We start from the raw sequence: 72,089 nt of genomic DNA, 5'->3' as shown, positions 1-72,089 counted from the left end.
GCTAATAAGAATTTGGCATTTTTGACATCTTATAATACGTTGTAAAATATTACTATAACTTAGTTTGTACGTGTGTGCCCATTTTTCATTCTCGGAGGAAAAAATACAATTAAAAAAATTATTTTCATGGTAAATTGAAAGGAAAATTATTATTATATAATATTAGGAGCAGATTTTTCTTGTAATTTCTAAAGAAAATATAAATATTTCCCATTCTACTTTCTAAGGATTTTAGATTTTCTTTTTAAGATTTTGACATTATTTTCTTTTATGTTTTGTTGTTTTTCGGTTTTTCCCAGTAAAATATTTTCTTTTAAATATTTTAGTAATACTTGAAAACTTGTTGGAATACTTTCTTATAAATTTTTATCTTATAAATATCATTAAAGATTGTTTATATACAATATATAAACAAGTACAATATAGTATATACTATTATATTTATATATTCGTGCTATAAATTGTTTGCGAAAGGACAACCAATAGCTTTAAATATGCGTTATATAATGTAAATTCTTCAATTCAGATAAAAAATTAAAATTTTTTAAATATCTAATTAAATAAATGAAAAATAAAATAGAAAAAATAAAGAAGCGTCATAATAAAAAACCAGAAAATAAAACTTGTGGAATTTAAGGATAGGTATTTTCCTTTAAATGAAAATATTATATATTATTAAGGATGGTATATATAAGAAGAAGAAAAAGAATAAAATATTGAAAAGAACAATTAAATTCATTATAATAATGCGAATCAGTTTTTCCAATCAAATTTTTCAATTGTTTAAATTTAATTACATTTCCAATGAAATGAAAGAAAAAATCTTAAGGATAAATAAATAATAATAATTATTTTTGAAAATGACGATCAAATAAAACCCATTACAATAAATTAAAGAAAATGTCAATAAAAGAAAATTATTATTGTTGTGTTCGGCCGCAAGAAGAGGGAGGAGAAAGAATGACAACCTCATTTAAAAATTAAATACGCAGTAAAATAAGTTGGGTCAAACCAATGGTTTATAATTTGGCACTTTTCCCTTGAACAAGTGAAAATACTGTTACTTAAAACTTACGTTGTTTTTAAAAGCAGGATTTCTATTTGTCTACATTTTTTTTACTTTCATTCATTTACTAATATATTTCAAAATTTGCATAAAATTAGGATGAGCGATTTATGCAGCTTTGAAGTAAACCAAAAAAACAATTGAAATAGAAGTTAACAACTGCAAACTGGAAACAGGATTTTGGGGAGCTACAAATTTTATAGATGAGAGAAGTAGGTAAAAATTTTTTTTTACGGAAATTATTTTCTAGTAAAGATCTACGTACGTATGAAATTTTAGCTTTCTATCGTTAAGTGTGTAGCAGTTTTGTAAACATGTTCACGAACTTACGGACATTTCTTAAAAAGCACTTTTTCTCAATTTGTTTTTGGATAAGTGTTAAAAAGTATAACATCTATAATTTTCTGTAAGAACAGCAATGTAGAATGTATAGAAAACTTTTCAAGCGTTTATTCTCAAGGCAACTTTTCTCTTTGTACATTGCTAAATATTTAAAATTGGAATTTCAAATAACATTTCAGATTTCGATTAAAATTGTAAATTTTAAATTTAAGGTTCAACCCAAACTATTATATTGAATAATTGGGTTCTAGTTAGTGGTTTCGTACTTTGTAATTTCATAGATTATAATAAGACAAAAAATGATACACAAGAAATATTTTAGATTTTCTCTTTAAGATTTTCTTTTAATATTATAATTTCAAACAAGAAAGAAGTTAGCTTTCATATTAATTATATTCATGGGGAACTGTAATACGGTTTCGGAGATATAACGATTTGATTGAAAAAATCAAAATATATTTTTTCGGTTCTAAGAAAGAATTTAATAAGAAAGAATTCATTTTAAGATAGGTTGGTGCTATCCTGAACGGATACTCGAACAAAGATCATTATATAAATGTGTCTGATCTATATTTTAAATTATTATTTTTAGATTTAGTATGTTCTACATTAAAATTTTAATTATTTTTTAACATTTAAAGAATAAATTGTTATTTTTGTAAAATTGAAGTTTAGCATACATTTAAACAGTACAAATAATTAGATAAAAATCGAAATCTTTCCAAATTCAGGAAATATTTCAGGAAAGTCTGAATTTTTATATTTGTTTAATAATATTTTATGTAATATTTGTTAATATTGAAATAAACATTGTGTTACTATATTATTAACAAATTATTTTTACGTTTTTTAAATTTTGATTGCGTTTCTTAGTTCTATAAAACTAAAAGGTATTTAAAGTAAGTTTAATATTAAGTTATTTTTTATTTCGAAATTATTATCAAAACATCGCAATGATTATAAAGAAAATATTTTATTCTAAGAAAATTTTTTATTAGTTAAAACAAAACGTACTTATTAGCTTAACTCTGTGAATCTGTCCGGCAGTAGGACTTTTTTTCAAAAATGTTATACTCTTCAAAACAGAAAACTATAATACTAAATAAATGTTTGGAAAAAATAATTTTTTACCTATACTTTAATTTTACTTATACCTTTGCCTCAAGCCTCATGAGTACCAATTTTTGCAAATTATTGCACTATAAAGTAGAAATCATATATCTAGAGAATCATTATCTAGAGATAATAAATAGTAATCCTTTGAACATAACAAGATTAATTTTTATTTCCCTTAGGGTTTAGGAGCACCCTTCAATATTAGGAATTCAGGGAGAGAATATAGTTGAATTACTACAATGATTTTCGTTGTTAAAACATTTTATTTTAAGTTAATTCAAGGGAAATGTGCTTCTTTAAAAACTATTTGTTTTGATCGGAGTTTATCAAGAAATTTTTCTTTTTTAAATTTTTAAACTAATAAAAACGGCAAGCATCCTTGCATTTAAATAATATTTTTACATAAAAATATTATTATAACGAAATACTTTATATATATGTATATATGTGAGTATTATACAAACATAAACAACAAGTTTATTTAGATTAGAATTGGAAGAAATATTTTTCCAATTTTTAGCTTCGAGGGTTGTATTTATGATGCATATATGTACATATATACCTATGGTATATAACGTATATCTTACGTTATAATCAAGCATATACATACGTGTACCTACTTAAAGAGAACTACAAAAATTCTGCAGTAATATTCACTTTTCCAGCGCACGTTTTTCTCTTATTTTATCTTTAATATACAAATACGTAGGTACATACATTTTATACAATACCTATAAAGGTTTTAAATGTTTATCAACATAAACTATAGCTATGTGGGATATGACGTTATGATTCAGTGGAGAATTTCAGATTATTATAGTGGTCGATAAAAAATGTGAAATCAGCAAAAATCGGAAAGGTTAGTTAACATTATTCTTGGGGATTGAAAAGGTGGTAAATCATAGCTGTTACTTATTAAAGAAAAAAATAAAATGAATATGTATGTATATGTATATTATAAGTTCGTGTATTCACATAGTTTCAAAGGTGAATAAAAAATGATTTTCTTGTTTTTTTTTTCTTTTTTTGTTATGTAGTTAATCGTGTAATATTAAATTTTGAAAGATTTTTTTTTAGTTTTTTAAATATTAAAACTCTTTTAAAAATTTAATTCATCATTTCTGTTATGTATTACACTGTATAGCAAGTACCGTTACGAGTGAAAGTTACTGTAACCTTTGGAAAAAGTTTTAAGTTACAGAGCTATCCATAGTATATTATAGATATAAAGAGAAATAACCCTTATAAAATTCTACTAAGTTGTCTGCAAGCGACTATTTTTCTACCTCTAGTTATTTAAAGGCAACGAAGTGTGCGTCATTTGACGTAATAAATAAGAATTAGTTATTGCATTTAGTAGGTATTTAATATGCCACGAAATTATTTAAATGCATGCTGGATATCATATTCCTTCACTTTTTTGCATATTATATGTATAAATAATATTGAATGGAAATTGGTTTACATGTATTATAATGTTTACTAAAATTTGTTTTTCTGAGTCAGCAAAAAGAAAAGAATAGCATTTAGAGTTGTTTTTTTCGCTTTTATGCCGGCAATATTAAGGATAATTTATTATCTGTACGCCATATATTTTTCAGAAATCGAAAAAAAAATTGTTACGGTAGTTAAACGAAATTTTACAAAATAAAAGGTTTCTCTTCTTGAATCAATATCAAAGTTCTATGTCACTATCAGTGCCGCCAAATATATTAGCCCATATATCTTAATTTTTACCAACCGTATTGTGTAAACAATAGGTAGGTCATGTGATGGCAACAAAAATATCGAGTTTTCGGTGCGAACGCACTTCTCCATGGTAGGGAAGTCTAAATAAATTATTTTTAGCAACCTGTCGGTCTGTCTGTCTATGTGTGCACGGGTGTATCTCAAGTTAGGCCGAACCGATTTTGACGAAATTTTATATGTAAGTTTATTTCGACTATGGCGCGGATTGATCGACTTTTGGTATATATCAGGCCTCGGGAACTGCACTTTTACATTTTTGATCATTATGAAGAAAATATTCAACCGATTTACTTGAAATTTCATATATAAGCTTCGCTTGACCTTTCGCGAAACCTCCTAACTTTTGGTAGAAATGAGGTGTCAGCAACTGGACGTTTCCTACAGGCCAAATGTATATTTTTGTGTATATAAAGAGAAATAATCAACCGATTTCATTCAAATTTAATATTTGAATTTTTCGTATTTAAACAATGAACATATGAATTTTTTTAGAAGATCAGGGCTCGGAAACTGATTTGAGGGTCAATTTTACATTTTTTATCATATATTCGGAACGAACTGATGAAATTTCTTAAAAATTTATATTTGAGTTCTGGTTGTTACCGAAACTAATTGGCGAGGGAATTCGGGTAGCACAAAGTGAAACCCTTCTAAGAGCCAAATTTACATTTTGCTAGGTGCTTTAACTAAAAGAAGTGTTCAAAACTCATTTTCATAATCATTTTCACAAAACTAGACACTTTCACAAAACTAGACTATGTTGTATACATATTGCGGTAAGTTATGTGCTGACCACATTAGATTTTTTCCTTATAGTTTTAAATATTAAAAAATAATTACAACAAAATGTTCTAAATTGTTGTAACTGACTTCAAAATTGAAATTTTTTATGGTATTAGTAAATAAATTAGCTAAAACACTTGTAAATAATAAAGATATAAATATTTCTTATATTTTTGCCAATATTAACCACTTAATCAATACCATTTCCTTTGAATTCCTAATTGAATTAAATATAAGACGCCCATTAATTAAAATACATTAAATGAATTTTGTTTTGATATTTCTGATACTAACTTTAAAATTCAAATAAGTAGCTTATAGTTTACATTTGCTCTGGGTTTATTTTATGAAAAAAATCTAGTCTTGCCATAAATGCAACTTTTGAATAAATATGCAAAAGAAAACAATTAAATCATTTATTATTATCATTTACGAGTATTATTATATATTAAAATTTAGAACAGAATCTATATAGTCGACCTTTAATATACATATAAGATGATAAAATTTCAAAAAATATTTTATTTCATAAAAAATTCGTGAAAAATTGAATACCCTCATGTGAATTTAAAATTAATGTGTAACCAAATACGTTCTTGTACGTATCTATTGAAAAATACGTGCAATAGTGTTCATGTATAAATTTAATAAAAAACTAAAATGAAAATTTTATAAAAGAATAAAACAAGAATTTTTATTTATTTTTCCTTCATTTTTTCAAATATAAAAATTTAATTAAATTTTAATAAAAATATACCGAACAAAAAACAAAAAAAAAATCCAAATTTAATATGAACATAGTTAAAAATTAAATGAAAATAAGTGCTAAACATTTTTCAGGATTTTTTTTTGAAAAAAAAATGGTTCTTTGTAGTGTTTCAAAATTTGATTAAATTTTGACATTTTTAAAATTGCTTTCAATATTATTTTTGCAGTAATGAATTGTATAAAATTTTATCAATTATTTTTACAGTTTGCTTAACATTTGGAAGGTGAAATAATTATATTCTGACATTATTTTATATAGTAATATAATATTGTTTTTCTCCTTGTTCTCAGGCATAATTAAAAAACACCTATAGATATAGAATTATGACATTATATTGAGAGAATTTGTAAATAATAATCATACTAAAATTTCACGTTACTTGAATAATTGCTAGAATATTATTCGAATTAAATCGAATCTAACTTTTTTCTAAAGAACAATCAATGGCATTCACTCAACAAATTCAGTTCTTCCGGAATAGGTTATAAATAATTTTCTACCAGCGAATTGTTAAAAATTCTGAATAGGGTTATAAATTCACAAAATATTTTGCATATGAACAGTAAATTTGCTTTACAAGTTGTTAAACAAATTAAATAAATACATGACAGCTTGTTTTGAAAAAATTTTATATTTAAAATTATTAAAATGTACACTCAATATGAATTTTTACAAATGAATTTTTTTTTTGTTTTCTTTCAGGTAAAATAATTTAAATATTTTTTGTTAAGTAATAAAATCTCGTTATAATTTTATAAGGATACTACAAATTGATATTAACAGGTAAATATGATGTCTGACGTGCTCACTCCTCAGTCACTTATTATCGACTGCATTGTGTATACAATAGGTAGGTCATGTGATGGTAACACATTTTGTATATTGAGTTTTCGGTGGGAACGCACTTCTTCATTGTATGGAAGTGTAAGTAAATTATTTTTAGCAACCTGTCGGTCTGTATGTGCACGCGTGTATCTCAAGTTCGGCAGAACTGATTTTGATGAAATTTTATATGTAAGTTTATTTAGACTATGACACGAATTGATCAACTTTTGGGATATGTCAGGTTTCGGGAACTGCAATTTTTAGCGGGCCATTTTTTACATTTTTGAACATTGTGAAGAAAATATTCAGCACATTAACTTGAAATTTCGTATATAAGCTATACCTAGCTTTTGGAAGAAATCAGGCATCAGCAGCTGGACGTTCACGATGAGCGAAATATACATTTTTGCTTATGTAAAGAGAAAAAAATCAACCGATTTCATTGAAATTTAATATGTAAATTCTTCGTATTAAAACAATGATCATATAAATTTTTTGGAAGGATCAGGACTCGGAAACCAAATTGAGGGCCGATTTTACATTTTGTACCATATCTACGGCACGAATTGATGGAATTTCTTGAAATTTCATATTTGAGTTCTGGTTATTACCGAAACTAACTGGTAGGCATTTCATCGGATTCGGGTAGCACAAAGCGAAACTCTACTAAGAGCCAAATTTACATTTTTCTATAGGTATATTATCTATAAGCGTACTATTGCCCTAAAAATTGGAAAGAAGTATTTAATAGACATTTTAACTAGACAATACCCAATGTGGTCGGTTATGTGCTGACCACATCAGATTTTTTTCTATGTAATATTTTATTCTAAATCTTCAAAACAGTTTTAAACACTTTTAACATGTATATACTCGTATATTAATAAAATGGTGCTATTAATTTTAGTACTATTTCAAATTTTAAAATTAGTAAAGCTAACTTTTTCATTAAATTAATTGAAAATGAAGAAATTTTTTCGATGCATTAGTTTTGAAGGTTTTATAATTTTTGTGTTCAACTCAATTTTCAGAACAGATATTGGACACAAAATTTTTGTATGATTTTTAGTAAAGTGGTTCACAGTTGAAAAACTATCTCTAAGAGTTCCATTGGGTACCGAAAAGCAATAAGGGTGGATAATGCCATAGACTTGTTACACTATTAGCAAGATCTTGTTATATAAAAGAGCAAAAGAGGTGAATAGTTACAGTGTTACACCAATTATTTCCGGTGAATTTGAAAATAAAAGCGAAATACTTAATATTGAAATTTATAGTCCTATTCAAAATTTCCATTCATAAAAGTTTTTCAATATAACAAATATTTATTACTTTCGTATGTTCCGGGTTATAATCAAGAGTGCTATGTTAACTTAAATAGATCGTAAGTTATGTGTATTTACTTACGATCTATTTAAGTGTAGTTTGCATTTCTGTTAATTGAAATATAATCATTGAACACGTTAATACGTTTTATTAATTTCCCACTGAAATCTATTACTGACTTTGAGAAGCTTAACTTCCTACTTCAAAAACTCTTATGAAAAATAATGGTTTCAAATTTTTTCCAAAAAAAAACAAAAATAAAATAATAGTGTCTTATAATCTCAAGTAGAAATTATTAAAAATTTTAAAAACTTTATTTTTAAAAATCAGTATGTGGTTGAAAATTCCGAAGAATTCTATGACTTATTTTAGTTGTAATGTGAGTGTTATGTTTTGTGACTCGTTATGATTGAATTTTAAAAATATTCAATTGAAAATCCTTTGTTATTTTTTTCCATTAGGTAATTTTATAATTATATAAATTAAACATAAAATATACATGTAGGCAGCTACGTAAATATATATACATGATTAAAAAGCGAACAAACTTCTTCTTAAAATTATGAAACTGATATAGTATCGAGGTGTTTTCGTCGAATTTGTGTTTAAATAAAACTGCTCTTATATAAAAGAATCAGTTTTTGAAATTAATGTTAAAAATTTAAAAATTTATTGTTAAATTCACATAAAGTTTATGGGGGCATTCATTAAATGTGTTTTAAAATTCCAATTAGTTTTTCTAGGAATAAATGACTTTTTCGTTAATTCCATTTTAATATATTTGAATGGTATTTTATTTTGACATATTGAATAGCATTTGATTTTATAGGGAGTTTATTTTTAAAATATACAAAAAAAAACAAAACATTGGTTTTAACTTTTGTAGGATATTTTTGATTTTTATGGGATTAACCTTAATTTTAGCATGAAAAAATTGAAGCATGAAAACTGTCTTTATTCACAGGAAAATTGAAATTTTTAACTGTTGAAGTTCGAAAATATACAAATAAAATTCTGATAGATTTGAAATATTTACTGGATCTTGACTAACATTTTGCACCGACTATACTGACATTTATTATATCATTGAACATTTAATTTGAAATTGCAGCTGCTAAAGTTTCTCTGTTATATTTTTTGAATCTTAATATAAAAATTCATTGATGCAAATAATTTTCAACAACTTTTCTTTAAATATCGGTAAGTTCAAGGTGAAATAATTAGTATGGGTAGTAAGGGTACACAGTACTTTTTTGAAAATTTTATAACTAAGAATTTTCTTTTATTTTTTTACAGGTATTATATTTTTGCCCTTGTAAATTAAATTTATAGATATAAATTTATTTATCTACAAAAGTCCTTTTTTTCTAGCAAGGCCATTTTTGTTTATTTATTTGGGGACAAATACAATTGATTTTGTGCTTCTTTCATTAAGTTAAAAAACATTCTAAAAGGATGTATCATATATTTTTTTTTATATATTTACTTACCAGCCTTTAAAAACTTTATCGAATTTTTTTATTATTTTATTTATTTGTTTTATTTTTTAGATGTACTTATAAAAAATTAAGAAAATAATGTGCTCTTTGGTTTTTTCTGTTTGGTCGTTCATCCAATTTCGGATTTTTTAACAAAATTTACACGTTCTTTAGCTGATAGGAAGTTGTATATCTTAATACATAAAAGAATCTGTGTACGAAATCTATTTTTATAGAAAAAAATTTTACCTACATCTCTCCTTCATTTTTCTTCTAACATATTGTGTTAAAAATCATAAAAATGCCGCATGTTTTTACGAATTCGTTTTAGTGTTAAAGTTAAAATTTTCACATGTTTCAAGGAAATGTTCTACTATATATTATAAACCACTACTTATGTTACTCCTATTTTTCTTAAAGTAGATTTAATCCTGTTCACGTAAATTTCATTCAAAGGTACGAAAAATTTTGCTGGAATTTCAAAAGGGTCTAAAATCTACTGCTTTCTTGCTTCTTATTGTATAACATCAATATTAATATTACGCGTTTTGACAGAAATTACTGATTATATGCTAAGAAAATTTTTGGAAGAAATTTTCTTGAAAATGGTCCCTTTGGTTCAGCATTAAGCTGAATTAAATTTTAAAAAAATTGTTTTTCAGTGCTTAAAAATAAAATTAAGTGTTTATCAAATAAAATTTCCTTAAGTCATCTAAAAAGGCAATGAGTTGGTTTTCATTTAGATATTTTAAGCAAATTTTATTATGTCAAAAGAAATTTTTGTCAGTCTTTCTTAAAAGGTCGATAACCATATCTTGATAAAAAAAGAAATGCTGAGGCAAATTAAAGTTTATTCAAATGGCATTATTTTTAAGACTCTTTAACTAAAACTCATATTATGCAATTAATAACGATATGACTGATAAAACACAAAAGCCATTAAAATAAGAGCTACATATATTGTGAATTTCTAATTTTTTTTCATTTTTCTTATAACAGACTTTATAGTTGAAGAATGTATGACAAAAATCATCTATTTTTTTATTAAATTAATAAATTAAAAAGAACTTTATTAATAACTAAGACACAAAATTTTCATCCTAAAGAAGATCAACTTATAAAGATTATTGTAGTACCAGCAAATGCAACAATATTATTTTGATATCAGCTCTCTTTTCATTTTTATTTCACAGAAAAAATAAAAAATAAAACCATAAATAAAATAAAAATTAAAGTAAAAAGTTAAAAAAAATTACCCTCTTCTCTATATACAACCCAATAATTTTTTCAAAAAGGATTTATTTGCACAAATAATTTTATAAAAACGTAAACATAATGGTTGTAAAAAACAAAACGAAAAAACAAAATCTTCTTTAATATAATAAATAGATAAAATTAAATACAAATACCTACAAGCTATTCATAGAATACAATATATAACATGTGTACTATATGTACTATATTATGTATTTATATTTTAAGGATCGTTTCTAGATGTAAAGAGAAGGACGATTTATGATCATATATTTTATATTTTTGTGTTTATTCATACATCTACTTAGATATAAAAGAACAAAATTTATAAACCGTAAATAGAGAAGGACTTCTTCTACTGTTAATGATAAAGAACGTCATCTTCACTCATCTAATATACAAAATGTATTTGTTAAATTTTTATATGTACCGCATAGGGTTAAACATTTTTAAATTTAAATAATTTTTTCTGTTTTAATCTTTAAAGTTTAAGAGTTGTTCTATGAAAATTTCGTCTTTATAAGTTGTAAAAATCTGATGTGGTCAGCACATAACCGACCGCATTGTGTATTGTCTAGTTAAATGAAAGTGTTACAGAATATTATAAAAATGTTTGTTAAATACTTCTTTCCAATTTTTAGGACATTAGTAAGCTTATAGTTAACATACCTAGAAAAATGTAAATCTGGCTCTAAGTAGAGTTTCGCTTTGTGCTACCCGAATTCCCTGAAAAGCTCGCCAGTTAGTTTCGGTAACAACCAGAGCTCAAATATCAAATTTTAAGAAATTCCATCAATTCGTTCCGTAGATATGGTGAAAAATGTAAAATCGGTCCGCAAATCAGTTTTCGAGCCCTGATCTTTCCAAAAAATTTATATGTTCATTTTTTTAATACGAGGAATTCATATATTAAATTTCAATGAAATCGGTTGATTATTTCTCTTTATATACACAAAAATGTATATTTGGCCCGTAGTAAACGTCTAGTTGCCGATGCCTGATTTCTTCCAAAACATAGGATTTTGCGCGGACGGTCGTGCTGAGCTTATATATAAAATTTCAAGTAAATCGGTTGAATATTTTCTTCAAAATATTCAAAAATGTAAAACAGGCCCGCTAAAAAATGCAGTTCCCGAGACCTGATATATCTCAAAAGTTGATCAATCCGTGCCATGGTGGAAATAAACTTACATATAAAATTTCATCAAAATCGGCTCAGCAGAACTTGAGATACACGCGTGCACACACAGACCGACAGACCGACAGGTTGCTAAAAATAGTTTAGTAGTATTGTAGTGATAACGCAATAATCTGTATACAGAATGTTGCGTAATTCTGTATTACAGAATATTGCGTAATTATGTATATAAACATGCTAAATCGTCAAGTTTGTATATTGGTTTGAATTAAGAATTGCCCACTCGCGACTTAAATCCTTTCTACTTGTATAATCAAAAATATGTCGGAACTGTTCTTTTTTCTCTGTCAAATCTAGCTTCTTTTATAAAATATTTGCGACCTTATTTAGTTTAAAATGCAATTTTACTGAATTTAAATTAAATATTAATAAAAAAGATTTGGAACAGAGTTGAGATTATTGCCGGTTTTATATTTAGCAGCTGTCCTCAAAACTTGTATCCTTTTGTTTATACTATTATTGTCTTTGAATGAAGACTGTGTATTATTAACTAATTACATTTTTTTAACTTTCACTTTATATAATCTTATATTAGCCATGATTCACTTAATTTGATATCTGTTAGAGGTTGCTTTTAATATAATTTAGTAAGAATTCTTTATGGTAAAATATTTGTATTGTGAAATATTTTTTAATAAATTTTTATATTTCACTTAATAATTTTAATTTTATTAACGTATTACTCGAGATTGGCAACTTTTGAATGAAACGTTTAGCCACAGAAGTTATTATTATATCATGTACAACCTTCCTTTTTATGATTTTTATTAAAATTTCACTAATACTTGGGGAATTATGGAAATTTTAGATATATAAACGTTGCTTTTTACGTTTTGCGTTCAATCATACAATAAAAAGAAACTGCCATTCCTATCGACTTGTTGAATAACAGTGAAAAATGGCTTAAAAACGGTAAAACTTTATTTGAATATCATCATGAGATATGAAGAAGTCAAGGAAGTTTATAACACTTGCTTACATTAATTTTACCCAATACCTTTCATAATGGGTAACTCTTTTATTTTATGGAGGATCAAATATACTAAAACTCTACATACATACATATGTATTCTACACAATGATGATGAATGTAGAGTAAACAAAAATACTTCAAGGAAACAAAAGAAATCACATAATAAATGTATGTGCTAATATAATATCCATATTTCTGTATCTAAGAGTATACGAGTACATATACAAATATATAGAGTATGAAATTATTTTGTCATTTTTGTAGGATGTAAAACTAAATTTATGTAGAATATAAAAAAAATAGTTGCTGTGTTATATTATTATTATTATTATTGTACGCCTGTTGTATAGAAATAAGAACAAGAGTTTTGAGTATCACAATGTTGTCTATCATTTCTTTTTTATATTACTTACAATATAATATCTATAGTATTATACATGTAAAAATATTTATATTTTTGTTCAACGTACGTGCACATATGTAAAACGAGTGTAGCTTGCTTCCCATACTATAGCATTTTTTTTTTTGTGAATTGCCTCTATTAACATACTTTGTACATATGGAACGATGTATCTTTTTCAGAAAATCAGTTAAAGACTTGTTGTATTAACAACTAAAATAATATTGTTTAGGCATGTAATACCATACATATATGTAAGAACGTATATACGCATACATAAGTTACAGAATTACTTCCTAATTTATGTGAATTTGTGTGTATTTCCTTTAACAATCAGCTGGAATGAAAAATTTTCATATACAACACATATGTATATTTTTACATACTTGTATTATATTACAGAATATATATTATGTAAAATAAGGGGACTGAGTTGGTACTAAAAAAATTTAAAAAAATGTACTTATAGTAAAAAGCACTTAAATTGTATATTGGGAAAAATTAAAAATATTTTATATGTAATTATAATTAATATGCCAAAAAACACAAAAAAGAAGCAATTTTTTTTCATAAAACCATAAAATACTCACAATATCTATTAAAGTATATATAAATAGGTTATAATAAAAATATTTTTGAAATTCATGCAGTGCCATTATTTTTGAAGAGGAAAAAATCCTAAAAATAAAAAGAATTTTACAATTTGTAAAACATGGGGTACTAAGGATATGGTATGTATGAGTTTAACAGAAATATGTGCACAATGTAAGTCTCCAATATTATGTAAATTATGTTATGCCTGAATATATTATATCCATTTTTGAATAGGCTTCTTGGAGTTTATTACAGAGATTTCGAAAGTTCATTGAAATAATTTCTTTTATATATACAAAAATACGATTATAATTTGTAAATGGAAATAAGCATAACGAGGAACCTGAAATACATTTTATTTCTTGTTATAATAGATACTAGATTTTATATTGATCTGGATCTATACTTTTCAATTATTTAAAAGTTAAAATTAAGAAATTTCGTTTTTTTTGAAAAAATTACATTTCGCACATTTTAAAAATCTCGTGTTTCTTATAAAAATTACTTTAATTCTTCAAACTTTTAAAATTTCTACAGCAAGAATTTTAAAATAGGAAAAGTACAGAGGTCTTTCATCAGACGGTCTATTACAGTTTCATCAGCTTAAGTAATAAGTTTTAAATTAAGTTTATTGTACTTATTTGCAATTATAATTTTATCAATTTATGAAAATAGTTATGTAGTATAGATATATTAAAACGGTTATGTAAAACGGAAGAGATATTTGTTTTCTTGGAAGTGGGCAGGACACAAAAATAACAATTTAATTATTTGAATGAATTAAATATAGTAATTTAATAAATATAATTTGACTTACCGAAATATAACACATTAAAATTTTACCCTCAAGATTACAGAATTTCAAACAATTTCAATATCAATATGATGATCTTAATTTTATGTAATTTAAAAAAAAAGTGATAAATAAATTTAGTTTTACAAGAAGAATTAGAAAAAATCTTATCGAATAGGATTTTCATTTCTCACCTATTTTTATTTCTCGTAAAGAGAAAAAGCAATTTCGATATCTCAATTTTTGATAAAATGTCTTCATTGCTTTGAATTAATTTTTTTTCATATGATAATGATATGCCATTTAAATGAATGAATGTCCTTAAAATGATTAATTTTAAGGACATAAGATAATTAACTAAGATCAACCGAATAAAATTTTAAATGAAAATTTATTATTCTGTATTGCATTGTGTAATTTACTCGGAAAATCTGTATTGTCACTGTTAGGCACATGTATTCCGTAATATTTTGTCTTTTATACAAATTTTATTTTTGCATTCCTTACAGTAGAAAAAGGTAGATTTAAAATAACAGTTCAATTGACGGAAACATATAATATTTATATACAAATTGGGAAAGTTGTTATTTTTCTGGTTCTTCTGAAATTCCTAAAATTTTAGAATTTTCGAGTATTTTCAATTTCTTATTCCATTTCTTCTAAGTGCAAGAGTTTGTCTTTGGTTTGTAAATTTAAACAAAAAATTTTAAGGAAATATCTGTTAATAAATATTAGAAATATGATGGAAAATTTCACTGTATATTTCCAGCTTTTCATCAATTCACCTCCATGTATAAAGAAAATTTAGATATTAAATTTCATTAATATTGGTTCAGTTAAAATTGATATATAAAAATATATCAAATAGGCATACTACGAGTAATATAGGCTACTCGACCGGTAAAGAAATATTATGCTTAAAATAGTTTATTGCGATCTATCAATATCTATTTTAAGTCAGCATTATAATGGCATATGTACACATAAATTTCAAAATAATTGAAATTATAAAATTCAAATCGAATAGCAAATTTGTGTATCTATATTCCAAACAACGTGACTTATAATACATTTTTGAAATTGGTCTGTGAAATAACTTTTGGTCTTTATGAATATTGATGAAAATTTTTCCAAAATATTCTAGGGTTCAAATTTCTAAAATATTCTTTTTAATCTAATAGAATCATTAGAATTTTTTTTTTATAAAATCAAAAATGTTAATGTGAAAAAATTGCTTGAAGTTTATTTTCACCCCAAATACAAAACAGAACAACTTTTATAAATTGTTCAAAAACAACTTATATAATTTTATATTCGCATATTTCTTTTCATTTCGGAAAATAAAGTAAAACTTTTAATTAACATAATTAAAAAAAAAAATAGAAACAAACAAAATTTTTCAATAGCTTACAAATGACGAACCGCATATTCACAAGTGTATCAAATGAATCTAATGAATTATCAGGAAAAGGATACTTTACCTAGTGCTTTCAATGTTTTAAATAACCTTTTCAATTATTGAATTTAACTTTTTTATTGCAGTTAAATCAAGATAGACGTGCATATATTCATCGATCGAGTACACTGGAATTCATTATAGTATCCAGTTATTTTTTCAATATTATATATCTATGTATAGGATAGATGTGTATATAAAACATTTAGATATGCGATATACCCTATCATCATAATTATAAAAATGCCACTATATAAAATATCGTACTCAATAATGATAAAATTATTTTGAATTCCGTACCATTCTATTGAATATATTTTATAATTTTTATGTCCATTTTATAATTGTATTGCAATTGCTAAAAAGAATCTCTATATATACATAATTTTATATGTCATTTAAGGTTAAAATTATTCTCATATCGTCATGTCATGTAAAAAATGTTAATTTATTAACTATATGGCATTTCATTATATTGAAATATATTCATACAAATTTACCATTTACCATATCTATGCAGTATAAGTACAATTTATTAAGGTTGATTTCCATCCTCATTCACTTATATAGATTTGAAGTTGCTCATAAATTGAAAAGAAAGAGAATGAAAAAACAGTCTACTCGTATATATAAATACGCATGTATGTATATGAAAATATTATAAAATATTTTGTAAAATTTTGAAATTCCAACAAACTCAAAGGTATAACAAACCAAAATCGAAAAATTTTAAGTGAGGAATCAAAGCTTGTTATTTTTCCAAAAAAAATTTCGAAAAAAAATGCTTATTTACCTTTAATTCACCCTAATTATTATGTAATCCTAAAAATATTTCAGAAATTTTAAAATTTTTTGTTAATTTTAATAGATTTAAAATAATTCAATATTTTGTTTTTTAAAAAAAATTCCAATTTCGTGAAAAGAAAAATCGAATTTATTTATTTTTTGGGATATTGGACGATTAATGCAAAAAATTTATTTAAATTATTAACCTTTTCTTTTGATTTTCGGTTAATTTACTTAACTGCGAGATTGCAAGAACGAGAAGGAGCTCAGTGTTCTAATTCCCGCTTTATAATTTACTGTTTATTTTGATACTCAGAGCATGAATATTACGGTATTAATTTTGAACGTTGAACATTTTATAATGGATCAAAATAAAATTAATTAAGACGCCTATAAATCTGGATATTATTATGTCGCATATTTGTACTATCAAAAGTTGAAAAAAATAAAAGCTCTTCTTGAGAACTTAAATACCAAATTCAAGTAATTGGGTCGAAATAAGACACAGATATTTGTGATATTTAAGGAAAATTCCAAACACACTTCCTTCAAAAAGGAAAATTAATTTCTTTAGGTTCATGTGTTTTCTTTAAAATATTGGCCTTGTATAAAATGTCAGCGTATACAAAACATATTGTGATACAAATTTTTTTGTTTTGTTAAATTAAAACACCAAAATACCATTTCAATTGAGATCAATTTGAGATGAATTGTGAATTTTCACAAGTAAAAGTATCAATCAGTCGAATGAAACTGTTCAAAAAAACTAGATAATAATAGATAGAATTTTCCTGATGAATTCCGTCGGAATATTTTTTCTTGTTGTTGATTTTTATTTCTTTATAATATTAAGCATTTGTTTTTTCATTGTTCAATATCGAATCATACAACAGAAGTTAGGATATTAGGTTTTCAATAGCGTTGTTGTGTTTTTAAAAGTGAATTGTATATAATGTGTGGGTATTTTATTGATACTTATGCCAATAAGTCTTAACTTTCATGCAAGTATGATTATTTATGTAATTCTTTACAAGAATTATAGATTTTTTTTTCTAGGTTCTTGCCTTTTAAAGGTGAATTGTAAAAAATTAATTTTAGCTTTAAATTCATGGCTTTTTCATTTCTGTTGTAAAATATTGGTTGAAAAAAAAATAAAGTACTATTCATTATTATAAGGACGATAATAAAAGAGATCATGAAAAGGCATAGTATATATACACAAATGAAAATAGTTAATATCTATATTAAAATAGCCATTTTGAAATAAAACTCTAAACAAATGATTTGAAAAATAAGAAATAAAATTCAAAAAAAAAATCTGATGTGGTCAGCACATAAAGGACCGCAATGTATATTAGCTAGCTTAGTGAAAGTGTTGCTGAAAATTATAAAAAAACATTTGAACATTTCCTTTCTATTTTAAGGAAGTTAGCCAGCTTTTAGCTAACATACCTAGAAAAGTGTAAATTTGGCTCTAAGTAGAATTTCGTTTTGTGCTACCCGAATTCCTTGAAAAGGAATTTCACCTCTTAGTTTCAGCAAGGACCAGAACTCAATTATGAAATTTCAACAAATTTCATCAATTCGTTCCGCTGATATGGTAAAAATATAAAATTGGCCCCCCAGTTCGGTTTTCGAGCTCCGATCTTTCCAAAAAATTTATAGATTCATTGTTTTAATATGAAGAATTAAAATATTAAATTTCAACGAAATCGGTTGATTATTTTTCTTTATATACGCGAAAATTGGCTTGGAAAAAGACTGAGAGGCCGACAGAGCGACATCTCTCTAAAAGTAGTTTATTTATGCTTTCCTGCTATGGAAAAATTCGTTTCCACCAAAAATTTCACATTCAAAATTTGGTTCAATCACATAAGCTGCCTTATTGTACAGTAAGGTACTTGTCCGTTAAAAATCGTAAATTGAATAATTTGTTGTTTGTAAGCACAAGTTCCATTTGAAAATTTTTTTCAAAACACAAATTTCTAGTACTGTATAAAAAATTCCTTTCATCACATTTGTTGTATTGTAATTATTTTGAATTAGTACGAAAGCTTACAGTTTCTCTTTTAAAATTACTCATAAAACTAATGATAAAGAATTCAAAATCTAGTTTTCGGCTTTGTTTGCACTATACATACATTAGGAACTAGAAGGGCTCAAGAGTATAACACTTGTCTTCTAAAAAAACATTTTTTTTAGAAGACCGATCTATTCCGATGGAAAATAATAATAAACTTTGAGTTCTTCTTTTTCTTCATTACTTTTGTTGTGTTGCAGTTTTGCATTCAAACATTTTTGTAAAGACCTAATTGTTTTGCTTTCGTATTGAAACCTATTTATATTGGTATTTTATATGATGTTTATTTTGTTTTTTACATTCAATTCGTTGTTTAGAAATATTCTAGCAGTAAACAGTATTTTATTCTTCTTGGGTATAGTTGGATAATTCATTCAAAATAATTGAAATGATAAAAAGCAGTTTGGAATATGTTATTCATGTTAGGTATGATGTACTATTGTATGATCGTAGGATATTAAAATAGAAAGAGAAAAATAAAAAATGAATAAAAGAAGTAAAGTTTCCCCTAAAAATATGCAATTTATCAAAAGGTTACTTGATTAGATTAAATTATTTCAGCTGTCAAGTGAAATCAATTGCGATCGATTAACTGCTTTGTATATTGATTAACGTACGAGATAATTAGATAATTATTATTTTAATAGATAATTATTATTTTAGTTTTAAACGCTCTTAATTAAATTTTTTCTCGTCAAACACATGATTTTGAGCTTTTATAAAACTTTTGGATATGATCATTCAATTTGTTGGAATTCCATATTCAATTTATACAAGTGAATTGCTTTATTTTAGATATCAAATATTTTAAAATGTAGTTTGGAAAAGTAGTATAAACTTTAAATATTTTTGTTATCAATATTAGTTGTAAAGAAAAAATTTGCAGATATTAATTTTAAAATTTTTCATCTGCTTATAATAGTCATTTCAAATGTATTTATGTATTGTATATTTTATAATTATGTAATTTGTTATTCTCTTTGTGGGAAATGGTAACAACATTTTAAACGAAGCTTGAACATTTAACGAAACTATGAGCAATCTAGTTGCCCAATTATTATTAATTAATTATTTTCTCCAATTATTTTATGCAGTTAATTTTTTAATAGCTCATTTTGATAGCAAGTTTAAACTATGAAATTAAATAACTACTTTAAATAACTGGAATTCAGTAATTTGAAATTTTCACAAAATTTTATCAAGGATTTTTTTTTAAATTGCATGCATATATTTTGTGTATTGTACATAATTACAACCATATTGTAAATAATTTTTAATAAAAATTTGGTAAAACATTTTTACATTGTTAAACTGAAAATTGTTTCATTATATTATTTATTACATTAATAAATTTCTTTAGTAGAATTTTTTTGTACACTTTTAAATTTTCAAGTTTTATTTAAGTGTTAGTAAAATTATTATTATATTTCTCGAATTCTAGTCCATTAAGGATACAATGTAATTAGAAAATTTGCAATTTTGAAATCTTTCTTTTAAAATTTTTAATATATTCATATAGTATCAGCTGGAAAATGACTAAAATTGTTAATAAAAATTTATGAATACTAGAATATTGTGGTACAATATTTTATAGAAAGAGTTCATTTAAAATTTTTATGTTAAATTTTATTTACTAATTACATATTTCATTGTATCTATAAAGCAAGTGTTTGAATATTTGATCGTTAAAATAAAAATAAAGTCAATATTTACAAAACGGCTGTAAAACCTCTTTATAATTTTACATTCAATATATTATAACAAATAAAATATATAAACATGATGAAAGTATAATTGTACCCAAAAGATGTAGTAAATTGTATAGTATAATATCATAAAATCGAATAGTTAGAAATTTAATTAGAGTGCAACCTTTTTAAATAAAACAATTGTTAAATGTCGAAGTTTTGAAGAGAGCGGATAAACACATCAAACTGAAATGAATAAGGGTCAATGAACATTATTTATTGTATGAAAGACTCAAAACATTGAAAAATATTAGGAAATATTGATGAAAATAGTACGGCATTTTAGTATTATTTTTATAATTACAATTGAGGATATAGACTGGCATGAATTTTTTGAAAGTAAATTTTAGATTTTCAAAAAGAAAAAATTTACAAATACAGTAAACTTGTTTGAGCATTAAAAAAATTTTTTATTGCATTTCCTGAGAATTTAGTAAAAAACGCAAGCCAACATACTGATACGCATAAAACTGAATGCTTAAATTAAGTATTTTACAATAAACTTCCACATCCTTTTACTTAAATTTAAAATCATAATTTTGCACAAACAAAAAAGTGATAAAAGTAACTTTGTTTAGTTCAATGTTTCCTTATTTAAACGATATTGTATTCTAATACATTTCACCATACATAAAACACAACTTAACATAATCAAAGTAAAGCAAAGCAGTAAACGTATAAGTATATAATATAATGTTCTTTGAAATGTTACTGCACTAGTTATTATATCTAATAAAACCTTCAGAAATAATTATTTTTGTTATCATTATTAACAATTTATGTATCAGTATACAATTATTGTACAATAATATATTTATGCAAACATATGTCATACATACACATAGCATATAGATTTATTTAGTGATTTCATGTAATATATTAAAATATTATGTACATGCATAATAATTCTTTATTTCTTGTAACATGAGTCGATGCGCTGTAAATATGTACAAACAAAATAATAAAATATTTGACAGTATAATATGTAGATGAGCTGCTGTGAATTCAATGGTAAACCATAAAACAGGGCACTAGAGGTCTATGTACCACTTATCATAAACATAAAGGACATTCATAAACTTTGTAATATTAAAGTTACTGATATTTCATTTTTGTATACACTTAAATTTTTTTTTTTTTTAATTTTTTGTACTTTAGGATAACGCCTAAAAAGGATGTAAACTTTAAACGATATTCATTTCCTTTATAAAAGTTTGATATTTTGTATTCAGAAAGATTTTAAAAGTTGCCATATTACATAGATTTTTAAAACGTCTTGGTATATGTCATATGTGTTAAAAATCTACGAAATTTCAAAAAAGAACATGGAAATAAATTTCTGAGAAATTGAAACAAAATTAATTGTTTCACTTTCTCAGAAATTGAAAACAAAAAGTGCCTGCCTTTTAAGCATATTTCGGCTTCAATTCTTAACTTAACTTTAATTTTTAACAAGATTTAATTTTCTTTTAAATTGTGGTCCTTATTTCCTTAATATTATGTATGAACCTATAATTTTCCAAATTTGATATTTGACCTTAATCTACGATAAAAACATGTTTTTTTCAAGTAGTAAGTTTCTTTTTATAACTATCGGAATTTAAGATATAAATGTATGTATGTTTATGCTCAAATGTGTATTTCAAAAATTATTATTTCTATATTGTATATATTATATTATTTTGCATAAATAACATCTGAGACATACGTTATATTTTACGAGTTTTGATGTTTTACTTCTTGAGCAAATTTGTATTATTTTAAATTAAGACATTACTCTATTATTTGATGTTTTAATAAACAAATCTATTATCCAACATAATTTTGATTGGTTAAGTAAAAAATCTGGTGTCAACTGGTATCCCCAAAATCACATCATATTTATTATTATGGCAAAGTTAAACCTTTTACTTTGTGTATAGGTATAAATTATTCATTTTATTTTTGCATTCTGTTTATAAAATGTTAAAAATATTTTTCGGGTGATATCATAAATTTTATTTTCTTGATATTTGACACTTTTTGTGGTGGTAAATATTTTATACTGGTCGGTTAACTGTATTATGTACACATTTATGTACTGTTATAATTGCCTGACATTTAAAGAAGAAAAACAAAGAAAAAAAAATAACAATATGTACATAATATGTAACATCGTTATCATTTTATAAAGAAGCGTTAAATTTTAGCGACTTTGTTAATTTTAATTTATGTGAAAAGTGAAAATATTTTACATTACGCCTTCCACACATACGCTATACAGTATATTTATAGTAAAAATATATTATATGTATAACATAATATGTAAAGTAATTGAGTAAGTGTAAGCCTATATTAGTTATAAAATATGTGTTTGTTGTATTTTAATAAGTAACTATCATTATTTTTGTATATTGAAATAAAGGAGAGGAGACATATAGATAAAGTAACTATTTATATACATAACATGTATATATAAATAAAGTAAATCAAAATCATAAACACAAAACAAAAAAAAACTTTATGTTTTGTTCTCAACTCCATTTATATTTTTTCAGGTTATGAAATTTTTACACTTCCTCGTTAAATTAAAGGATATCCTTTACACCCAACACAAAACAGCACTATAAGAAAAATGAATAAAAAGACAATGAAAAATAATATTTATACTTGTAATAATGTAAGTGTACATACATACATGTGTACATACAATGTGTACATACATACATATGTATGTATTTAGGTTTAGGGAAAACAACAACACGATGTCTTAATTAAAATTTATAAAAGTTTAAAAAAAAGAACAAATTTTAAAGTTATTTGCTTGAATTTTTATTATGCTTGAAAATTTTATGAAAAATTTTTTTAATACAATATAAAATATTAAAATGAAAATTTTGCAATATAAATTTTTTAACCATTTTAAAAATTTTGTTATTTATTTATACTATATTAAAAATATAAATATGAAATTTTTCATAATTGTTTAAAAATGTAAAATTTATACTTGAGAATTAAAAATATAGTTGAGTACAGTTTTTATTATACGTATACTATATATAGTTAACAGTAAGTGCAGTATTGAATTAGCTTCATGTTCTTTTGGAATTGAATTTTAGTAATGGATCGGTTTGAGTTTCTATATACCGCAGTATGTCTTCTCTAAAATTCTTTAACCGCTGGTTTGAGCATTATAATATGAAAATATTTCATTAAGAGTAGTGGGCTTTGTAACAGTCTACGATATACTGCGATATAAATATTACAAGTTCAAGCTATAGTTTGCTGAATACGTTTAGGTAATATGAATATATATTTATATATGTACATTGGTACACTATTGCTCAGCCTCAAATTTTTTATTTCGATTTGTCTGTACATTGGTTTGTTCCAAGATTATTTTTACAATTAACGGTTCGATTGACTGCCACACAACTAGGGCGCACAACTATTCCAAAATGGCTACAGGTTATTGACATGATTGAGGTTCGCATGCGAAAAGAAAACCTTAAAAATTTTAAATCGTCAGGGTATCACTGCGAGTTGGTATAGGGTTCAGTATATCTCCTATTGTTTTCCTTTAATTTTCAATTATTATAGCTTATTTTAGATGTTACATAAACAGCAAATAAATACAATTATTTAGCTATGCTATAGAATATAAAATATTAATTTCTTTTCCCCAATGGCAGATAATTTCTCTTAAAATCATTCAACTATCATTGATTTTATTTTAAAAGTAATTTAATTTCACATTTTTTTTTTTTATTATATGGGTGTTTTGTTTTGTGTCACTCTTTATATTTAAATATTACACGCATTTTTAATATATTCTTTGTCTTTAATGTAATAATAATTTTTAAAAGGATGTAAGAAAAGATAAAAAAAATAATAAAAGGCAAAATAAAGGATAATTTGATGAAGTCTGTCATCTTCAAGAAGAAATCTGTCATTTCCATATTTTTTTCCTTCTTTTTCCTTATACATACTTACATATTCTTTTTCAACTTTTCTTTTTATAATAATATGGCATGAGCCGTAAGGCCATCTTAAAATATTTTCCCGTTTTGGTTTCTTCTTCTTGGTTTTTCTTTCTTTATTCTTTTGATTTAATCTAGAATCTCAAAGCATATATCGAGTTGAATCACTTATGCTGTATTTTATTTGATTTTCTCTTTATTTTCTTTTTTTTTATCAAAGAATATAATATTATGCAAATTTAAAAAAAATAAGTTATGGTATTCTTTTTTATTTTTATCAATTTTTGAAAGGATAACATCCGATCATAATAGAATATTAAGTTAGAAAAAGTGTATAATGTGTGTAAATGAAATGAAGTGTTAAAAGAAAAAAGAACAAAAGTTTTTTTATGCATACATATACATAATAATGTAGGTGTATATATGCCAAAGTTTATCGACATGTAAAAATTTTAGTAAGTTTTGAGTAATTTTCACTTAGTAAGATTATAGTGATTTTTGGAAGAAATATCTACATATTCTTTGTATTTTAAAGAAATTTGGATCAAATCAACGGTAGCAAACCGTGGCACTTTTCCTTGAACAAGTGAAAAAACTTTTTTTGGTTGATTAGACATTTACCGCTAGCTACCATCGAAACAATTAAGAAAATATTCTGCTTTAGATTGTTTTACAAAAGAAATCAACAATCAACCGTCTAAGAGCAAAATAAGGATTATTTCAATTGTAATTTTGTCATTGTAATGTTCGCCTACACTGATTCGTGGAAAAGAAAAGAAGAAATTCGAACATATATAAATACGAGTACAAATACAAAATACATATATGACTTTCAGTATCAAGTATGTAGTTAACATTTTGAGAACATCGAAAATAGTAATTAATATTTGAGGTTTCTTAAATTTTAGAGCAAAGCTTAAACATTTGGACAAAGATTGCTTTTTAAACTTCTATATATTCAGTTTCATGTTTTGAGGTAAAAATATTAGAACAATTTTACTTCGTCTGTCTAGCCAAAATTCAGCTTATGTGTTATAAAAAAATAAATATAATGTGTATTCCAAATAACTATCTTAAAAGTCATTCAAATAATTGAGGAAAATAGAAATTTAATTCTTTTTAAAAAACATTCAACTTTGAACATGTAATAGGTATGTATCGTATTATATTATGACGTGTTATTATACTTACATGTATGTGTATGTGAGTACTTATGCAATATTATATTCTAGTAAAATTTTCAACTGTTCGGAGTGCTTTAATATTTTTCAATAAGAAATAAAGTAAATATTATGTACATAACTATTATTTAATAATAATAACGATATTGTAATAGTATAATAGTTTTTGTAATTTCTCATGACATTTAAAATAAATTGTTTGGTGATAAAATTTTGATGAGAATTTATGCAAATTAATATTTATGTTTTCTTTTTTTTGACACATTTAAAATTCTGTCACCACAATTTTCAGTTATTTTTATGAATTTTCTGCATAAATCCTATTTGTATCAAAAATAATTTTAAACAGAAGAAAAAATATTTATTTTTTTTAAGTATTTTAAGGAAAAATAAATTTTTAAAATTTTATAATATTTTTTCTATTCTTATAAATTTTATAAGAATAGAATGTATTACACGTAGATGATTTGAGTAAATTTTTACGGAAGAATCTTAAGACTCTTCGACGAAAGGTTGAAAAAGGATATATTCGTAAAGTGTTGTGAAATAAATTATTTAAATATAGAATGAAGAAATAACTGAAAAATAATAAAGAAAATATTATAACACTGAAATCAGTTGTAGACTGTAGATCATGGTGAGAGTGCAGTTTTATCTTAAAAATTAAACTTATTTAAAAGATTCATTTTGAGTACATAAAAGATTCATAATGTTACCTCTCTTACTTGAATTAAATATAATTGATATTTGACACATTGCTAATAAACAACTCAGTTTTTAAAATAAACTATCCATTAAATGTACTTTCCTGCATTTATACGAACCGAATCTTACGAAAAAATCTGAAAATTTATACATTTACCGAAATAAATGTGCATAAATACTCATGCCAATTTATTATACTTTTTTATATATAAGATTGTTGTGGTGGAATATGCTACGCTCTAAAAATAGCGTGTACTTTTGAACTATAATGTACTTTAATTTTTTTTTTCATGATAGATGCTCCTCCTAGGGGTGAAAAACATTATAGAGAGTCATGCTCAAGTTCCAGTGGATTTTAACTATAGGTAGGTGACTAGCGTGTCATATTTTTTTGTTATATAAAATATTCAAGGTTCTTGATACGAGTATTTGTAAATTTTTCTTGGCTTAATATCGTATATTGTGGATATATGTATGAAAATTTATTTTATATTAGTTTTTTAATTTATGAGTATTTTATATTAAGCTATATAATAATATGGACCTTCAGCAGTGTTCCCACTCGATAAAAACAAAATGTATCCAATTTCGAAAAAAAAATGTATCCAAAATGTATCCAGCCTCTTAAAGTAGAATTATTATACTACTCGTAAGTCGTCGTATTTTATACAGTTTTTTTGTAATAAATAATATTAATTTGCTTTATTCAACAATGTGAATTTCGTTATTTATAGTGAATTCTTTAAGAAATCACATGGAATTTCTTATGCATTTTAAAAGTTAAGGTGAGAAAATATATGTTCTGTAGCTGTTGAACTATGAGGTAAAAACGATTCACCATGAAAACGGACAAATTTTATTTCGTTAGCAAATAAACATTTTTTTGTTAACAAGTTTTGTAACATTTATTTAGTGTTCGAGAAAGAAATGTATCCATATTTTAGCAAAGTTTTAAAATCTAGCCAATTTTGACGTTTTAGCATATTTGAGTACCTTTGTATTCAAGCTAAATTTTAAAGCAAAAATGTATCCAAGTGGGAATGCTGAACTTCAGTTAAAGAATCGGTGCCATACATAAAATTAACTATACTATGAAATATTTGAGTAAAATTTTCTCAGATCAAAATTAAATTAATCAAAAAATTTGAACATTCTAAAAGTTTCCAACAAATTCATATTTTAAAATTGTAACTTCATATTGAATTTAATAAAATTGGAATTGTAAAAAGCTAAAGAATTTTAAAAAATGCTTAAAAATTTAATTTTTTTACTAATTTATGGCGTCACTAATTAAGAGAAGAATAATAATTAATTTTCAATTCTTTGAAATTTTCATTAATAATTAATAATATTCTATGATAATTTCTTATTACGTTGATTGACTAAAAAACCAGAATTGACCTAATAAACTTTTTATTTTTAGAAAAGTTACACAATTAATCATATTATAAATCAGCAATTATGATGAATTAAGATAAATTATCATATTTTTTCTTTTACATTATTAAGATACTTTTATCCATTTAATACTCTTAATCTATTAAAGAAAACAAGTACACTTAAATCTATTTCAAGTACTTATCTGTATCAAATCTTAAATTAAATGATTTTTGACATTGAAATAAATAAATTCATTAACTTGGAATGGAAGGTGAAATATTCTCTTCCAGATCCTTTTGAATTTTGTTTTTTTGCAAATTTTTTTTCTATGTTTTTATTTTAATTTTTTTTTTCTTCGTTTATTCTAACATATGCTATATTAATGTCTATCAAAAAGTCATTTTATTTTTTTATATTTCTCTTAAGTACAGATAGTACAGTAGGAATAAAAAAATAAATATGTAAGAAAACCCAAATCAAGAGGAATATAAAACTAGTAAATAAAATTCTAATGAAATCCTCTTAACCCGACCCTGTCAGGCCATCAGATATCATACATACATATAAGAATTGAAATCACTAATGTCAACTTTTGCTTTTATTTTTGTTTTCTGCTTTTTCTATTTTGATTTTTCTTACTTGCTTGAGGTTATGTTTGTTTAGGATGTCAACTATAGGTGACATATTAAAAAAATGAAGTTGGGTCAAAGCAATGGTTTGTATTGTAGCACTTTTCTCTTCAGCAAGTGAAAATATTGCTTTTAAAAACAATCCGTGTATATTTTTCATTCATATACGAAACTATTTCTAGGATTGCATATACTTAGGATAAACTATTTATGCAGCCTTTAAAATGAATTACAAATAAATTTAAAGAGGTGCTATCATAATGTTCAATTTTAAGGGCTAATTACATGAGATAAGAGGAATAATTATATTTTTTAATGGCATGGAATTTACCGTTAGCTTTCTGCGTTCACAGAAGTTTGAAAAAGCTTGCAGTTTCAGAAATATAATGTGTCAAATATTCAAATTTTTACAAATTTCGAGGGGTGATCACTTGAGAGGGGGTGGAGGTGGAAAAGAAATTTTCTTCTAATTAAATGAACTATTTATTAGTGTCTAAAAGCTGCTGAAATTTCAGACTCCTACAATGTACGGTGTAGAGGAAAAACGGTACCAAAAATTTGGAAAAAAAGGACTTTTGATAACGGCAAATTTTAGCAGCCATTTTGTTTTTTTAAAGTTTAGGTAAGGTATGCCATGATAGAAGAAGTCAGCTACTTTATTTCTGCGTTTTCAAAATTTAAAAAAATGCTTATGGTTTCACTAAAATGAATAGTTAAAAAATGGCATTTTTGGAGTTTTGAAGGGGGGGGGGGGGTGTTATAACTCTTAGAGGGGGAAGATAGGTAAAAATTTTTTTCCACGGAAATAAGTAAGTTTCTACTAAAGATCTATGTATACATAAAATGTCAGCTTTTTATCTTCAAGGGTATATACGAACGGACGAACGGATTCTCGGACAGAGTGAAAAATTTTTTCAAAATTTTTTCAAAATTTTTTTGGAAAAGTGAACAAGGAACAACACAAAAACTAACAAGAAAAAAGCAACACAAAAACTAACAAGTGAAAATATATTCAATGTTGTTTTTCCTTGTTTATATTTTAAATCCGGAAAAAAAGGAAAATTTTTTTTTAAATTTAATTTTTTTATATTCAAATCAGAAATTTTTTAAAGAACTCAGTTTAATGAAATATTGTTATTATATTATAAATTATTATGACTATTGATAGTTAATAATTTTTCATATTAAATTTTTATAAAACTATATTTTAACTCCAGTCTATGTTTGTGGCAATTGAAGCATGTTTAGTTAATCTTAAAAGTTTTTAGCTTTCGATTACAGTTATACTCGTAGCAAACAATTAACAATAATATGTAACCTAAATATAACTAATTTTGAGAAAATTTGTGGTTTGATTTGGAAACCAGTATGGAATCACGACATTATTAATGATAAATCTAATATTTAGTGATAATTATTTCAGTTGGATAAAGGTGGTGAAATAATAGAAACTTGAATTTTTTTGTAGTTTTTATTATTATTTTATGTAAATATAAAAATTCAAATATTCGAACAGAGTTATATTAAATCGTTTATACTTTATTGCCTGGCCCCACATGAAAGAGTAAATTAATACTTGATCAAAATTTCATCGTAAGAAATAAGAAAGTAGCTACCTATAGAAACTTCTTAGTTAAAAAAAAATATTATCTTTAATTATATTATTTAATTATAGTTATTTTATAATTATAACATTCAGTGCATAACATACAGGGTTCAAGTAATTCAAGAACCAAACAAGTAATTAGAAAAATTGAAATAAATTAGTTTTATTAGTAAAAGATAATGAAATCAGAATCTATCGAGAAGAGTCGAGGTATTACAGTTTTACAAACGAACTGCAATTTCAATAATACAAAATTTTTGATTGAAAATTAGATAATACATACATATATTTCACAATATACTAGGAAATATAAATAAAAACAGATGAACAGTTTAAGGAGAAAAAATTATTTTGAAAATAAGGAAAAACCTCTTATATGGGCCGGACTGTTATAAAAGCGAACATATTTTTCTTGTTATTTTCTCAGAATATTCATTTCTTTACTGACTGTCGAACATATTCTTAAACATTTGCATAGACATATTAAACATATATACACACAAATGTATAACAATTTATAAAACTATTTTCTGGCCTTTCTTTTTGCCAACGAAAGAATTACAATATTGTAATAAAAAAAAAAAACTGAGAAAGATAAAAGAAAATAAGAGAAAAGAAAAAGAAAAAAAAATGCATGACTAGATCCTTGAAAGGATTTTCTTAAGGACTTAAATATCAAAGCTTTTCGATGAATTTAACTGATAAAACAAAACTTTTGAACCTTTTATATGTTAAGTACTCTGAAGCTAAGAAGGTTTTCATCATTATTGCTTTTTATACCCGTACGAACATATGTTCGAAGGGTATACTAAATTTGCCTTACCGTTTGTAACGCTAAAAAATAACGGTGTTAGATATAGACTCAAGTGTATGTTTTTGATCAGCGTCAAATTCTGAGTTGATTTAGCTTTGTCCGTCCGTCCGTCCGTCCGTCCGTCCGTCCGTCCGTCCGTCCGTCCGTCCGTCCGAACGATAACTCAAAAACTAATTGAGCTAAGTTCACCAAATTTTCACAAATGATTTATTGTAGTAAGTGCCAGAACCCTATTTAAATTGGACATGATCGGGGTACCGGTTCGGGTAGGTGCCATACAACTTCAAAATTTATTTGGCTATATCTCAGAAACTATAAAAGTTATGGTATTGAAATTTCACACAAGTGAATATATTAGTAGGGCCGATGTGTTTGATAAAATTCGCTAAAATTTCTTGGCTCTTTCTGGTAGCTGCCATACAACATCAATAGTAGTTTCGCACAACCAGTATTTTGAATAACACATAGTACTGAAATTTTGCATAAATTAATATGGTAATACGGCAACTTAAAGTCATAGTCTGCCCCATAGTTAGTTATGGCACATTAGTTATTCGCACATAGGATAACAAATTCGTACGGGTATCACAGAGTTGACAAGGTCAACTCTATTTTTTTTCTCGTTTTTTCTTAAATTGTTCTTTCAATATTATTTTAGTTGTAATAAAAACGATAAATAAAATTCTTTCTCATTTTATAAATAAATTGTGTATTGAAAATTTGTGTAATTTTATTTTTATTTCAGCATATTTAAGGATATTTTTCATATTTAAAGGCGGACTAGTATGATATTGGAAGCAGTTTGAATGAAAATCTATAATAAATAATTTAAAGCTTTTGATAAAGATTTAAGATTTTAAGAAGAAGTATTTCTTGAACTTATATAAGAATAAGATTTTCGGGTAGATGTAGTAAAATAATTCTTCAATTTAAGATAGGTTTTAAAAAATGCATTGAAACAATCTTTTTGGTTTAAAATATGAAAAGGGACACAATTTGTTTAAGGAATGCTTTTCTTGCTAAAAGTAGTAAACAATAACATTCAATATTTTGTAAATTTAAATCAAATATTAAAAATACAATTGGAAAATCAGGTATTAAAAAATACAATGAAGTATTTTTTTAATAAAATTTGTTTTACCAGTTCCATTTTAAGGTTTATATTATGTTCAATTACTAGTATATAGTTAAATATTGGGAGTAAACAATTTCATTGTACTTGCCCGTGATCTACGCATTGTTATTTGTGTACGAGCCGTTATGAATTTTTTTATGTACCTTTAGAACGTTATAGTTCTTATGTATTTTTGTTGAAATATGTTAAGTCTAACAAGCAATTAAAAAACTTAATTTTTACTCGTAAGTTAATTAAAATTTCTTCTATATTCATTTAATATTTCCCTTAAGACTAAATTTACAATAATATTTCCAAAATTATTTATAATAAATTTTAATTAGATTATCAATTTCATATTTATGATATTTTAAAATCTTTAATTGACTTTACCAAATAAGTATAATTTACATTTCATAATATTGGGAAATTACTTTGAAAACTATATAAAGTGAATGCGTGTGTAAATTTTTATGCGAATTTAGTTAAACTCCTTCTGAGCATATAACCGATGGAATTATATTATAATATTTTAAAATTCCAATAAATCTATTCGTAGAAATTTAGTGAATCTCTCGGGATTTCGGGCTCTTTTAATTTTTAGAAATTTTTAATTCTAAGAAATCTAGTAACTTTTTTTTTCCAAAATATGTACACAATATATTCAAAAAATGTAAATTTGGTTTTGTTTTCTAGAGTTTGTTCTCGTAGTAAGTTTATTATTGTTCCTGCTAACAAAAAAAAACCGTAAGCTCGGCCGCATGGACTCCTACGTCTAATACTTCTGGAAGAACACCTATTTATTTATACGATTCATATTTTTCGAAGAAATAAAGTCTTATAAATGCAAACTACTGGTTCATACTTAGTATTTAAGAAAGATAACAAAATATAGTCAAAAAAAATAAATTCTTATTAAAAAAGAAAAGATGTAGGTGCTCTTATAATTTCATTTCCTCCTTTGTTTACAGGAACCTAATTGTGTATTTAAAGATATTTTGAAATTGATATAATATAGTACGTTGCGTCATATAACAGATACATAAACATAAAAATTACATTGTATACGTATATGTAAGTATATTCGTACATATGTAGCTATATGTATATTATATATTTACTTCTTATAATATATTTTGAAAAAGATTAAATAGGATTAGAAATTCTTGGTCAACTAAACGAATTTATTGTTTATTTGTATTTATAACGAAAAAAGGAAAAATAAATACAATAAAAAATTGAGAGCGGAAAAGGAAAAGTTTCTGGCAATTAGCTTTTTGATGGACAAAATAAAAAAATGATTAATCCATATAATATGATGATTGTATATAAATGCCATATAGAATTTAAGATTTCTAAGAACGAAAAAAATTATAAGTTTAACTATTGCTATACTTATAAAATTGTTCTTTTTACAACTATATAATATTATGTAAGTACTTGATAGTTGATATATAAGTAATGATATTTAAGTTTCAATTATGTACATACATATATAGATTATTAGTTTATAAAACTTAATTTCATTTGAAGTTTCTTGAAATTGAAAGATCTAATTTGATTTAGAACTAATGATATTTTCTGTATTTTATTTATATTTAATTTTTCGTATAAGAAGCATCTTTAAGATGCTTTCAGAAATTTAAAATGTTATGTTGAATGTACTATGAAATACAATAAATGTAGTAGGGGTACAAAGCTTAAATTTTTAGTTCATTTTATATATTGACATATTCAAAAAAATAGGCTAACAAATTCTGATATAAAAATCTCAAAAACAAAAACATAATGTTCGATTTATATTTGAAATGATTTAAAGAACAAGTGGATTGATTGATTTGCGACATTATGTATTGTTTACATCCATTGCCGTAGGTTAATGGTTTATTTTATTTTTGAAAATTATTATTTTTAATATTCACGTGAAATGTTATGGGAATTGTTTAATTACAATTTAACAAAAATCCATACTTTTACAATAATTAGTGTGTTTAGTTTAAGTAAAACCCTAACTGATCACACAAATTTCGGTGCATTATGATGAAGGACAATATCATTTTAATTTATTACAAATATTATTATGCTTCTGTCAACAAGTTCGCATTGCTTCCTTCACAATAATAATTGGAATTATTTACTAACTATATATATTTTATTTAAGTTGGACTATGTACATTGAAAATATGGATACTTTCTTTATTCAAAACTACAAGCATAAATAATTTCTTTACAATTTAATTCTATTTTTTAATTGTATAGTTTTTTCTTCTAAGAGGAAAACATCAAAATTCAAACCACAATATCACGATATATTTTTCAAAAGAAAGCAAAATATATGAAAATGAAAAACTTCTTGTGTCTCTATACAGTTAAAAACACCCCATTTTTTTTTCTTTTTAACCCCTTCTGTGATTTCTTTTTATTCTCTTAATTATAATTTTTCATAAATTTAATTTTCTTTTATTCCGATTTTGATTATTTTCATTACCTTCTACCCTATTTATAATATTTAATTTTTTCCTATCTTTTCTTTTTCTATATTTCAATACAATTTCTATATTTGTAGATGTATATATGTATATAAATATATAAAATTATAATTCTTTTTCTTTATCCTTTTCAAAAAATTTCTTAATCACAAATCTCTTTTCACTTAACACTGTAAAGATGAGAAAATTTATCTTATCTGATTTATAAGTCCGCCTTATATAATTATGAATGTATATGAATATACATATTCATACTTAATAATATATTTTTGTATTATACATAAATTACAAATACTTATATTATATGTATATATATGCATGTGAATGTGATGATGTAGTTGTATAATAGATTCATTGTGTTATTAATTCATATTTTAATATGTAGATCGTATCCTGTTGAGAAAACTTTCTAGTTTCTTTATTTCGTCCTTTTATTTAATTTTTTTTTATCTTTTTTTTTATGTTTTCTTTTTTTGTACCATATAACGTTTTAATTTAAGAAAGTTTTCCAAAAAAGAAGAAGAAAAATTGAAAAGTTTTACAAATTACAGTATAATTTAATGTTATTTCAATTTTATCATCCATACATGACTTAGGCATACCCAATTAAGATTTTTAATTCTTAAAATATAGCACCTTAAAATATTACAATATGATATAAAATACAAATGTATACACAGATATGCCTATCTATATATTATTTTATAGCGTTTTGAAAAAAAGGTCCTTTTCATTTTTTTTTATTAATAATGAAAAAAACTTGTAAATTATGTCGTACTCATATACTATGTAGGAATAGTATTAAGTGTATTATAACTATTTAAAATTAGTGTTTGTTTCTTAGTCTATGTCTCCTTAATAATAATATACTTTATGTATATGTATCTGTATATTATGTATTTTCCACATAAAGAAAATATTTAAATATGGATAAAATTTTGTATAAAATATCATTTTTTTTTTTCGGCATTATATTTTATGTGATGATGAGTTTCCGAAAATTTTCATTAAAATTAGAAAATTCTTAAACTTTATCTTCATTCTTTTTTATTTTTTGTTGGTGTCTTTTAATATAGCGTATATATTGAATAATACATAATATAATAATATATATATCTATGTACATAACTTTATATATTGTAATTATAAATGCTAAAAATATAGTGAGATAAAAGTGGGCACAAGTAAGAAGAGAAAATTAAAAAAATCCATAAATAAAAAGAAAAACCAAAAATATTATCAGGATGAAATCAGTATTAACCAAAAAATTAAACAGGATAGTAAAAATAAAAAAAATACAAAAGAAAAATAATTGAATGTAAAAACAATCCTTTGAAAGCAAATCTAGCGTAAGTATAGTACTTATAATACTCCTTTATCTGGATATAAGTTTGTGTATGCATACATTTTTTTTTTTCTTTGATATTCGAATAAAATATCAACACATATTATAAAGTTATAAACAAAAGACTTTTCTACTATGTAGTCAGTAGTGTGTGTCTCAGTTTTTAAGGTTTTGGAAATTTAAAAATTAAAACTTTAAAATATTTTATTAATCTTATCTTAATCAACATTAACGCTGTCGATTGGAAATTTATAATTATCGTTTGTGGAGAATTGTAACGTTTATTATTTATTATAAAATTAAGCTATATTTTTAAGAAATAAACGGGCCAAAGTTTTATTTGAAAAGAATTTTAATTAAAAGCGTTAATAAAGAAATGTTGATGAACATTTTCAACACAGATTTTTTAGCTTCAAGCTTTGAAAGTGTGTAAGCTAAAACTATTACTAAAAATATGAAATATAGGGTGAAATCCGAAATCTTGATATAATAGAGACTTTTAAATGATTTCTTATTAGATACAACAATAATATCTATGAAATTTTCGTAAAAATATCTGTGCAATTTCGATAAAACAAAAAAAGTGCCTACTGTACCACAATAAAACGAGAGGTTTTGGATTATTATAACAGTAATTGTTATTATAGTATCGGACTCTGTTAAATTTCTCCTAAAATGAAAATAAGAAATATGCATGTATAGAACTATATTCTATGACGTACTCAATTTATGTTAGTATGGCATTTAAAAACTGACCTACAGATTTTATTTTTTTTGAAGCACCCTGAAAAAATTATTTAATTTTTATCTCTATTTGGAAAAAAAAAAACAAGGAAAAAAACAAAATACATAAAAAAAAAAATTAAGTTTTCTATGCAAAGGACATGAAATTTACTGGTATAATATGTAAAAATGTAAAGTAAGGATGGATAAGAAAATAGTGTTGTTTTTATTTCTATAAGAAATTGTTACTTTTTTTCTGCTGTAACGTTTTTGTTTGCTTCATAATAATTTCTCTTTCTTTTATTATTTTTCTATACAAATTACAATATATACTTCATATTAATCTATATATATAACTTGTATACGTATAAAATAAATATAACTTGTATACGTACAGAAAATTTGTGAAATGCATTTTTTACAATCTTAGCCAAAAATCGGATAAAAAAAAACTGTTCATAAGAAGGCAGCCACTTTTACTAGATTTTTCATCTTAATTGTATACAATTTAATAAAAGTTAAACCAAATGCTAAATATTTTGGTGTTATCTAACCCTAATTACGACTTTTAGTGCCCTTAAAATTTCAAATTTTAGACTTAGAATAAAAATTTTTTTTTTTCGAATACTCGTATTCATATATTTTGAGTTGTTGGAATATTACAGTTAACGCACTATATATACAAATGTCTATATAATATATATGTAAGACTTATTCAGTTTTTCTTTCATTATCAGCGGAAAATTTTAATGAAATGGAAAATAGTTTATATATATAGAATTTTTCTTCACCTCCACCTATAACAATCATTACCTAACTATTTTCTCATCATATTATATTGAAATCTCACTATGTATGTGTTTGTATAATAATATGTATATATGTATATTTTTATATTATGTTGGCTCTTATTGACTCTATATATATACATATATGTATGAATTTAGTTACATTTGGATTGTACATATTATTATATGGTAAGGAAAAAAAGGATCATTAATAAAGTGTTTACGAAGGACGATTGGTCACTTAAATTTTATTTTATGGGGGAAAGAAAAAAAAAACCAAAAATTTTTTTTTTATATGGCAAGAAAAAGATTATGAACAAGTTAACAGCTTTATTTAAGGAAAAGATTTGCTTACATTTAAGTGAACATAGTAAAAACTTGTGTGTATGTATACGTACAGAGGATTGTGCATAATAAAATACATATACATAATATTATATAAAAAATTCTTTGGGTATCTACACCTTTCTTCTATTTTGTTTTAGAGATTGATATTATTATGATATGATTAAAAGATTTTCTATTGGATAAACATCTTCATAGAGAGTTTAAAGTAATTTTACTCTATTCGTTATACGTATAATAGTTATGAAATTTTTTTACATAATTTTAAATAAAAATTTAAATAATATTATGGGAAAAATAATAAAAAACAAATAATAATTTTTGATGATAAAAATTTAGTCTATTGGGAATAAAAAATATGTTGAAAATTTGAATTGATTTTCAAGCAAAATGCAGGGTTTGAACCAACAACAAATTATAAAAGGATTAAAAAACGAACTGTAAACGTAACATTTTTGGAAATTATATAACAATTATGGAAAACAAAGATTATTTTTAATAAAATATTTAAATGATTTCTTAGAGAAATTGGAGATTTTAGAGAAATTTTAAAATAAATCTCTCAAAATTTATGTTGATTTATAAAATTTAGTAAGTAAAAATCTGAAATCAAATACTGCTGTTAACGTGCATAATATAATTATATTACTAAAGGATTGTTACATAATGTACGTTTTTGGAAGGTTTAGTTCTAAATATTAATTTAATTTCTTCCATGAACAATGTGTGAGTTTTAAAAGTCGCAATTTCTTATTATTTTATTCCTTTTCAAAACAATTTATTCATGTTTCTTACGATTTGGAATATTTTTGGAAATTATTTCTGGAAATTCTTTAATAATTATCTATACTTTACTATAGTATGATCTTTTTCGCTTACATTTAGAAGATGCTTTAGGAACTGAAATCGATATTTCTACTTGAGAACTATCGTTTTCATTAAATAAATTAAATAAACGTTGCAGAATTGGTGTGTTACCTTTAAAATTAGTAGATATTATGTGTCAAAGAACAAGATTAGTAAACGTTATGTACAAAATTTTAAGCTTATGTTAGTAAAATATTTTTTAATATAATTGCCCTTGAGTATTTTCAGTTTATTTGTGTTAAAAATGCTGTCGATTTTGTGTAAGTGGGACTCGGAAAATTTTATTACTACAGAAATTTACTTTATTTTTTTCAATTAAATTGTAAACAGTGTGAGCATAATAATTCAGATATGAACGTCAAATCGGTGAAATTATGTGGAATCCGATATTGAATTTGAGCAAAAATTTAAGTAAACAAATTATGCTAAAGGTTTAAGCAAAATTTTTTAGATAACTTGCAATTTTAGTTTTTTTTTTTAATTCGTTCTTTCTTAAAGAACTTTTAATAGAAATTTAAAATTCTATTAAAAATTTTCTAATAAAATTTACCAAAAACTAATTACATATATTTGCTTAAAGAATGTTAATAAACAAAAACTGAAATTGCGAAAATCTAGGAGATAAAGAATATCGACAATCGGGAGAATTACGAAGTGGCTATAATTTATTATTTTGTTTTTTTTTAGTATGGTTATTGGTTTGGTGCCATGCTTTGGTTTACTGTACAAACACCATGTTCATCCCTTCAGATGAATAAATTTTTATTTGATGTCATCTTTGATAAAGTGTTGAAGAGAAATTAACAGAAAAGATTGAAAGTTCATTTTTTATGGAGATTATTTTCATTGGAAAAGTTTCCTTAGAGTTTTTAATATTTATTTTTCTGTACTGTGTATGAAATATTTGTGTATGTTTGGGTTAAATTTCTTCACAAAATATAGTCCAGTTTTTGTGTTTACTTTTTCATAAAGTGTGGGAACAAATTTGTAAAAAAAAAAAAAATAAATATATATGTATATACTCGTATATAACAATAATATTAAAAACTTTAGGGACCAGAAGAAAAAAAAAACAATTTCTTTACAAAAGTTTTGGTAGAATATTTGCCACAGGATAAAAGAAACAACAAAAAACCAAACAAAATATAATAAATATTAAAGTAAAAAAGAGAAAAAAAAATAAAAATAGAGAGTGAGAGGATTTTCTTTTCTAATTTTCAAACTAAATATGTAAGGACGAAAAAAAAAGATCCGTCACGTAAGATATTGTTGTGTAAGTCGTACGTAAATTAGAAGCTTTTGAATAAATTTTCAAAATTTTTTAATTTTTTTTAAGGAAAAAAAAATTATAATAAATTTTTTTTAAACAAACAAGCGATGGTTATTTTTTCTCTTATATTAAAATATAGTTACTTTTTTTTTTTTTTTGGTAAAGTAAAACAAATCAATGTTAAAAGTTTTTAAGACAAAATGAAGCATATGATGTATGTATAATCAACCAGGGCCGGTTCGCTAAAGTTCCTCGAAAAAAATTCGCCTATATGATTGGGCATACAAACGTCACTTAACAAATCGCCAAGAAAATATCAAATTTAATTTGGGAATTTTTTGATTTTGTAAAACACCGGAATCTTCGACAAGCGTAGCGCAAAATTCATCACGTTGTATTAAAAAAAGCGGTTTAGACAAATAAAATTTTATATCAGCGACTTTCAAAACTTTATTGCCACTAAAACGTTTGTACAATATAAAGACTTCAGTATTGACAAATTTATGTTATAAAATTAAAATACACCTATAACAGTATTAAAGCAAGTTTAAAATAATACAAACAAGATAGCTAATTCAATATTTACTCGGCGATTTTTATATCAATTATTGATAAAATATGTACTGGCGTTGTGTTCCAGTGAAATGAAACAAGCCTACGTCAACAAAGTTCAAAGCAACTAACCGCATTATGTTCACAAAACATTATTAATTTGTAACTTTTCTTTATTTCTTCTATATGCAGATAGAAGAAATACCTTTTTACCTTTATATGCAGATAGCAGAAATATGCTTGATTAATTGATGAATGATGTAATCTTAACAAGGATCGGCCCTTATAAAAATTGAAGTCACCTCTGATGAGTTAAATAGAGAAGTGTGGATACAACAACCAAAAGATAAAAAAAAATAAAAAATTTTCCTGTCCTAAAGGGAAATGTATTGTAAATTATTTTTTACACAATTTCGTTGAATATTAAACTTTGTTTTTTAGAAAAAAAAAGTTTTCCTTGTTTTTTTTTATAATTCCCAATTTATTTATAATATGGCGAAAATTTTGATTTAGATATTGTATATTTTAATATTTAAGTATTTATAGTTAATAATAAGAAAATATAGAAAATTATTTTTTTTTTCATTTTACTTCATGTTTGAGTTCTTTACTATAAAAATTTTCTATTGCATATCTATAGGTACTTAAATAAGTTTTATATGTATTTATGTTATTCAAAGAAAAATAATTTGAAAAAGACAATCCCGTTGGCTTTCTTAGAAATAATAATCTTAATTTATTTTTAAGGTTTCTCCATAAATATAGGACTTTTAAGAGAATTTATAATAAAAATAGAAAAGTAATTACTTAATTATTAATGTAGGTACTTAATTATTAATGTTGTCACATCTTAAAACGGTTTACTTAATAAATATTAAGTAACTGTATGTAGAATACAAATTAGAAAAGATTAGAAAAAATAAGAAGAGAAGAAAAGGTCAGCTAAGATGTGTAATTGCTCACCTGAGCTTTTATTTTCTTCACGAACCTTTGTCTGCCGTTTTAACAAAATTTAAAGTCAAGAAATTTCAACGATTTTTATCACACAAAACAGTCCTAACAATGTGCTTTGTTTTCATGAAATATCTATATTATAGCTCTAACAATTTCTGAGATAATGCCAGATAACTTTTGGAGTTATGTAGCAACTTTTATCAAAACAACTTTTTCAAAAATATTTTAAAATTATTTTAACAACTTTTATCAAAAATATTGGCCTTACTAATATATTGGTTCGTGTAAAATTTCAATACCACAGCATCTAAGTTTAAATACGTTCTGGCATTTACTATAATACATCATATGTGAAAATTGGGTGAACTTAGCTCAATTAGTTTTTGATTTATCGTTGGGACGGACGGGCGGACGGACTTTCATCGATTTTTACATTTCAATAGTTTTCCATCCCAAATATCTATCAGCTTTTCAGTAAATGAAGTGCTTTATAGCATCTGAACGTACGTATTTCAGTAATAATAGGTATACCTTTCCAATAGTAAAACATTATCATAATCTTATGTTTACTAACGTGCATTCGTATATGGTTTTGTTAGTTATATACCATTTAAATTTCATTATTCATTCAACAATTTTTGATTGCAATTGATTCTCTTTTCTTATTTTTTCAGTAAATAAAAGAATATTTGTTTATTTATACATACAGTAAAATCTGTCAATGAATTTTATTCCCGATATTCTAACAACTGATAACTCAGGAATTCTGTGATCAATTTAATTTAAAGCGGTTTGAAATAAATTTCCTGTAAAAAATTAAATTTTTGCATTTCAATATAAAAACAATTACTTTTGCCTTTTGTCTATTGTTTAATTTTTCTCTATTGGTTCTTCTATGTTTCTCTATTTTTCTTAAATTTGCTTTCAAATTTTCTTTAACTTTTAGCTTTCAAAATTCCCATTAAAACAAAAAAGGAATTTCAATTTAAAATATTTAATTCCCCATTTTATTTTATATGCATGCAATCTCTACTCAAATAATATCTAAACAATTTATATTTGTAGCAACTTACTCCCAGATATAATCAGAATTCATATTTAATCTAAGAAACTACCGAAAAAAAAAAACACTTTTTGATACTCAATATCATCTAAATTCCTACCTTTATCAAAAACTTTTGTAAAAAAAAATTTCTAAACAATCTTTAACAGTTAACGAAATTGTTTTCTGAGATTTGTAAAGCACTTTTTAATATTATTTTTTGAATAGTAATGTACTGTTGTTTCCCATAAAATGTCTGCATTAAAAAAAATCTGATGTAGGTAGCACATTACCGACCGTAATGTGTATTGCCTAGTTGAGTGAAAGTTATACAGAATATTATAAAAATGTCTATTAAATACTTCTTTGCAATTTTTAGGGCATTGGTAAGCTTATAGTTAACATACCTAGAAAAATGTAAATTTGGCTCTTGGTACAGTTTCGTTTTGTGCTATCCGAATTCCCGAAATGCTGACGTTCAGTTGGTTACACCTGACTTCTTCCAAAAGTTAAGAGGTTTCGTGTACGTTCTAATGAAGCTTATATATAAAATTCCAAGTAAATCTGTTGAATATTTTCTTTAAAACAATCAAAAATGTAAAACAGGCCCGCTAAAAAGTGTAGTTCCCGAAGCCTGGTACATCTCAAAATTTGATCAATCCATACATATAAAATTTCATCAAAATCGATCTCGCCGAACTTGTGTTACACGCTTGCTAAAAATAGTTTATTTACACTTCCCTACCATGGAGAAGTGCGTTCTCGCAAAAAACTCGATATACAGAATTTCTTGCCATCACATAACCTACCTTATTGTATACACAATGCGGTCGGGTCGGTAAAAATATCATAATAGTGCAAAAACATAAAAAGAATAGTTAATAAAAGTTGTAAGGATAATCCTATTTTGTCTCGACGAGTAGATTTTTTTTTAATTCTGTGAGTGCAAAAAACAACTGAGCTAAGAAAATATGAGGATTTTCATTTAATTTTTTTTAAGGACTCAGATAAAAAAATTATTGTAATCTTCCCTTAATTTCAAGTTGAAAAATAGAATAGGGTAACAAAAGGAATTTTTATAATTTTTGCCAGATTTAAGTTTCTGTAATGCCTACTTTAGGCGATGAAACGCTTGTATATAATTGTAAATAACAAATAAGTAATAAATGAATGAATGAATAAAAACAAGTAAAAACGTTTCAGTCGGTATGAACCGATTGAATTATACCCTGCACCTTTCATTGTTGTATAGCAATTACTCAAACCTGTGAAACAATTCTATAGAAACTTCACGGATATGTCTGATCTATAATTGGACACACAACTGCCAAGTTTCATGAATCTAACTTTATTACTTTTCCAAATATTCAAAATAAGCTTTTGGACTTCTATGGGAGCCACTCGAACCTGTCAAGCAATTCCACCAAAACTTCAGAAATATCTTTGACCTATAATTGGACACACGACTGCCAAGTTTCATGAATCTGACTTTATTATTTTGCCGAATATAAAAAATTTGCTGTTGGAGTTGTATGGCAGCCACCCGAACCGGTGCAGCTATCTCATTAAAATTTTTAGAGCATGTGTAGAATATAATTGGACACATGTATACAAAATTTTATATTTGTACCTTTATTAGTTTTTGAAATAATTAAAATAAACTCTTTGAGTTGTATGGCAGCTACCCGAACCCGTTGTCCGAACTGGTCCAATAACAATAGGGTTCGTCCTTGGCACAAAAGAAGCAACTTGTGAAAGTTTGGTGTCGATTGCATTATTCGTTTTTGAGTTATCGTGCGATCGGACGGACGGACGGACGGACGGACGGACGGACGGACGGACGGACGGACGGACATGTCTAAATCAACGCAGAATTTTACGCTGAGCAAGAATATATATATATGTCCATACCGCAGATGACTCCTTCAAGTAGTTACAAACTCCATACCAAAGTTAATATACCCTTCACGAAGTGCAGGGTATAAAAATGGGTTAGTAGTGCAATATACCTAAATTGTAAAAATGGAAATAAAGCGCTAAATTTCCAGTTAAGTCTCAGATTATTAATATTGACAATATTTTTACATTTTTCGTTTTCATAAACGAAATTTCTTTCAAATTATTATGATGAAAACCCAAAAACAATGTTTTTTATTAAATTTAATAAATTTTTATTTTATATTTAATTTACAAGTAAATGAAATTGACCTACTGTAAAAAATTGTTCAGTTTTTAGCAACCCAATTGAGTTAACATTTGATATACATATGTAGTATATGAAAAATGAAGTTTCTAAGTGAAAGTAGAAAAACAATAAAAAATTGAAGTAAAAAAAATATTCTAAAATTTTTTTTAATTTAATATGGCAATATGGAAACTCAAAAATATTTAATATTGTTTTGTCACATTTCTTTTACAAAAAAAGACACCTTTGAATTCAAAGTTTGAATAAAATTGACAAAACTGTAAAGGTAAAAAGAAAATTTGCTGAAGGAAAGCAAGGAAATTTTAGAATTCCTGAAATTTTTGAAATGAAGATAAACGAGTTCTTTAATATAAGACAAGTTCTCTCATTCTTATGCCCCTTTTTGGATGAAAAATTTATATAATTATTCTATAACGTTACACAAAATGGTAGTAACTTTCAGTTCAGTTTAAAGGTTTAAACTGAGTACTCGTATTCTGTTCACATAAAATTTTTCCGGATGTTAAATTAATATCTAATCTGTTATGAACGTAAGGAGTAGAATTTTGTAATCTATGAACGTAAGGAAAAATCCCATAGCCGGCCGCAATTTGTATTGTCTAATTCTTTCCAATTTTAAGAGCGCTAGGATGGTTTTAGTTAATATACCTTCAAAAATGTAAATTTAGCTCTTAATATAGTTTCGCTTTGTACTATCCGAATTTCCTGGAAAGCTCACCAGCTAGTTTCCCTAAGAACCATAACTTAAATATTAAATTTAAAAAAATTTAACGGTTCATTCTTTTAACAACCCAAATTTTTATACCAAATTTTAAGCAAATTCGTTGATTATTTCTATTTATATACCCAAAAATGTAAAATTGGCTGAGAAAAAAATCAAATTATCGAGGTCTGATATATCGCAAGAGTTGATAAATCCGTTTCATAGCCAAATTAAACTCGACCATAAATTTCATTGAAATTAATTCAGCCGATTTAACCCAATTTTTACTTATTTGTTTAAGGGTTTTTTTTAGCTTTTGGTTAACTTAGTTTTACCTTGAAGATTAATAATTATTAATAAAATGAATTACCAAACTACCTACCATTAGTTTCCTTTTTTCTTTCTCTACGTTTCTATACGATTGTGTTTGCTGTATCATATTTGATAAGGCTATTTGCGTAATTTGATTATGTTACTGAAAGATTGTTACGAAAATTCGATAAATTTTTGATTTCTCATTTACTGGTTTGGTTTGAATGTGAAATTTAAATTATTTTTTAAAATAACTTTAAACGATAGCTATATAGAAATAATCTATGTATTATAAGGAACACTTCACTTACTAATAATCAAAATTTCTATTTAGCAAGTAATACTAGTTTCTTAGCAGCTGAATCTTTTTTTATTTTTTCTTAGGCTGCGGAGTCACGAAATCTTTGTATTATGAATTTTGAATATTCGTCAATGGTATAATATTTGGGTTATAATTTTCTTCTTATCATGGATTAAGTAATAATGCAATTCATGCAAGTTCTTAAGCCAAATTTAAAAACCTTCTTAAGGATACGCTGTTCAACAACTCATATATAATATGTATTTGCATTTAATCTATATTTATGTATCAATATATTATAAATACCATGTAATACAATTATGTCGATCAACAACATTTCGTAGGTAGAATTCTACTTCGGTTGAAAAAGATTAAAAAATCGAAAGGAAAATTAAAGAAACAAGAAAAAATGAAATCGAATATTTTCTGATTGCTGAAATTAAATTAAGGCGCATACAAGGATGTTCACAACTTTCACAACAAGGCAAACATGTACATCCTTATGCACAAAATATAGTACATATTATTTACATGCATATATACAATTTCGGTTTATTTATAGAATGTTATTTTCAGGAACAAAAATGTAATTTATCCCTTGAGAATTATTTCAACGATGCATTTTTTGCTTTACCGTTTTTACAACAATTTATTTTTTTTTATTTTTTTCATTTTGTAAACCAGATATGGATGCCAGTCCAAAGATTTCAATCTTGAATTATTTTGTTTTTGTTTTATTTTTTGCCCTAGCACTGGGTTATCGTAGCAACATTGTATTTTTTCAATTTTATACCACGTCCTTGTTTAATTTCTCTATATACAGTAGAATTTTTTTTTACATAGGAATAATGCAATTTTTTTAAAGCTCGAGTAAATCTTTGAATATATTTGGTTTTATGGGTTAAAAAAATAAATTAATATGAAAAAAAAGCGAAAAAAAAAATAAAATATCAAAGAATATGAACAAATGATTGGTCGATATTTTCTATTTAAGTTTTCTTTATTTTTGTATTCATTTACGTAAGGAAAAAGGGGCGTAAGAATAAGAGAACTAAAACATTTCAGAATATAAATCGAAAAACTATAACAACATTTTTAATTTCAATTCAAAATTGTTCACTTCTAATGAATCCGTGCTGACAACCGTAACAATAATTATACTGGTTTTATGGTATCATATATACATCTAATATACAGATCTTAATTAAAGTTATCTGGGCTGATTTAAGGATATTCTTATATTGAAACATGAATACGTAGTTATAGAATCACATTTCATTTAAATTATTACTGTAGATTTAAAATTGAAATAATTATTTTTCTTCACTACCACTAACATAATTGTATTATATTAGATAAGAATCTGTTTGTATTAAAATGATATATCTATATTAATATAAAAACTATACATATATACTCAACGAACCGAAACTGATGCCAATTTGGGGTTGAAAATCTAAGATCAACAGAATAAATATGAAATTTTCCAAGGGATATTTTTGTTGAAAATGAAAGTTTTAATTTTTCTTATAAATTTTGAAAATGTATTGAAATTGTAATACAACATTACAGAACTCTAAATGAAAATGGCAGTTACTTCATTCATTTACTTTTAATCTAGTCTGAAGTTTGGGAGGTTTGCTAAAAAAATATTTTTAAAGCTATTTATAAAAGATTAGTAAAACATTTCAGAAATTTGTCTGCTTAATATACGATATAAAATGAAGGTGAAAAAGTGATGTTCAAGCAAAAACTTGTTAAGTTGTTTAAATATTAAGAAAACAAATGGGACAGCTAATATTATAATTTTTGATGATTCTTCCTGCAAGTCGCAAAAAAAATAATTAGGTAATCGTGTAAAATGGGCAACAACTATCTAGTCATCACTCATTTTTGGTCAACCGTCTCTCAAATTCTATGCGGCGAGCGAACCATTTGTCGTTCCTGATTACCATGACATCATTATATTTATTGGCTATATTTGCTCGCTCCAGGTTTTAGTAAGAATATCTGCTTTATGTTTGCTGAAAACGAAGACAAAACATCTTTGTATTTTCTACACAGTTTTTAAAAAGGCTACATAAAACTTCCTACATAACTTAAGTGTCAGGATTGCTGGATGATTTTTCGAAAATATTGCGATGGAGTGTTTGTTACACGTATTTCCTGTACAAATTCTTCTGTATCTGGAATAAATCTAGAAGCCGTTGGATTTGTGTTTACCTTTGGCTTTAAATTCAGAGATTTCAAATTAGAGTACAAAAAGAAATGTGTGCCAATTCTTCAATTCCAAACAAAAATGACCATTGTTAAGAAAATGAGTTGAAAATTTTTTTTCAAAATTTTGGGAGCTACATGAAGTTTCGTTTAAAAATTGTGATTATTAAAAAAAATATTACTATTTTGCAATATAAAATACGACTTATTCATTTTTAATAAATTTAAATTTAAAAAATTAATTTAATTATAAAAACAATTACCAAAAATTGCCTAATTCGTATATTGAATATAAAATGTTTAAAATAAAAATCTATGTCTTAAAAAAATAAACAAACATTTCAATATAAGAAATAAAATTTTCTCTGTAAAAGAGAGATTTTTCTTTAATTGTGATTTTAAGTATATTTTACCTCACGTTTTCCTAATGTAATTGTATTGAATGGATTTAAAATTAAAACATAATACTCAACAATACTATAAAATTTGATCTCTAGGGCAATTATTATGTCATTTTAAACATTCACATCGTTATATAATAAGCTTTAGACAGTATTATTATGATTATTATAAGACCATGCAATTAACATGTACTTATAAGGACAATTTTAAAAAGCTATAAAAAATTGATTATCCTCAGTCCTTAATTTCTATTCACATTCGCATAATTGTATGTAGGTACAAAAATACATATTTAGATATACAGAATGAAGAACGTAGAATGTGTTTTTATGATGATACAATGTATAGAGGTATAGGTAACAGACGAATAATACAATCAAATTTATATGTTAGAGCAATTAAATAGAAGAAAGAGAATTACTTTCACAATAATTGTACATAATTGTCTATAACAGGGGTCGGCTACTTTTCTAGGACGAGGAGCCATTTTTAAAATAAAATTTTATATGTGGATACAAGTATTACAAAGAAGTGGGGACTTAATTACCGCCTTTTTCTCAAAATTTTGGTACGCATACTTTTTTAGCTTTTTGAATTTTTTTAAAATTATATTGATTTTTGAGGGCCGCGAAAAAAAGGCTGTAGGATGCCGACATCTGGATTTTATATTATATATCCAGTAATATAGGCATGTCTATATATTCAAAATTATATTATTATCTATAGATGTAAGTATAGACCAGAAAATGCATAAAATCATGTTTCATATTATTACTTTGGAAAAAAATTGTTTCAAGAGAAATACGAGAATAAAAGAGGAAACTGTAAAATATAATATTTTAGCTTATAAAAAATAAATGAAGGACAATATTGTTACAATGAATATTAACGTTTTATATAATGTAAATAAATTAAATTCTTTTATAAAAGAATTTGTTAAAAAATATTCAAATCCAAGAACATATAAAATTTTATGTTCAGTAATGATTCAGTTTACGTGTTAAATGTTCATATTTAAATATATGGGACACGGTCGGTGCACAAATATTTTACATTTTATGTTAAAAGGTAAATCACTTTTTATATATTATTCTCTTAAACTGGTATAATATATATGTATGATCTATTCACACAAGGTTATCACCATAATGCTGTTCACCATAATGAAGTATATTATAGAGATAAAAGATAGTGAAATTTTTCATGTGAAAACTGTTCCTTGGAATCTAATCAAATTTTGAAAATTAATATATTTAATGCTTTTCATTATAACGTGTACATAATATTATAATAAACTCTGTCAGAGTATACATACATAACGTTATGTGTACACATAAAGAATAATGAGAATTATTAATAACTGACCAACACAATTAAAGTATTTAAGGATAAATGAACAAGGTTTATGTACCCTAATAATGTGTAATATTCAAGGTTAATTGGACATAGATTTAAAAAAAAAATATTGCATATATGTAGGTATATTTAGAAAATATCCAATTTATTCTTAAACCTACATTCAAAATTGATTCATTACTTTTGTCATGAGATGGTATTAAGGTATTTTGTATAGTATTAGATTATACGAGTATTTTTGTATAATTTAAATAAAATTCAAAATAAATTGCTTTTTAAATTTGAATAAAATCACATTATAATTACGTTAATATGGACATGTGTAGGTATGTATTGGAAAAGGTTAAAGATTTTTCATTTAATTTTTATTTTTATTCTTTAAAAGTTTTATTTCTTAATTTTCCTCAAACATTTTTTTTTATAAAAATGTCGAATTAAATTTTCTTTGACCTTTTTTCTCCCTTTCTCTTTTAATTTTTTCCTAAACTATATGAAAAAAATTATATTCGTAAAAGGTGTACCATTTTTCTAACATAGTATATTAAATTTCTTAATGTTTCTTAATTTTATAAGTTTACATGAACCTTAACCTATAAATTTATTATTGTATATGTATCGATTTAAAATATCTATGAATGTAAATTGGTAATTCATTTCTTTATAAATTTAGCATTACATATATGAAAATACTTGTATGGGATCATTGTGTAGTTTCTTTGATTTGTACACGAATATAAATTTAAACTTATTACTGCAGATTTTTTATTTTTTCTGTCTCAAATAATATTATTATTGCTATTTCGGAACAAAACATTGATAGACAATTTATTTATTTGTGATTTAAATCCCTTGACATTTACAGAGATGGGGCCAAAAATAATAATAAAAATCTGAAACAAAAACAATAAAGAGAGGAAAATAAAGCAATAAATTTTTTTTTTATTTATATACGTACATATATATATACAAAGAGAGAAAGAATGAAAGAGAAACAATAATGTCCACATTATATAATATGAGAATCAAGTATAATATAAAAAAAATAGAAAAATAGAGAAATTGCAATAAAAAATAGGGACAATTTGATATATTTTAACAGAAATTTAAAAAAAAATTAAATAAATACATATCGATCCTTAAAAAAAAAATAAAGTGATTTTTTTGAGTTCAAATGCTATGTTATTGGTTTGTATATATGGGAAAAACTATAAACATTCAGACTATATTTACTTATACACGTATATGTAAAAATGTAATATATAAAAATTTTACAATCATTAAAATTGACCTATAACAACCGACCGACCGACCGTCAAAGGATTTTTGTTTTGACATAGAAAGAAAAAAAAAACCAAAACATAGAAGAGAGAATAAAAATAAAACATCAATGCAAAAATAAGTAAAACAAGAAGAAAAACTGCCAATTTAGGAAAAATTGAGAGAAAGAGATAGAAAAAAAAAGATAGAAAAAGTAAAAAGAAAATATTCTTCTTTTTCTTTTTGAATTTTTTTTTTATTTTATTTTTTCTCTCTCTCATTTTTAATTTTTATTGTTATATATTTTTTAAAATCCTGGTCTGAAGCTATTTTAATCCCATTATAGTTACATTTTTGTAATTTAAAAAGGATTTATTTTGTTTTTATTGTATTTTATTTTTATTTTTATATTTTTACTTCTTGTGTATTTTTTTTTTCATGTTTTTCTTTTGTTTCTTTTCTTTTTGAATTGTGTTTGTTTCTTTATCCTTTTTATTATTATATTCTATGAGCTTATTTAAGTTTATTCTTTCTACAAAAATAAAAAAAAAAGAACTTATTTGAGTTAAATTTTCAATGAGTTTTTTTTTTGTTTATAATTGGGGCAATTTAAAATTTTTGAGTATGCGCTAATAGAAAATTTTTATTGTTTAAAATTTTTACTATCAAAAATAAAAATATGACAAATTTGACTGTATTTTAATAATATTAATAGAATCGTTGTCAAAGTCTAATTTGATAAATTTGAATTTTATTTGAAGCTTAAAATCTTATTAAGGAAACAGCTATTGTATTCGTATAATTCTTATATCATTGCAGGTTAGACTACAGATTGTTAGGTAATAAATTAAAAATATTCGATTTGTATAAAAATCGATGGTTCACAATTGTTTTGTGCAAATTCTTTGCTTTGCAGACTCTTTTTATACCCTGCACTTCGTGAAGGGTATATTAACTTTGGTATGGAGTTTGTAACTACTTGAAGGAGTCATCTGCGGTATGGACATATATATATATTCTTGCTCAGCGTAAAATTCTGCGTCGATTTAGACATGTCCGTCTGTCCGTCCGTCCGTCCGTCCGATCGCACGATAACTCAAAAACGAATAATGCAATCGACACCAAACTTTCACAAGTTTTTTCTTTTGTGCCAAGGACGAGCCCTATCGTTATTGGACTAATTCGGACAACGGGTTCGGGTAGCTGCCATACAACTCATAGAGTTTATTTTAAATATTTCAAAAACTAATAAAGCTATAAATATAAAATTTTGTATACATGTGTCCAATTATATTCTACACATGCTCTAAAAATTATAATGGGATAGCTGCACCTGTTCGGGTGGCTGCCATACAACTCCAACAGCAAATTTTTTATATTCGGAAAATTATAAAGTCAGATTCATGAAACTTGGCAGTCATGTGTCCAATTATAGGTCAAATATATTTCTGAACTTTTAGGGGAATTGCTTGACAGGTTCGGGTACCTGCCATACAACTCCAGAAGCTAATTTTAAATATTTGGAAAAATAATATAGTCAGATACATGAAACTTGACAGTTGTATGTTGAGTTATAGGCCAGACATATTTCTGAAGTTTTGGTGGAATTGCTTGACAGGTTCGAGTAGCTCCCCTACAAGTCTAAAAGCTTATTTTAAATATTTGGAAAAATAATAAAGTCAGATTCACGAAACTTGGCAGTTGTGTGTCCGATTATAGGTCAGACATATTTCTGAAGTTTTGATAGAATTGCTTGACAGGTTCGGGTACTTGTCATACAACTCCACAAGCTTATTTTAAATAGTTGGAAAAATAATAGAGTCAGATTCATGAAACTTGGCAGTTGTGTGTCGAGTTATAGGTCAGATATATTTCTGAAGTTTTGGTTGAATTGCTCTACAGCTACGAGTAGCTCCCATACAACTCCAAAAGTTTAAATATTTGGAAAAATAAAGTCAGATTCATGAAACTTGGCAGTTGTGTGTCCAGTTATAGGTCAGACATATCCGTGAATTTTCTATATAATGGTTTCACAGGTTTGAGTAATTGCTAAACAACAACGAAAGGTGCAGGGTATAACTCAATCGGTTTATACCGACTGAAACGTTTTTACTTGTTTTTATTTAATTTTGTGCTTGTTTTTCATTCACTTTAAATAAATTAATTTTGTGTTTAATTTTCGTTTATCTTCTTAGCTATGTTCAAAAGTATATTTGCTTTGATTGCTATTGTTACCGTTGTTTAGTTGTGAGAATATTGAATAGAGGATCGACCACGTTTTGTTTAAAAATTGCAGTAAATATTTATTTACTTTTTCATTCTTTGTTTTTTTATCCTTTGTATACAATTAAAAAATTTTATTATGTAAGATTTAAAATTCATGAATGGTTTTATGGGTAATGTATGTACGTATATATTTTTACATACAAAAATATTAATATATAAATTGTATTATGTATCAGGCATGTAGTACTGCTGATACATTCAAATCAAAAGTTCTTATTTTGTGAACAAAAAAAAAGTTTATTTTTTTTTCTCTTTTATTATAAAGTTTCAAAGAATATCCTTGATTTATGTTTTGATTCTGTTCCTTTGTTAAATTTTATTCATTTCAACTCGTTATTGTTATATCTATGTATGTATACATATTAAATATAAGTATAATATTAAAGGAAAAGAACGCCTTGTTTTACTATTATGTTGCCTGTTTTATTTTTTTTTCGCTCTTTTGACTTAAGTATTTTTATTTTAATTTACAGTAATGAGGTTGTTTCTTAATTTCGAACAAAAAAAAAAAAAACAAAAGGAAATTTTATAAAATAATTTAATTAAATTCTACTTAAGTTTGACAGTTGACAGATCAAAAAAAAGAAAAGGAAACGGTGATACCAATAAATCTAAATAAATTTGTGATATTGCACTGAATATTTTACTCTGTTTTTTGCAAATTAACACAAAATTAAGGGTATTTATACAAAGAATAAAAGAATAAAAAAATAAAGTTAAATGTGTCTCAGAAAGTAGGAAATATAGACCTAATCCTATGTATTATTAAATATGTTAGGTTTCTACATTATAAAAAAATTTATAAATTACAGTTTTTCAATTATTCTATTAAATTTTAAAGCAACATTTAACATTTTGAGAATTGAAAACTCAAATAATTCAAGAAATTCTGAATATTTTTTGAGATTCAACAACGCACGAGTTATGCATATTGCATAAAGTACATATTTATTAACAGTCTGCCGCATTGTTTTTCAAATATTTAAAGAAAAAATTTTACTTTTAAAATTACTTATCCTGGCCAAGGTTGAGCTCCTTGTATTTTATAACACTCATTTTAAATATTATATAAGAATGAATTTTATCATTATTGTATTGAAAATTAAAGTGCATATTCATGTGTATATAAATGTTATGAATATATGTATAATACTTATTTTATAGTTTTCAGAATGTTTAAAAATTTAAAAGAAAAAAATATGAAAGAAGTTCATTTGACCTCATTTACTCTTTTTCATATAAAAATTGCATATATTAAGGAGATATTTTTTAATATAATTTAAATGATAGTGGGTACTTTAAAAAAATGAATTTAAATTAAAATTGTCTTATGATTTAACAGAAAATTTAAAAAATCTTCAACATTTTGATGGTAAAGTTAAGAAAGAAAAAACAACTTTTGTTTTGCCTCTTTAATATTTTAATCCTTGAAATTTTAAAGAAAATTTTTTAAAATTATTTTTGTTTAAAAATCTTTTGATTATTTTATATTAAATGCGAATGCATATATACATATATATATGCGTATGTATATAATATTTTTATTTTAGATAATATTCTTTTTAAAATAACCTAAATATCCTTAAATTAATTTTAAAATCAAAATAACTTAAATGTCCTTAAGTTCATGTGTACTCATGACACAAAAAAATGTAATTAACAAATTAAAACATTTTGTGATAAAGTTACATGAATATTTTAAGAGTACAAACAGTGAAGTCTATTTTTTGTACTAAAATATAAAATCTACAAATATATATATAAGTGTAGTAAAATTTCTTAAATGAAGAGGAAAATTAAAATGTTGCAGGAATCCTACGTTTAAAATGAAAACAATTTAGTATGTAATGTGTTAAAGACAAGTTGTATTGTGTGCTTTAATAGTTTAATAGAAAAGCACACTTTGTAAAAGTATTGCCAATTATTTTTTCCGACAAAATCCTAAAAAAGTATGATTGAGTATCAGCAAAGGTTCTTTTAAATTTTTATTCTAGAATAAAGAGTACCAAATTTTAGTAAGTAAATTTTATTTATTTTTATAATTTTTAGGATTTTATTCGAACCCATTTTTTTAAAAAGAGAGATTATTTGCTATATTTGACGTTCTAAGGCAATTATATCAATACTCTGCTGTAGACTCAAAACTCAAAATATTTGTCAACTCTTTTTGTTTTTCATAAATTAAAAAAAATTGCATTTTATAAAAAGTTTTCTTTTAATTTATGAAATTTTTTGGAAAATTGGAGCAAGTGAATAAAAACAGGCAACAAGGAAAAGTTTAAAGTCTTGAATAAATTTTTAAAGACGTAAGTTTTCATGTCACTAGGTTAAGAAGTTTAAAAATTAAGTTAATTTTTTTTTTGTAAGTATTACCGATTATGTTGAATGTTATTTTGAAGAAATTTTGTCAGGTTGTTTTGCTTTTGATTTTAAAATTTACAAATTAATATTATAATAACTTTGTGTTAAATGATCCTGTAGAAAAATTTAGTATAAATTTTTTAACATAAGAAAATTTAAAATGGAAAAAAGTAAAATTTATGTAGAATCTTAAAATTTAAGAGAATGAGTATTTTTTTTTGATTTTTTTGAAAAAAGGAGATGAGGACATTTACATTTACAGATTTTCCCCTTTTTTTTAATTACAGAATTGAAAAATTTTGAATTTTAATGTTAATTGATTCTCAGAATTTTTTAATTATTTTCAAATATACTTAAGGAAATTAAAAAAAATGAACACTTTCAGTTAATTATTTAAAATATAAAAAAATGTCAACAAAAATTATATTTGGATAGGAAAACGAGGATAGTGTGAAAATTTTTACAAATTGACATCTTGGTATTGGAACATTTTTACAAGTCCGATGATAATGCAATATTTTGGTTTTTTCTTTTTTTGCTAGTTGCTTGGTTCGTCTTTTTGGTGGTGAGACTTTTATAGAGTTAAAGGTGGTGAGCCATCCCTTGTTTTTTTAAGAATCTTCAAATAAAATTTTTAGTAGAACTTTTCAATCAAATTTTTTGTTTTTCATAATTTCAAATTTACTAAAATTTGAGTTTCTTGTATTTTGAACATGTATCTATACAGACTTAGGCGCATGTAAAAGTATTTCGAATATGCCATTGATTTCTAGTTTTGTTCATCCTTTAGAATGTTTTCCAGACATTTTGCAACTGAAAATTGGTTATACTGAATGCACAACCACATAATATAAATATTAAAACATGTTTAAATTTACCTTTCATACCATTTCAAAAACTCTTTATAAAGAAAACTTTTATGAAAGTTCATCGATCTATTCATATGATGATGAATAGGTAACTCAACAAAAAAATCACTTTAAAGTTTCACCGTGCATTTCGAAATTTCATAAAGAATTTTCAATAACATTAAATTGCATATACGAGTATAGAGTCTAATAGATTTTTATTTAATTATATTTAATATATTTTTATGCAAAATTATCCATGTTAATTTCAACGATAACTAACAGAACAGTGGGGAAACAGTTGTACATTGTAATTAAAATAATTAAAATTATTAAGATAATATTTTATTAACAAAATTTCTGTGTACAGATCAAGGACTCAAGGTAGATATTAAAATAATATATAAGAATCTATAGAATACTTACATTTTTCTTTTTTTAAATATATTATAATGAAATTGAAAAAGTTTTTTTATCCGTACAAACGTATGTTCGAAAAATATACTTAATTTGCCTTACCGTTTGTAAGGCTGCAAAATATTTTTTCTCGTTTAAATTATATTTGTAATGTAATACATTTCGTAAACGACAGTTTTGTATATGGAAGTATCTACATATTCTTTTTATATTATTTATATTGTAAAACGTGCCTTATATTAACTATAATAATAATTTTACAGTTAGAGATCAAAATTATAAATATAAATAGTAACAATTTTCATTTAATATATTTCTCTTCTTTATATATCAGAATGAACTAGGGCATGATAGATATCATGCACTAGCCCTATACTCCTCCTAGGAGTGAAGAAGGAAAAAAAAAAAAATATATCAGAATAATAGTGCAATATGAGAGCTAAAAACGTAATATGTATGTATATACACATAACTTAGAGTTTTTCACAAGTGCAACATTAAGTGCAAAATAAATATCAGAACTATTTTTTGTACATTTTCATATGATCATTACTATAATTATTATTGTTCTTGGTTGTCATCATTTTTTAACTCACATATTAATATTGTATAACTTTATAAAGTAAATTTAACAATACAAGACTTTCATAAAGCAAAATTCAGAAATACATTCACATATACATACATAGATTATAGGCAAGGCAACACAATATTATTATTTTCAATATTTTCTGTTTTCTTTTTCATATGCGAGAAAAAATTTCTTCTTATCCTGTTGATGTTGAATATTTAATTTGATATGATAATAACGCAAAGCAGTAAGAAAGTGGGAGAAAAAAGGAGCAAGATTAACACATATGTGAGAAAATTAAAAAATAAAATAAGCAGACAAAAGAAAAAAGAAAAATTTTCAGTTTAAGTTTCCTTCTCTAGCTAGACAATAATCTAGAATCTCTTATTTCAATCACGAATAGCAGTTATACGTAATATGCACGCGTATGTTCCTATATGTACAAATCTAGTTTATATTGATGTGTACCTTAATATGCATATATGTACATATATATTGCATATTTTTTTTTTGTTTTTGTGTAATATGATAAAAATGTTATCTCATCATTTGATAAAAACTAAAGAAGATTATACAAATTTATTTTTATATACCTTTTTTATTTTATATAAAATAGATTTATATATTACATACATATATAAATTTATATACGTAATATTAAAGAGTGCATAGCTTATATATAATTTTATTTTTGAGAGAATGGGAAAAATTTGAGGGTTTGATTTCGTTTTTGTGTTTATTTTTTGTTTTTTCTTTGCAAGGATAAAAGTTGAACCCATATCACGTTTTCAATACTTGTGCGTATAAAAATCGTGCAATAAATCATTTTACACGAGAACAATAAATAAGAATGAGAAAAAAATATAAAACGGAAATAATGGAGAAATCCAAAAATGAAAAAAACTATATTTACCTTACACCCTTGTTTACTCAAAGATCTTTATTTTTGGGATATTTTGGTTATGTCAAATTTTTTTAATTTATTAAATAGTAGCCAAGCTAATTTTGCTTGAGAGCTTATGGTATTCAAATAAACAGAGTTAATATGTATGTTATGAATAATTTAGGAGTTTCTTGATAAAAGTCATGTGAAATAATTCAAAATTTTACTGAAAGTTGAATTTTATTTGGTCTAAATGTGAAATAGGTGAAACAGTTCGAATTCCTTTATTTTAATCCTATATAGCTTGCAAATTCTATTTATATTTTATTATTCACTTTCTTAAATTAGCGAAAAGCTAAAAACTTATAATTCTTAATACTTAAGAAAACTTTCGCTAATTTCAGAGATATTTTTATTTAATTTTATAATTTAATTTTCACAAGATTTATTTGAATAAATTATGGGAATTTTTTTTTTTTTTCCTTTGTTCACTCCTAGAAGAAGCATAGGGCTAGTGCATGATTTCTCATGCACTAGTTTCATAGCGTCATAGGGTTTAACTAGGTAGGTGACTAGCCTGCCGTAGTTTTTTATTTATATATTAATTATTTGAGGTTATTAATATTTGCTATTTATTTTTCTTAGTTTTTTTTTTAATATCTAATATTAGGAATATTTGAAAATTACTTGTATAATATTTTTATTAGTATTGTATATTAAGTTATAATTTAATAGTGACCTGACCGGGGTTTGAACCCGAGACCCTTCGGTTAAAGGACCGGTGCCATAACCACTGCACCAATGGTCAGATAAAATTATGGGAATAAAGTAACTTTAATTCTAGAAATTGATTTCTAGGATTTTAAAAGAATGCTGTTGTTCATTTAATTTCTCAGACTTTTTAGTTTTTATGAAAAACTAAATTTCAAATTCACTATAACCATGTTTGTTTGAATACCAAAATAAATAAAATATAGTGTTAAAAATGGTAAATAGTAAAATAACAAATGAAATTGTTATGAAAAAAAAAATTGTTAATATTCATAAAATATTCATAATATGTGTACTCAGCGAGTACGTCTGTTTCAGCTCTAGGTATTTAATATTATTTTGACCTTTTTCTTTTGTACTATAATGCTCTTCACTTTTATTATGAATAATATATTTAAAGTAAATAATATGGTGTTATTAAATACAGTAAATGTACATACATATATGAATTTTCCCTTAAATCATGTTTTCATTTCAAATTCATCTACAATTTTTTCTTAAGCAAATACAAAAAATTTACAAAAAGTACTTTTTATGTAATATTTTGTTTTGTAAGATTAAAATATCGTCGGTTAAAAAGCAGAAAGCATTAAGTCAGGAAACTGTGTTTAAGTATAAGTAAAGTCAATTTGAAAAAATCGTAGAATTGTAAAACTAATCAATTAATGCAATGGGATTGTTTTCTTTAATTTCTGGATTTATAAACTACATTCTGGATTTGCATGATTTTTTGCCACAACAAAATCTTGCCACAATAATTCATCTATGAAATCCGAATTCTCAAAAAATGCACTTAGTGCTTTCTGCTTTGTAACCGACGATAATATATATTTTTTTATTCTGCTGTTTTTAGTACTTTTCCAAAAATTTTTTTGAAAAAAAGTGCTTATTAGTTTCACTCTGTCCGTCCGTCCGTCCGTTTGTCCGTGTGTCTGTTTACAAAACTTCTACACCCTTGAAGATAGAAAGCTGTTTGTACATAGATCTTTACTAGAAACTTATTTTCGTAGAACCAAATTTTTATCTATCTCCCCCCCTTTAGAAGTTATACCCCCCCGAAACCATAAAAATGCCATTCTTTAACTATTTAGTGCAATGAAACCATAAGGATTTTTCAAATTTTGCAAACGCAGAAAGGCAGTGGCTTGCTTCCCCTAGCGGGGTATACTAAAGGTTAACTTTAGAAAAACAAAATGGTCGTTCAAATTTACCGTTATCTAAAGTCCGTTTTTTCCAAAATTTTGATGTCGTTTATTTTCTAGACCCCAGCCTCTGTAAGCCTGAAATTTTAAGGGCTAATAAATTTTAGACACTAATACTCGTAAATTCTTCATTTCGTTAGAACAAAATTTTTTTCCATCTCCACCCCCTCTCAAGTTCTCGCTTGAAATTTGTAAAATTTGAATTTTTGACGCCTTATATTTCTGAAACCGCAAGCTTTTTCAAATTTCTATAAACACAAAAAGCTAACGGTAAATTCTATGACATTAAAAAATATAATTATTTTTTTTAACTTATACAATTGACCCTTAAAATCGAGCATTATGCTAACCCCACTTTATATTAATTTTTGTATCATACTAAATATATGCAAAGTTCAAATGAATTTAGTTAATGTAGGTCTAGGGCGAATTTAAAAATATTTGAGATTGAATTATTTCTTTTGAATAATTCACGAAAATTTATAAATACAAGTTTTATTATGCATATTTAATTCTACATATGTATGTATGTAATCTTAGGAATTTTAAAGACAACAATAATTTAAATTTTGTATCCTATAGGAAGTTAAATTAATTTCCTTATTTTTCTTCCTATGCAGTTCTATTTTTTACAAATAATGAGAGCCCGGTTTTGACAGGCTGAATTTTATTTCTTAAAGTAATTGGTACACGTTATAATTATATGCTTCTTAGAAAACGAAAAAGAACACAAAAAGGAATTATAACAAAAAAAAATTTTTGATGTACATATATTTTATATTTAAAAATAAGACTCGATTAATATTTTAATTCAACAAAATGATATATTCGTATGAACATAAGGCCCTTGAACTTGCAAGTAGTAAATTTATAATTAAAAAATAAAATATAAGGTATTCTATGCAATTTCTATGTATAGAACGAAAGTTTACTTTTATCATTACATTTGATAAGTACAATATACAATCATATTTAGACAATATTCTCTTATTTACACAATTTATCTATACAACAATTTTACAAGTATAATAGAAAAATATTCAGATTTTTTTTTTTTTCAAATATACTAACTTGCTATATTTGTAGAAGCAAGATGCAGAAAAATACATAAAAATATGAAAAAATTGAGTTAAAAAATATAATGTATATAAAATATCCTTAAAAAAGAAAGCAACAATTCCTTTTATCCTGTAAAAAATATATTCTTACATTTTATACGAATATTTGTATATGAACTCGGTAAATCAAAATGTGTAAGAACAACACAATATTTTAAAAGAGGAAAGACATATTTCTACACTTCTTACATTGTAAGTTATTGTGTAAATAAAAAATTATGAAAATGTGGTGGAAAGAGGCACCAAAAATACTAGTAAGAGAACGTTGCTTTGTAGTAGGTTTTTTTTTTGTGTTTAAAACTTTGTTAAAATACATTATAATATACGTAATCCAGATTCAAGATTTATTTTGTTTTTCGTTTATGAAAATAAATGAAAAATGTAAGTAGGTATATATTGTACCCCAAATGAAATACTACAATATCTTAAAATAATTAATTTCTTATTAGGGCTTGTTTTTGAAACTGCAAAATATATCTGTGTCATTCGTCATATGTCACTAAGCAGTGTTTAAAAATTTTTAGTTCTTTTAACAGATTTATTAGTGTAATTCGAATTTTCAGCCCTGATTTTTCCAAAAAAAAATTTATCTGGTTTATTATTTTGACATCCAGAATTTAAATATTAAATTTCAAAAAAATTGGTTGGCTATTTCGTTTTATATGTGCAAGAAACTAAAACCAACCTGCGAAAAGTTGTAGTTCTCGAGGCTTCATATATTCCAAAAGTTGATCAATTAGTGACATAGTTAAAACTAACTCATATACTTATAAAATGTCTTTAAAATTGATTCAGCCTAACTAAAGATACATGCGAGCACACACAGACCGACACAGCGAAATCTTCTTAAAAATAGTTTATTTGCGCTTTCATACCATGGAGAAGTGCGTTCCCACCGAAAACTCAATACGTAAAAATTTATTGCCATTACGTAAGTTTCTTTATAGGTATTATATTACATACTTATATTAAGTATGTAAAAGGATAAAAATTTAAGCTCTAACAATTATAGAGACGTTGCGGTATTATTCTCAGGGTGCAATGTGTATTATGGGCACTCTAGTACCTAAGTAAAAAGCACATAAAAACCAAAAATAAAATAAGCATATAAGAAATTATTCTTTGTTGGTTTTTCTTGTTTTTCATATACATTATTTAAATATTTATTTAAAAATAAAAATAAAGAAATCATAAACTTATAAAATATAAGGAATTATATAGAGTGTGGTACAATAAAATGGGGATTACAATGGTATTATTATTATTAAAAAGAGAAACGAAAACTTTTCCTATAAAAATGTAAATTTACATTATTATTATTATTAAAAATGGACATTTTGTTAAAACAAATGTATAAATACATTATTTAAGTAGAGAGATTGAAACAAAACGAAAGCAAAAATGTAAATAAGTTTATGCAATACATGTAATGCGAATGTGATTATTTACGTTATATATTTATACTATGTATATATACATACATACATTGAAAGAATATTAAGTGGAGAGAAAATAAAATAATAGATACTGTAGAGTGTAGGTAAATTTGCGCTGTTATGTTATGAATTCTATTAAATTGTGCTATAATATTCTATGCTATTCTCTAGCATAGGTATAACAGTATGAATATCAAATGAATGCGTTTATTTGGTCTGTCATACTTTTTCAATATAAATAAATTATTCTTTATTATTGGATCAATCATTATCAAATTTCAATTCTATGAATCTAATGATTTATTATGACTTTGTCTGCCACGGCTTTAATATTATTCATTTATTTATGCAGTTATAAATGAATTTATTACATAACACTGACACGTACTGGAACTTCGTAAATGAAAATCGAGACATAGACTTAAATCAAATAGAAGGGTATGTCAGGAATCAATTTTTTTATGTTAAAGATTTATTTTTTAAAATTGTTTTTGAGAACTGTGAAATAATTTATTTTTGCGATATACAAAATTTTGTTCGTGGTATACCGTGAAAAATTGGAGATTTGAAGTAGGACTGTTATTGGACTTGATAATTAAAATTATAGTTTAATTAAAATAATAGCTATAGAGAATTTTCAAGAACGAATCGATAAGAAACAATTACATTTTAGAGATCATACAAAATTTTATTTTGAAAAGACATTTTCGTCCTTTTATAAATTTTTTTACACTTTTTTTTTATTTTTCGTAAAAAGCTGCCAATTTGCTAATAAAAAGTATTTAATCTCTGTTAAGAATCCAAATTCCTTTTGTTTTCTAGAAATAAACTTATAATACAATTAGTTAGAGAGTTTATAAAGAAATAAATAGGCCCAAACCTTTTAATCTTTTAATTTATCATAAAAGTGCATTTAAGCCACTTTTAAACTAAACGGTTCATCAAATTTCATATTTCACTTATTTACAATTTAATTTTGATAAAAGAGTGAAAAAAATGAAAATATTATAAAAATAAATTTTTAATTTTCATTTTCTTTTGTATCGCACTTCAATAACCCAAATTTGGGTATAAAATGTTTAACATATTTCAATATGAAAGCAGGAGTAAAATCCTTTTTTAGTTGTTTTCCTTTTAGTATATTATAATGATGCCTTTAAATATTTCTTTGATTTTCCAAATTTAACATTCTATATTTATAATATGTGATTAAGTTTAAAAAGAAAGAAAAAGATTTCCATAATTGTTATACATACGAGTATAACTTTTATAAAAATATTTCCGGATTTTTATAATGTTTTATACTTGTGCTGATTTGAATTAATTCTAGAAAAACACACACACATAAAAAGGAAATAAATAAATAATATTAATAAAAAATAAAGCAGTCATCTCATATGTACATCAAATACATGTACAGGCTGAACATTCTTTAAAAAAAAAAAAACAAAAACGAAATCTACATCAATAAAGTACCAAATGTTGTTAATATAAAAAAAAATCCTTTTGATTTTTCTTCCATGAAATTATTTTCTAATTTAACGCATATTATAAAAATCAATTCACTTCATGTCTTATGTGTACATGGCACATGTATAATGTAAAATATCCTTACATCAAAGTTATTATTTTAAAATGAAATTACAAAAAAACGAATAACACAAAAAATATTTATTCTCATCCCTTCATAAAAGTTAGGTGCTCATAAAATATTAAATTTCTTGCTAAAAATGTAAATTTCAATTTCATATTTTATTGCATAAATCTTTTATATGTCCGGAAAAAAATCATTCAGTTTTAGTTCTGTCGAGAATTTCCAAAAAAAAGAGGCAAAACACTTTCATTAATAAACATATTGAGTTTACCTCCATTTACTAGTATAATTTAACAGTTCAAAATTTCATTTGGGTATGGTAGAAACGCTTACAACGTGTATTATAAATTATCGTTATTGTGTGAGATCAAATAAATTTAATAAAAATTGGGTTCTTTAAACAAAAAGTATAATCTCATCAAGAAAACTTATAGCATTTCACGATAATTAGCTTTCAATTTTTTTCTCAATAAAAAAAGTGCATATCCACAATAATGCTCTCAGGAATATCAAAATAAAATTAAATTCAGAGGAAATCTGAACAATTTTTTAAATTATACCGGAGAAATGATTTTCGCAGAATACCTTCGTTAAAAGAACTTAATTGTTGGTAATAAACTTTCCAGAGAAAAAAAAATTTGAATTAGAATAAAAATTGTATATCTTCGTAAGAAAAACGTAATACAGAGAAGATTCATTAAAAAAGTTTAATAATAAAAATAAAATAAAAATAATAATTATTATTAGCTAGAATTAACTAATAATTCGAATGAGCTATTTCATTTTAAGTAATAACGATATTATTGCCGAATTTTTTATTTTTAATCTCCTACTTTATATTACTTAGGTATATCTAAGTAATCATAGGTATAGGATCAGAAGATCAAGTATTATATTATGTGTCTTATACTGTTAAAATAACTGAATGAGAGGAAAGTAAGTGACTATAATTTCATTTATAAAAATGTGATTTCCATGTCAGATGAGTGTTTTCGCATTGTCTTTTTATAACATGCACCTTCGTAAAAGGCACATTCATTTTGGTGTGGAGTTTGTAATCACTTGAAGGAGTCGTACTCCGATATGAACATGTATACATATATTCTTGCTCAGCGTAAAATTCTGCGTTGATTTCATGTCAAGCTATGTTCGTCCATTCGTCCGACTGATCGCACAATAACTCAAAAACGAATAACGCAATCGACACCAAACTTTCGAAAGTTGCTTCTTTTCTGAGTAAGACGGCTGCTATTGTAATGAGACCAATTCCGACAACGGGTTCGGATATCTGCCATACAACTCAAAGAGGTTTTTTTAAATGTTTCAAAAGCTAATAAAGATAATAATATCAAAGTTTGCAAAGGTGTTTACAATTACACTTTACATATGCTCTGAAAATTTTAATGGAATGGCTTTACTGGTTCGGGTAGCTCCCATACAACTCCTTAATTTTGAGTAAAAGAAATTTACTCAAAAAGTTGGACGCAAAATAATGCTATTTATATTGCCTCTTAAGAAAAAGAAATTGTTTACAAAAGAAATAATATTACAATTTCAATTTAATGCAAAATTTATTACTATGTATAACTATATAAGTAATTTATTAAAAATGTTGTATTGTCGTAATAATATATTCGAAGAACAAGATGTGGTCGATTTGTAACCGACTCCAAAGTACATTTCCTAGTTTGATAAAAGTGTTGTGTTAAAAGAAGTGTTCTTTGAACATTTCTTTTAAATTTCAAGTACACCAAGCAAATACTTAGTTAACATAAAATTTTTCAATAAGTTCCTTAGATTTAACGAATTTATTTCTCATCATCTCGAAATTACAAAAAAACCTGATATTGCTATGCATGAATTGGCAAAGAGTAATATTTATACTTAGAAGAAGCTGGCAATTCCAAGCAAAAAAAAATTTGATAAAATTTTAAAAATTTTTACAAATGGTGAAAATTGTGTGAATTAAATTATTTTCAAATTTAAAAGTACCCATCAGCTGACTTATTTGAATTCATTACGCTATGATCTTCTACTTTCATTGAATAATCTTTCAATTTGTCTAAAATATTAAAAATAAATAAGTACAAGTATTTCAAAAAATTATGTCATCAATACAATATTAACAACCAAAGCATCTATCCTTCTTTTTCCATTTATACATAAAAAAAACTTTAATCAATATTCAATAAAAATTATTTTAAGCGATTTCTCTTTTTAATTTAATAAAATAGATGAAAAAATAAAAAAAGAAAAGAGAAACCAATAATCCTTTTTTTTTTTGTATATATTTTTTTCCTCTATATTTAAATATGTAGAACAAATAAAGGTATACATTTACAAATATAAATAAAACAAAAACAAAAAAAAACAAAGTAATATATATATATATATATATATATATATATATATATATATATGTATATAATATCCTTATTTTGAAGGAGAAAAACAAATTGTCAGATTCATTTCGATTGATAAGATCCTTTAGAATTTTTTGAGTTTTTCTATTTTTATTTTGGTTTTTTTTTTGTTCCTCTATGCTAGTTATTTATTTGTTTAAAAATATTCTGACATAAAAATATCAATTCATTTAAACAAAACTTAAATCACTAGCTAGAATATTATAGAATATTTTCTATGTATATAAGTGTACATATATATAAGAACGAATACTTATACATAATCTAGAGTAAGTATATAGACCATATTGTTATGAAGAATGTATATGTTATCAAAATGTTATTTGTGTGATTGAACATCATCAGGTCAATTTGAAGTAAAATACACTTACATAATATTCCAACATTGATATTTATAGTATAATTGTGCATAAGAAATGTAAAAAGAATAAGAAACAAAAAAAAAATAAAAAAAAGGGAAACTGTTTACTTTTTCTTGTTTTTGTTTTCTCTCTTTATCTCTGTCTTTCTCTATCTGTTGAGAAGTTTATAGAAAGCACATTGTATTATTTTGTTATGCTATTATATATATTGTTATATTGTATATTATTTTATTTAAAATTTCTATATATACATATATAAACTTATATTACATATCACAAAAACATATACATAAATGCATAGAAAAAAATATGTTGACAATGGAACGTAAATCCCTTAGATAACATTTTCTGTTTTTTTTGAATATTGTCTACTTGTACAATATGAACAAAAAAAAAACAAAAAAAAAATATTATATAGTTGAAAGAAAAACTATAACTGGAACAATATAAGAAGAAAAAAATCAAAAAATAATAATATTCAAAACAAAAGGACATAATAATAACAATAATAGTAAACAAAAATTTTCCTATAGTTCTAAGCTATTTGATTATATTCATATTTATATAGGTATACGAGGTAGTAAATAAAATTTAAAGCATATTATACAAAATTGTACGTACATATGTATGTACATATTATAATATAGACATATTTGTACATATGTATGTATATTGTAAATGCATATATATGCAAAAGAGTAAAAAGGATAAAACTAAATTTACAAAAAAAAAAAAATAAAGGAAAAAAGGATATAGAGAAGATAAAACGAAAATCACCATTTGTGATATGATGGTTTACTTTTACAGTTTTTACTCTCTACATAATAATATGAATATCTACCTAAGCAGCACTGCATATGTACATATATATTCATTTATATATTTTTTATATTATGTATATTTGGCTCTTTTGGAAAGTTCTTTTAAATTTTATATAATACAAAAGGAATATCAAATGTTAAAGACAACACAAAAAAAAAAAATACCAAATGATGACTTTAAAACTTGCTAACGTGCCATTGATCTTCTTTTAAAGGACACTAAAGAGACCCCTTTATATCATATTGTTGTAATATTTACACAATTTCTAATACACATACATATACTCGTATTCTACACAATATATAAGTACCTACTCTTTTTAACAATTTTGATTTCTTTCCATAGGAGTTCAAAAAAATAAGAGAAAAAATAATTTCAAAAAATCATCATGTTTTCATTTGAAATTCTGATGTATTTTTTCCCTTTTTTTTATCACAACTTTGAATATTTTTTGTCCCCTTTATTACCATTTTGACTATTATAATAATATAGGAAAGCGGACAATTTTTCGAATGCAAAGAATTATTATTTTATAGTTATTTCAAGAAAAAGTAAAAAAAAATTTTTTTTTGTACAAACAAAGTATTTTTTAAAATTAAAATTCAATATTGATTTTGTTAACCTCACAGAGGTTGATTTAAAATTTTAAAAAAGAAGGGAATTCTAAATAGAGGAAATTTAGAGCCAAGTATATAAAATGTTCAGCGTTTAGTTTACCATTCTTTTGAAAATTAATTTTAAATACTATTCACTTCTAATAATATAAAAACATAATTTTAAAATATTTTCGAAACTTTTTTAAATAAAAGCGTGTTGCTTGTTAAAATGAAAATTTTTACATAAAGATTTTGATTTAAATTTAGGATTTATATGCATTCTGCCAAAGCGAGAATTTTCAATCAAATTTTTCTTAATATAAAATAATGTTAAATGAAAAATTTGAAAATTTCGGGCGACAATCGTTTTTTTATTCCGAAAGCCGTTGTAAATTCAAATCTTTAATAAATATATGTGCCTTTTTTGGGATAAAATGGAAGAAGGTTGAAATAAATTATATTTTTAAATGATGCCATATGAGACGTAATAATATTGTAGTTAAGTTATATAATAAGATTGTTACAATGAAAAAGTTGAAAAAAGTGAATTTAAATGAAACTTTTTTAAATTTTAGGTCCGCTAGTTTATGTGTAGTCCGAAACCGTCGTAATTTTTGAAAGAAGAGAAAAATTTGAATTCGCAAAGAAGAGAATGAAAATAAAATAGGAAAGAATGACAAATACTTAATATTCACTGAGTTGCTATTCAAAGGCTGATAACTGCTTATTTAAAGTCTCAAATCGAGATAAAATTTGGTGTAAAACTGATATGCGTAAAATATTTTGATGTCATTTTTTCAAGTTGAATTTAAGCTAAATTTTTGAGTCGAAGTTAAGTTAAGAATTAACATATGAGCTTAATTAATAATATCTTAAATTCTATCTTAAATGATATGCAAATATCAATAAAAATTTACTTCAGATTTAACAAATTTGAATGAACATTTGATGCTATTTAATATTAGAATTAAAATTTAATATTTTATGATTCGATTAAATGTACTATATTTCTTTAACAACAGAAACATTATAAATTTTGTACTGCCTAAGTCATGATATTTATTGTAAAATGATGTGAAATTTAACGAAAACTTTTGCTTTGTTTCACATTTTATATAATATATGTATATATATATTTTTTTGAATATATTATTATATATATAAATACATTTGCATATAGTGCGATCTTTTTACAACAGTAATATGTGATTTGATATTACAACATGTTGTATGAATTCAGTAAAATACACAATCATTCATATTATACTCAAATAAAAAAAAATAACATTTTCATGTCACTATGATATAATTTGAGACAAAATATTAGACATAAATAGCTTTTTTATTGACTTATGTCAGTTCAAATGAGTGACAAAAAAGAATATACGACTATATACATATAATCTATACATATTATGATTACGCCATTTTTATTTTATATATCCTTTCTGTTATTTCTTATATAGTTGGAAAATAAATGTTTTTTCAAGAATAACATGAATAAAGGACAGACAAGAAAAAAAAAATTAAACAAATCTAAAATAATTCATACTAACTGTAAGATGTTATATTATGGAAGTAGAAATAACTAGAATTAGAAAGATTTTTTAAGAAATTCAATATTTTTTCTAAGGTCAATACTCCTAAATATTCTGCAAATCATCATGTTTCTATGCAAATCAGAAAGTTTCCTTTTAAAAGTATTGAATTTTATATTTTGAAAAACTATAACATTCATAAAAATCTAAATACAATTCTATGTGATTGTGTGCACGTATACATGGTCCGATTCTTATGAAAAAGATCTAATATTGTTGAATAAGTAACATAGTTTTTGGAAATATTTCTTTTTCTTAATCTGGAAATGAAAGTATTGTTTTTGAATTAAATTTCAAATTTTCATATTGAAAATTACTTAAATTTACATTAGACAAATTTTATTTAATTTAGTTTTTAAAGGCTCCTAGCATTTATCAATAGAAAGACTGTAAAAAAGGAATAAATATTAAAAGTTGGTAAGATTCAGATTTATTATTGTAAATCAAAAACTAAATTTAAAACTTGAGATTTTAGTTGATTAATTTTTTCCCGACTCACTTGTAGTGAGCATACTAAAACATTTTCCCTATAAAATTTTAACTTACATCAAACAACTCAAACGCAAATAAATAAGATTAAAAAGCAGTTTTGTTCGATACAATCTTAAAGTTTGTGCAAATTTAAAAGGTATAATTAGAAAAATTAGCTTAAAGATTTTTGAATGCTTCTGTTGTAGAACATAACAAATGGAATCTTAAAATATATAGACTGTTGTTTTATAAGTAGAAATAATTTAAATAATAAGATCGAGTTACCAGCCTATAATAATATTTATGTTTCCTTAAAAATTAAAATTTCTTTTTTTTTAATATAGTCTATTGTATAGTAGTGTAAGTTTAAGAATTGATGATAAAAAGTTTAAGTTCAGCAGGGAATCACATAAAATTTGAATAATGAGATAAAAATATTCTATCGTTGCCATTTTAATTTTTTTCTCTTCTTTTTTTTCTATAACGCTTTGTTTTCTTTTTCTTTTGTTTCCTTCCTTTTTTCTTTATTTTATTATTATCGCTGTAATTGTAATTTTTTTCCCATTTTCATTTTTTCTTTTTCATCCGCATATTTCATATAGTGTTTATTTTTTTCTGTGAAGCTCATAATGTATACAAAAAACAAACGAAACAAAGTGAAGGAGCGACAAAATATAAAAAAAAATAAATTTACATAAAATTTCAATAGGATTTTCCGGTTTTTTCTATATGGACTGTTGTTTTATTTTATTACACAAACACATATATACATTTGTACATATATAACATTTTTCTTTATGTGCTTATTATGTTCAAATATGTAAGTGTGTGTAGTTAAAAATTGAAATTTTTTATATTGATAATTTGTTTTATTTTCGTATTATAATATATAGGAAGTATATTTATATGAATTGAAATGGCGATTTCCAATCACAAACAAAAAAAAAGGGAAAATGTTTTTGTTAAATAAAATTTGAAATGTACTGATAATATTTATTGAAGTTATAAGAAAGTAATGTCTGTCTGTTATGTTAAATGAGAATTTGTTTTCCATAAATTGTGTATAGTAATAAAAGA

This window comes from Condylostylus longicornis, unplaced genomic scaffold, assembly GCF_029603195.1.
Source record: "Condylostylus longicornis isolate FDR11 unplaced genomic scaffold, ASM2960319v2 ptg000004l, whole genome shotgun sequence".
Lineage (NCBI taxonomy): Eukaryota > Metazoa > Arthropoda > Insecta > Diptera > Dolichopodidae > Condylostylus > Condylostylus longicornis.
This window is presented reverse-complemented; position numbering follows the sequence as displayed.